Source organism: Danio aesculapii, chromosome 14, assembly GCF_903798145.1.
Source record: "Danio aesculapii chromosome 14, fDanAes4.1, whole genome shotgun sequence".
In the NCBI taxonomy this organism is placed as follows: Eukaryota; Metazoa; Chordata; class Actinopteri; order Cypriniformes; family Danionidae; genus Danio; species Danio aesculapii.
In genome coordinates this window covers 7,045,549-7,117,637 of record NC_079448.1, presented here as the reverse complement: position 1 = coordinate 7,117,637, position 72,089 = coordinate 7,045,549, and the positions used below count along the sequence as shown (strand labels likewise).

The 72,089-nt window shown below is 36.6% G+C and overlaps 1 protein-coding gene across 1 annotated transcript; it reads left to right on the top strand.

The window, feature by feature from the left end:
• The first annotated feature begins 27,021 nt into the window (after positions 1–27,021).
• Positions 27,022–68,624, top strand: fgf24 (fibroblast growth factor 24). Its single transcript, XM_056472093.1, has 5 exons — positions 27,022–27,875; positions 28,067–28,103; positions 43,307–43,478; positions 60,238–60,344; positions 67,265–68,624. Exons 1-5 carry the CDS (start codon positions 27,844–27,846, stop codon positions 67,541–67,543), a joined length of 627 nt encoding a protein of 208 aa, XP_056328068.1. The 5' UTR covers positions 27,022–27,843; the 3' UTR covers positions 67,544–68,624.
• The last annotated feature ends 3,465 nt before the right edge of the window (positions 68,625–72,089 follow it).

Here is a 72,089-nt window from a genome sequence, read left to right as displayed (position 1 = left end):
TTGCCTGGTCTGATGAGTCTCGATTTCTGCTGCAACATTCGGATGATAGGGTCAGAATTTGGCGTCAACAACATGAAAGCATGGATCCATCCAGCCTTGTATCAACTGTTCAGGCTGGTGGTGGTGGTGTAATGGTGTGGTGGATACTTTCTTGGCACACTTTGGGTCCATTAGTACCAATTGAGCATCATGACAACGCCACAGCCTACCTGAGTATTGTTGCTGACCATGTCCATCCCTTTTTGACCACAGTGTATCCATCTTCTGATGGCTTCTTCCAGCAGGATAACGCGCCATGTCATAAAGCGCAAATCATCTCAAACTGGTTTCTTGGACATGATAATGAGTTCACTGTACCCAAATGGCCTCCACAGTCACCAGAGCTCAATCCAATTGAGCACCTTTGGGATGTGGTGGAATGGGAGATTCGCATCTTGGATGTGCAGCCGACAAATCTGTAGCAACTGCTTGATGCTATCATGTCAATATGGACCAAAATCTCTGAGGTATATTTCCAGCTCTTTGTTGAATCTATACCACGTAGGATTAAGGCAGTTCTGAAGGCAAAATGGGGTGCAACCTGGTACTAGTAAGTGGTACCTAATAAAGTGTCCAGGGAGTGTGTGTGTGTATATATATATATATATATATATATATATATATATATATATATATATATATATATATATATATATATATATATATATATATATATATATATATATATATATATATATATATATAAATTTTTTTTTTACATTTTCAGGCCAGTAAAATGCTGTTCTTATGTAAATGAACAGCCTGACTCTGAGCTGCATTTAATGAATTCTTTAATTACATTTTAAGATAGCATTTTGGGAACTTTGAAACAAAAACATTTGGACTAAATATTGATCTTTATGTCTAATATTTAGTCATTAAAAGAAATTACAATTCAGTGTTCAGTTCCATTTTTTATGTTGGCCTAAAAGTATTTGTCCTTCCCCAGAAGATTGTTGGCGTGGGTTTCCTCCGGGTGCTTCGGTTTCCCCCACAAGTCCAAAAACATGTAGTATAGGTGATTGTCCATAGTGTATGTGTGTGAATGAGTGTGTATGGATGTTTCCCAGTGATAGGTTGCAGCTGAAACGGTATCCGCTGTGTAAAACATATGCTGGATAAGTTGGCAGTTCATACCGCTGTGGCGACCCCAGATTAATAAAGGGACTAAGCCGAAAAGAAAATGAATGAATGAAAAAAGAAATGAAAAGACATTTTGTTAAAGCCTTTTAAATTTTCTTATAGTAGCAATTTCCGAAAAGCAAGTGCTAGAATATTGTCCTGCTAAATGCCTGTTTGTGGTTTAGAGACTAATCTTGAATGATTCACCTCCAGCATAAGCTCTTATGGGAGCACCACAAAAAACCCTGTATATTTATATCTACAAAGACCACTTAAGCTTTTGAAATTCACTCTGCGAACAATTTCAGACTTCGCCTTTTCCAGATACATGAGCTAGCCCGTGCAACGTAGTAACTAAAAAGGGTAATTTGTCACTCCCAAGCATCTCCTGAGTGAAATAAAATGAGCGATATTTGTGCAGATCGGGGTCCCAGCGGTTTCTGCACTTCAAAAGCTCTGCACCGGGTCACCTGGGGCACCTGTAGCTCTCTGAGAGTGATGGGATGAGGTTTGAGGTTATTTTCCTGGACTTCTGGAGACTCTTACTGAGATGAATTGAAGCCATTTGCAGCTAAATGGTGTGTGACAGGCTGTATGATTTGCAGGCTTTTTGTTACAACGCGACTGCCTCTATCTATCGTTACAGCTCGGCCAGGTTGATCCCTTACCATGCGAACGGTGAAATCCGAATCAGGCAAAAATAATCTCAGCAGGCGGGAATGAAGTCATAGATAAACACCTGGTACGGATCACCTTTTGTTGAGGAAGAGAAGCGAGGTTAATTTACTACAGTATTTACTAAATGCGAAACTCTTGGAGCTTAGCGATTAGCGCACGTTGTGACTTGTCATTTCTCGACCTCGTTTACCCCGTCGTCTCTTTACTGCTTCCACTTCAATAACGAAACGCAAATGAATCCAAAACTCTTCACCTAAAAGTGGGATGAAGTCAAAGCTCTCAATGTATTGCTAAAATAGTGTTTCTGTGAAAGCAATCCAGAGTAGACAGACTGGGATCCCTAATTACCACATTAAGTCTCGCTGCCTTGGAGAAAGCAGGGTGTATTTACTGCGTACTTACCATCAAGGCCTTCCCATTCAGCACACTTTCGACTAATAAACCAGACCCTCAAATGAAGTAGGTAGTATCTAATTATAGAAGCATTTCTTTTGCATCTTTTAAGACAAATCTACTTGTGCCCAGCCTGGCTTTCGACCCAACATAGACGCTTTCCTTATGGTTGTTTCAGTTCAACTATCAGCTTCAACCAGTCAGGATTTCTTCTTTGACTTTTATAAATGAATCTCTGTTAAGCATAGAATTGGTTGTGAATGAAAATCTTGTGGGTGGTGCAGTGGGTTGCACGTTCGCCTCACAGCAAGAAGCTCACTGGTTCGAGCCTCGGCTGTTGGCATTTCTGTGTGAAGTTTGCATGTTCTCCCCGTGATCATGTGGGTTTTCTCCGGGTCTCCTGTTTCCCCCAAAAGCCCAAACACATGCGCTATAGGTGAATTGAGTATGCTAAAATTGACCGTAGTGTAAGTGTATGTGTGTGTAAGTGAGTGTGTGTGGATGTTACCCGGTGATGGGTTGCGGTTGGAAGGGCATCTGCTGCAACATGTGCTGGATAAGTTGGCGATTCATTCCGCTGTGTCGACCCCAGATTAATAAAGTTATGGGAGCTTGATATCTGCTCTGTCGCCTTTTGATGTTGAAAATTTGACAGTTCAACAAAGTGACTTTTATTGACATTTTAGTAGTTTGAAATATTATAAAGCATAAGAAATAATATATAGAGAGAAATAAACCTGCAACATAACTGAAAATGTACTGGCACGTTTACTACAGGAGTTTTGTAACACCAACCCAGACAATTTATGACTTTAAACTATTACAAATGTTAATAAAAGTTACGTTTGCAAACTTTTCAAGGTTAAAAGTTGTTCGAAGAAAGTTCAATGTCCCATAATGCAATTCAAATGCAAAAAAGGGGGGAAATTTACATTTATCAGGCGCTTTTATCCAAAGTGACTTACACCTGTGAACACACACCTGGGGAGCAGTTGGGGGTTTAAGGCACATTTCCACGGTACGGTACGCTTTTATGGCCGTTTTCACTGTCAAAAGGCATACCGAACTGAACCATATCGTATCACTTTTTCGGCACCCTTTCGAAAGGGTACCAAAACGCAAACTAACTGTAGACATTTTCTCGAGCGAAAATGATGTTGACTGAAACTTTCTGTTGTCACGTTACACCACGCCCATCAAAAGAGTACCATTGGTACCCTTTTAGCAGTGGAAACGCAAGCCTGATAAAGGTGATCCGTACCAACCCGTACCGTACTGTACCAGTCAGTGGAAACCAGCCATTAATGCCTTAAAGGGATTCACCTCAGCCATGGTATTGAGGTGGATATTCTCACCAACAATACTTGCTGGGACTGGAACTTGAACCTGTGACCTTTGGATTGCAAGTCCAACTCTCTAACCATTGATGTGTTTTTACATGCGTTGTAGGGATATAAAACTTTTATTATTCATTCATTCATTTTCTTTTGGTTCAGTCCCTTGTTTATCAGGGGTGACCACAGCAGAATGAACCACCAACTATTCTGGCATATGTTTTACATATTGGCATATGTGCCCTTCCAGCTGCAACCCATCACTGGGAAACATCCACACAAACTCACACTCACACACACACACATACTATGGCCAGTTTTCTTTACCCAATTCAACTATAGCACATGTCTTTGGACTGTGGGGGGAACCAGAGCACCCGGAGGAAACCCACGCCAACCTGAGGAGAACATGCAAACTCCACACAGAAATGCCAACTGAAATCACACATGCTGTCTCATTCACTCACACACTCATTCGCTTTTATATATTAAAATAGTTGTTGTGTCGGCATTTTGGTGGTCAAAAGGGCATCAATTAGTGGATGTCAAACAGACATCAAGGTTATGACAACAAATCATTTATTCACTTTCTTTTCGGCTTAGTCCCTTTATTAATTCGGGGACGCCACAGCGGAATGAACCGCCAACTTATCCAGCACGTTTTTACGCAGCGGATGCCCTTCCAGCCGCAACCCATTTCTGGGAAACATCCACACTCTCATTCACACATACACTCATACACTAAGGACAATTTAGCCTACCCAATTCACCTGTACCACATGTCTTTAGACTGTGGGGGAAACCGGAGCACCCGGAGAAAACCCACACGAACGCAGGGAGAATGGTAGGATATTCTCAAACAGGACTAAGCAGTGATGACTAAATTTACATACACTCACTCACACACACACTCATTCATATCTTTATATCATAATACTTGTTGTGTCTGTATTTTGGTGGTCAAAAGAGCATCAATTAGCAGATGTCAAATAGACGTCAAGGCTTAGACATAAAATTGATTGACATTTTTGACATGTTTTTGACATCAATTAAACATTAAGGTGCCACTAGGTAGGATAACTTCAAATAGGACTAAGTAGTGATGACTAAATTTACATACACTCTCTCATTTAAACACACTTATTCACTTTTTTGTAGTAAAATACTTGTGTCTGTATTTTATGGTAAAAAGGGCATCAATTAGTGAATGTCAAATAGACGTCAAGGTTTAGACATCAAATTAATTTGCATTTTTGATGTCGATTGGACATCAAGATGCCACTGGGTAGGATAACCTTAAACAGAACTAAGCAGTGACGACTGTCACTCTCATTCCCAAACACACACTCATTCACTTTTTTATTGTAATACTTGTGTCTGTATTTTGATGGTCAAAATGGCATCAATTAGTGGATGTCAAGTAGACGTCAAGGTTTTGACAACAAATCGATTCACATTTTTGACATGTTTTTGACGTCAGTTGGACATCAAGATGCCGCTAGTTAGGATAACCTCAAACAGAACCTTGCAGTGACGACTAATTTTACATACACTCTCTCATTCACACACACACACACATTCACTTTTTTATGTTATAATACTTGTTGTGTTTGTTTTTTGGTGGTCAAAAGGGTATCAATTAGTGAATGTCAAATAGACGTCAAAGTTTAGACATCGAATTGATTCGCATTTTTGACATCAATTGGACATCAAGGTGCTGCTGGGTAGGATAACCTTAAATAGGCCTAAGCGGTGAAAACTAAATTTACACACACACTCTCATTCACACACACTCATTCACTCTTTTAAATTATAATACTTGTTGTGTCTGTATTTTGGTGGTCAAAAGGGCATCAATTAGTGGATGTCAAATAGACGTGAAGGTTTTGACAACAAATCGATTCGCATTTTGGACATGTTTTTGACGTCGATTGGACATCAAGGTGCCGCTGGGTAGGATAGCCTCAAACAGGACTAAACAGTGAAAACTAAATTTACATACACTCTCTCATTCACACACACAAACACACACCCATTCACTTTTTTTATATTATAATACTTGTTCGGTTTTTGGTGGTCAAAAGGGCGTCAATTAGCAGATGTAAAATAGACATAAGGTTTAGACATAAAATTGATTGACATTTTTGACATGTTTTTGACATCAATTAAACATCAAGGTGCCACTAGGTAGGATAACTTCAAATAGGATTAAGCAGTGATGACTTAATTTACATACACTCTCTCATTCAAACGCACTCATTCACTTTTTTGTAGTATAATACTTATACTGTCTGTATTTTATGGTAAAAAGGGCATCAATTAGTGAATGTCAAATAGACGTCAAGGTTTAGACATCAAATTAATTTGCATTTTTGACGTCGATTGGACATCAAGATGCCACTGGGTAGGATAACCTCAAACAGAACTAAGCAGTGACGACTGTCACTCTCATTCCCAAACACACACCCATTCACTTTTTTATATTGTAATACTTGTGTCTGTATTTTGATGGTCAAAATGGCATCAATTAGTGAATGTCAAATAGACGATAAGGTTTTGACAACAAATCGATTCGCATTTTTGATATGTTTTTGATGTCAGTTGGACATCAAGGTGCCGCTGGGTAGGATAACCTCAAAAAGGACTAAACAGTGAAAACTAAATTTACACACACTCTCTCATTCCCAAACACACACTCATTCACTTTTTTATATTATAATACTTGTTCGCTATTTTGGTGGGCAAAAGGGCATCAATTAGCAGATGTCAAATAGACATAAGGTTTAGACATCAAATTGATTCACATTTTTTACATGTTTTTGATGTCAGTTGGACATCAAGGTGTCGCTAAGTAGGATAACCTCTCAAAGAACTAAGCAGTGACGTCTAAATTTACTTACACTCTCTCATTCACACACACACACACCCCCATTCACTTTTTTATATTGTAATACTTGTGTCAGTATTTTGATGGTCAAAATGGCATCAATTAGTGAATGTCAAATAGACAATAAGGTTTTGACAACAAATCGATTCGTATTTTTGATGTCAATTGGACATCAAGGTGCCGCTTGGTAGGATAACCTCAAATAGGACTAAGCAGTAATAACTAAATTTACATACACTCTCTCATTCACACACACACGCACTCATTCACTCTTTTATATTGTAATACTTGTTGTGTCTGTAATTTGGAGGTCAAAGCTGTCTAAATGTGACTGTTTATACGCATCAGCTGTCGACCGGAAGTTCTTAGCATTCTCCTTGTGCATACCCGCAAAGCATAATGGGTAATTTTGCATCCTAAGAAAAAGGTCTATATATGTATGTTGACTCGATTCACTTTTTTCCAGTCATGTCTTCCAAAAAACGATAAAGGTTTTCAAGCGAATAAAAGACAAGGTCAACTATTCTCTTAAAAAATGTGCATCTCTCAGGAAAGTCTATGTCTTCTTCAGAAAACATCTGCTACCGAAAGCCAGACAGGTATTTTAAGAGTTGATTGGTCATGGATGATTCTCTCTCTCTTTTTCTCTCTCTCCCTCTCTCTCTTGCTGAAAGCCCAGAGGCTAGTATTTCACTGATTACAGAGTGGCCATATGTGAATGGTTGTTTGTGTATTGACAGAACAAAGGAAGCGCAGGCTCTAAGGAGGTGTTAGACAGGGGAATGGATCAGACCAGCCCATAAAGTCCTCGGGATGGGGGGGGCGGGAGACCAGACTAGTCCATTGAGTTGGAGCTGGTTTCAGCTGGCTGAATTGGGACACACAGTACACCTCCAGCACACTTCTCAGAAACGTCTACTAATCTGAGAGCGTATGTGTGTGAGATGATGTAAGAGAATACACCTGTGAATTCAAACTGAAGAACATGGCTCGTTCCAGTGTTGTCTGCTTCCCCGAACAAAGCGTCTCTGTTTTAAAACAGTAAAGTGCCCTTAACTGACCCAATCTGGAAGCAAAGGTAGTGTTTACTGTAATCGGAGATACTGTTTTTAAGATAATTGAACATTGTTGAGGACTAGGCTTCTGTTCGGTGACACACTACTTCATTGTGTTTTATTAAACGGATGATGTAAACACGGCTATCTGGCCAACATCCAGTGCCAGGTAATTCTCTGACTGACAACGCAAATTTTGATCTGTCAGCACGTCAGACATTTTCGACTCTTCTTGTGAAGACTGAATGTGTTGTGGTGTATTGCTGATCTTATTTAGTAAAATAATGTATTTTTTATTTGGAAACTGCTGCATGTATTCCACTGTAACATTGCTGGGTTTCACACAATCGATTTGTGTTGAGACAACATGAAGGAATTAAGTTAACTTAGTTTTTACAAATTCAAAGGTGCTGTATGTAAGTTTTTGACTCTTGTTGAGCATAAAAATACCATAATATGTTTGCAGATATTTGAGAAACATGCTGAGTGAACATTATCTGAAAAACAACTGGAACGCCTGTCTTTGTTTTGCTTCTTGCCCACTGCTATGTTGCCTTCATGGAAAACAGCCTATTTGATTCATTCACTCCGGAAGGCTCTCAAAGCAAGTGCCCTAATAAACAGTACTAGACTGCGAAATGGCGGATTCAGAGTTCCACATGAGGTGGTTATTAATTAGCAAATAGTATAAATATTATGAACATAAACATTAGGTGAGCAGGTTACATTGTAACCCCTTCAGTGATTTGGCTGTTTGCACCAGACGAAACATGACAGAAATTTAAATACAGCCATTCAGAAGCACAGAATAGTGCACTCACTGCACTCCAACGAATGCTAAGGTTCAAATCTAATTAATACATATTAAACCTCTTTAACATTATTAAATGTAGATGCTGAATCACCGATATGTGTTGGTTTGCACCGAGTCACAGTTCTAAATTTCAATTTTAAATGGTTTATTTTATTTTCAAGATCTGTGATGAACTATCTGCTGCTGCTTTCAATAGTATGGCAAGTAAATGTCTTGTAAACTTGCATTCAAACTCACATTATTAGCATTTAACACTGAATAAAGCACATGAGCTGTACCTGAGGTGATCGTTTTTTGTTGTTCAGCTGCAAGAATAGAAGCCGTTTCTAAAATATAAATTCCAGGTGTTGGTTGAGACAAAAACTTCTTTTAGTATGGAAAATATTTCTTCTATTGCATGCCGTTGCTTTTAGTTAGAAAACAGTTTAAATCAGCCTTTAGGCTTGATAGTCAAGTCAATCTGGCAACCTGCACTTGCATGGACTCATCAGAGGAGGAGCAGAGTGAAAATGAGTTTTGATCCAGAAGTGCAATACCTAGTTCAACCACTGAGTGTCAGACTTACATACTGCGCCTTAAAGTGGATTGAGCATAAAACAATTTTGTCCACAAAAATCCTCAAAAATTGTGTTGTTTCAGCTCATTTTTAACAAGTACTTTAAACAAACAGCAAATATAATTTTTAGTGTGCTATTTCTGACATTTACTTATTGAAATAGCAAAACAACCAAAAAATAAATAAAATATTTTAAATTATATTTAAAAATGTGGAAATTCTAATAGGAAATTAAAGTGCCCATACATAAAGATATGACATGACAGTTAATCAATACTTCAGGATTGCACTGTGATTAAGCACACGAAAAAAAATATTAATTGGATTTACTCTATTTATTTTAAAGTAAGTGGTTGCAAACAATTGAAATGGGCTGAATATAAACAAACAAATTAAATTTAGTGATGCTCAACATCTGTTTGTTTAATTTCAGCTTATGTCATTTTTTTGCAACCACTTATTTTAAAATAAATTTGTGTACATCCAAGGAATCCTACGGAGACCCGGAAGGGACATGGTGGTGCGGAAAAAAATAGGTGGAAGAAAAAAAAGAGTGATAGGAAAACATATTTTAAGTTTTTTTTGCGTTCCCTCGCAAAGATGTTTTGCGTTATCTCGCAAAACTGTTTCTCCACAAACACTTCCTGTTCACTTCATTCCTGTCATTTCCTATCACTCAGTTTTTTTTTTCCCACCCAGTTTTTTTTTCTTCCACCAATTTTTTTCCCCACCATCACGTCCTTTCTGGGTCTCCGTACATTTGAATGATTCTGAGACGGTAAAATTTCAACTTCAATTGCAAAAGAAAAAAAGAAGAAAAAAAAATGCTCAAACTGGTTTTAAAGACCCAATGGAATGGCCATGAAAGTGGTTTTTTTTTTACTTTTTATTGCCTCAAAGTCAGATTTTGTAGATAATCCTATAAACCAATATTTAAAAGGATTTTTATAATTTGTATCTTTTGACTTTTTATTGCCTCAAAGTCAGATTTTGTAGGTAACACTTTACCAACAACGAAAATTATCTTTTTTATTTTTATTTTTTGACTTTTTATAGCTTTAAATGCAGATTTTGTAATTAATCCCTTACCAACATTGATGAAAATCGTCTTTTTTACTTAATTTCTTTCACTTTTAATTGCCTCAAAGTCAGATTTTGTATTTAATCCCTTACCAATAATGAAAATGATCTTTTTTATTTTTCGTTTTTGACCTTTTATTCCTTTAGGTTTTGTACATATTTTACAAACAACGAAATCTTAATGACTTTTTATTATTTTTATTTTTATTTATTATTACTTTTTTTTTTTTTTTTTACTTTTTTCCTGCCTCAGAGTCAAATTTTGCAGATAATTCTTTACCAGCAATGAAAATTGTCTTTTTTTTAAACTAACTTTATTGCCGCAAAGTACATTTTTTTCACGTAATCCTTTACCAAAAATATGTATATATTTTTTACTTTAATTTTTTTACCTTTTATTGCCTCAAAGTCAGATTTTGTAGATAATCCCTCACCAACAATGAAAATGATCATTTTTTACTTTATTTTTTGACATTTTATTTGACTTTTTACATTTTTTATAGCATCAAAGTCAGATTTTGTAGATACGCCTTTAACAAACAATGAAAATTATCTTTTATTACTTTTTTTTTTACTTTTTCTTACCTTGGAGTCAAATTGTGGAGATAATTCTTTAATAACAACGAAAATGATCTTTTTGATTTATATTTTTTGACTTTTTATTGCCTCAATGTCAAATTTTATACCAACAATGAAAATTATCTCTTTTGACTTTTATTTTTTGACAAAGTTTTTTTTTTCCTTTTTCCTTTTCTTTCTTGCTTCAAACTCAGATATTATAGGCAAACCTTTACCAACAATGAAAACTATCTTTTTGACTTATTTTTTGACAAGGTTTTTTTTTTACTTTTTACTTTTCTTTCTTGCCTCAAAGTCAGATTTTATAGGTAATCTTTTACCACCAATGAAAATGATCTTTTTAACTTATTTTTTGACCTTTTAATACCTCAACGTCAGATTTCATAGATAATCCAGCCTGATCTCACAAGGAAACGTAAGTATTTTATGTTTTGTCAGTTTAGTGGCTAATTCGTACAAATTAGTACGAGTTCAGTCGTACAAAATTGTACAATTTTAAAAAGGAGGCGTGGCACCTAACCCCACCCCTAAACCCAACCGTCATTGGGGATGAGCAAATCGTAATAAATCAGATAAATTAGATCGTACGAATTCATACGAATTAAGCTACGGTCACACCGGGCTTTGTGTGTGCGAAATTCTGTCGTGCGGTGCTGCGAAAAGGGGCGGGATCAAACAAGCTTATTAGACATTAAAAAAAGCTAGCGATTGCTCCATGTTTTACATTTCTGCCCAGAGAGGTCGTGTTTTGATCCTCGACTGGTCTCAGGCAGTCAAGTGATGCGATTTAGCAGGTTAGAGTTCACCAAGCTTGAACTTTGCACCGCAGCAACCTGCGAAACCTGACGCATGACCCCGCGTTTCCGGTCTGACGTATGAATGGAAGTCTATGGGAAGAAAAATCAAGTGTGATCGCAGCTTTAGCCACTAAGTCAAAAAGTTACGAATTGCCATAAGATTGTGTTGGATAATCCTACCAACAATGAAAATTATCTTTATGACTTGTATATTTTGACTTTTTATTGTCTCGTTGTGATAAAGTCATCCTGGTGAAATCACAGCAATCAAACCACTTTTGTTGTCCAATTAATGCATTTTGCATTTAACTCACCTCCCACTTGTTTTAAGGTCCTCTGCAACACGAGCTGCCATTAACCAGCACTTCTACATTCATCCAGCCTCCACCATGTTGTCCGATCCGCTGGTAGGATGTGCCAAAGAAACCTGCTGTTCCCAAAGCAATTACTCCGTCCACTTTGAAACATCTACTCCATTGTGACAAGCTCTGACAGCCCGGCTCTTTAAAATATATTAAACTCCACAGCAAACACTCCGCAAAAAACGACTGTGGAATAATTAAGGAGTGCCGAGTTCACCGAGCCGTGGAAATTGATGCAGTAATGAAAATAAAAACATATGTTAGCGGCCAGTGGCAAGGGAGCCGTAGCGAGTGTTTATGACGTTGGATGGGGAACGCAGAGCACGAAGGGAAATATCATCATTAGCGCCCCGCTGCGCAGCCTGGTCGCTGGCCACACTAATGCGCTTGCATGCACTGGCCAGGATTTTTACCGCATTAACAGAACTATTATCTAATACCCCTTTAACTGGGTGCTAGTTCAGATCTAGTGCTAATGCCAATTCGGAGTTGGTTCAAGCCTCTTTAAAAACTGATTTTCCTCAGACCCACATTTTCGGGTTTCTCAGTAGTGGAAGTCATCATAGTTGGTAAACTTAGAATGTAGTGAACGAGAGAGTACAACAAATTTTTTTTTTACAATCCCATTTGCTGAAATGATAAAGGAAAAACTCCATGATGGTGTTATCAAGACTTTCAGAAAAAGGAAACAATTGGGTGAGACTGATAATGGCAGCCGGAAGAGAGAACAACGTTAAATTTACTGTCCCGCTTCCATGGACGCTGCATTAAAAACACCTCGCACAAGCTGTAATTCGTTTCTTTGTAATTTGATGCAAAGATGAAAGAATACATACATAAATACATATAAATGTTCATACTTCAAAATAAATGTCAAAAACTTTCAAGGATTTAAGATGCTGGTGACCGTCAAACACGTCATACCATTCTTGTGAAAAGAATCCATAGAGAGCCACCGTTGAGCTTAAAGGTGCTGTATGTACGTTTTTTTCACCCTACAACATGACAAACCCAGCTATTGAGGTTATGGTTATGTAGACTAATAAAATACAAAAGACAGGGGAATCAGGATGTTAAAATAAACAAAAAAACTCACCTTTCAAAGGTCATCTACAACTTCAGTAATAGTCATGGCACGTTAATAACAGGGTGAGAATGTGATCAAATCTGAAAACGTGGTAAAAATCAGGGCTTTTCTTTTCTGGATTGCTTTTTAAAACTGTCGTTTGGGTTTAGGGAAGTGGGTGGGTGCTGGTCAATCAGTGCTATTGCAAACACTTTTGGTTGGGTTTAGGGAAGGAGAAGGGGGAGTCAGTCGATTGATCAGTCAGTCAGGCCCCGTTTACACTAGTACAATTTAGTTTTAAAGCAGTGTTTTAGAATGAAAACTATCCACGTCCACACTAGCGTTTCACACAGCGTTTCTGAACAACTCTCCGTCTACACCAAACCACTGAAAATGCACATCATGTCACCACACACACACACACACACACACACTCTGGCATGCGCTGCAGCGTACCCAGATGAGAGCTGTGCTCGTTGGACTGCATATCAAGGATCTACAGCTGGATTTAATCTCACTATATTTGTTAAACGTCATTTTGAATTCATCTTGTTGTCTATATCTAACGACATATTCCCTGACTTTGGTCTTTTGAATCTAATACTTATTCTCAGGTAACGTGTTTTGGCTGAGCGCGAAGATAAGTTAATAGTTAATGTAACCACGTACATTCTGCATACTGACTGATTGCTTGCCTTTATTTCCTATAATGTATAAACTTATTGTGCGTTATACTTTTATAATGGCCATTATTGAAAACTGATATTCAGCAAAAGAGAAGGGTATGTTTCATATTTTCAATGAAAATAAAAGGAGGCAGTCATGTTATAGGCTCCGTTTTATAAATATGCATACAGTGAAGTGGACATTAAGTTGCTAATATCAAAATGAAAATAGCAGTTCCTTAAATCATGTTTTCATTTTATTGTTAAGAGAGTGAAACAACGTAGCCAGGATGATGTGAATAAGGCTGTATGAGATCATACATTCATATAGTTATTATTCACCTGATTCTAAATGGTCTGTCTCTAAAAGTGAGGGGACGAATCCCCCACCCCACACACACCACCACCGTCTCCCCCGGTTGCTACGCCGCTGCTCGGGAGTTTGTTTTCCATATCAAACTTGCAAAGTCTGAACTTACAAGGAGAGGATGCAAGATTGAACTGTGTGTAGGCTACTTAATAATGAGGGAAACGCCCCAATCAGCAGCCCCGCCTTCATTTTCAGATGTCTCCGTTTTCCCCCATCCACACTAACACAGAGCAGCAACGTTTTGAAATGAAAACGGCCTCTCTAACGCTTCCAAACTGCTCCATTTTCGGCGCTCGAAAACTCCGGCGATGGATGGCGTAACCATAACAAAACTTTTGCCTTTTAAAACTATAACATATCTGAGTTATAACGTATCTGAGTGCAATCTGAGCTGCATCCAATGCTTTTTAAATGGGCTCACCTAACCCCACCCCTAACCCTACCCCTCACAGTGACGTCACTCGCTCCATTTGAGTGCATTGTGTCTGACATTGCATCGCTGAGTGATGCAATCTCAGCTTGCATCATAAAGGCTGCATCCAGATACTATTGAGTCAGTTGTCTCTCATGCATTTACACGAGAAATGCAGGCGCGAATGGCACTCGAGACAAATTTTAAATCTGAAAAAGTGTACACAGTGGCCTCTGGTGGATACGTGAAAGCAAAAACTGCAAAAAAAAAAACGTAGCTCCTGGGACATATTTCACGATCTCCAGAAATGTATGAAGCAATATGTTTTCAGAATGAGCCTGAGTGAAAACTAAATTCTGAACAATGTGAGGACAGTTCACTCGCATGTGACTTGTTTGAACTATCCCAGCAGACACACATTATCGTAAGACGTTATTATTAGGTTAGATTTAGGTCGCCAGCGTCTAAGAATAATGTTGTTTGGATGGCAAACAACAACATAAATTGACTGAGATGTTTTGTTGATTTTCGATTGTATTGGAAAGTGTCCAAAACAATACGTCGAGCCAACATCTTAAACCAATGTCATATTGACGTCAAATACTGACATTTATTCATCAGGTATAGCAACCAAAATCTAATGTCTGATAGATGTCACAGTGGTGTCCACACATTGTCAAGCTGTAATATCATTAGAGGTTGATATTTGGTTGATTTTAGGTTGTGTTGGAAAGTAACCAAAATTAAATGTTTGTCTGATGTTGGACATGGTCAGTTTGATGCTGAGTTCTGACGCCAACCCGATTTTCATTTCCAAATAAAATGCATCGTCTCACGATGCTGAGGTACAACTTCAATCTGATGTCATGTTGACGTCCTGTGCCTGCAGGGATTGGTCCATTTAAAAACCCGTGAATCGCACCAAGAACAAAAAGCAACATTGTAAGAATTTGTATCCCTGTTTCAGAACAAAACAATCGATCTATAAGCGTGAAAGCACCCTTAAACTACTTTGGTGGAAAAGCCCAAGTTGCCAAACCAGTGTTACCTTCTCAGACCCACCGACCGTGATGCACTCCCCTCCACCCCGCACCTTCAAATGCTCCTCGCCCCCCACACGCAGACTACTGTTCCCACCCACACACCTATCCAACATCACACACGCCGCGTCCTGCACTTCAGTGGGCTACTAAACGCTTCCATGCAGCCGACGTGTGACGGGGGACAAATTAGGAATGCAAGCACACCCTCAAAGCAACATCAAGGCTTTGATTCCCCCCACACACCCTCTCTGTCACCTTCAGAGTCCGACACGACATGACCCTACTGCGACCTAGCAGGGGTTAAAACATGGGACTGACCATTACTGTGGTGATAGATAGACAGACAGGTAGATTGATAGATCTGGCTGGTATTGCATTGAAATCTCATGTCTCATGATCATTGGTGTTCAATCAGAGACCCTTCACTCTTATTTCATCATGCTCTACATCACTTTTCCTGGAGTGAGCAGGGTGCTGCCACTGTAAAAATTGTTACAGCGATTTGTTTCTTTACTTACCAAAAAAGTGAGTAAACATATTGCCTTAAAAGCAACACGCTTATGTTACGTAAAAAATTGTCAGTAAACAATTCACTTAACTTTATAATTATGCACATAGACGGTTTACTTAATAATTATAAGGCATCGAGTTTACTCGCTTTTTACAGTGTATGCAGTGAACAAACCCCTGTAACATGGCTTATAAGGAAAATAAATACCAATGTAAGGATGGCAACTATGATTTCAATGAATGTGTTTTGGTACAACGCAGATAAGTATGAATATCTTGTATGGGGTGTGCTCTGATGAAATGTATCCTGCACTCAAAAAATGACATTTGTTCCTCGTTCAAACTAATTTAAAATGCTGAAACAACAAATCCTTGAGTTTTGGGGGGCAACTTGATTGTTTTTATGTTCAATCCACTTAAATTTGTAAAATCGAATAAGTTAACTTGGGCGGCACGGTGGAGTTTGCATGTTCTCCCAGTGTTCGCGCAGGTTTCCTCTGGATGCTCCGGAGGAAGCATCCAGAGGAATCCAAACACATACTCCATGGGTGACTTGAATAAGCTAAATTGGCTGTAGTGTATGAGTGTGTGTGGGAATAAGAGTGTATGGGTTTTCCCCAGTACTGGGTTGCTGCTGGAAGAGCATCCACTGTGTAAAACATATGCTGTATAAGTGGTTCATTCCACTGTAGCGACCCCTAATGAATAAAGGGACTAAGCCAAAGTCAAATGAATGACCTAGTGGTTGACCTAGTGGCACACTAGTGTGCTTATAAAACGTGTTATGTTTTGGTTACGCCTGGCATCCACACTAAAAAGTCTTTTGAAAACATGGCCGGTGCTAGTTGTCTGGCATCATCTTAGTGTGTACTAGCCCTTAGGCTGTGTAGTTTGAACAGAAATTGTTTTTCTGTAATGCAGTAAAAAAAAATACCAGTCTGGATGTGGAGCGTCTTAAATCTAAAATGCTGTTTTAAAACGAAAACTCAACTAGTGCAAAGAGCCCTTGACTAGTTTTTGTGGTGAATTTCACATGTTGATGGCTGTTCACCTGATTGAGACTGGCGTTTCACCCAGCGTTTCTGAACAATTCTACACCACACCGCTGAAAATGCACATAACGTGACCACACACACATTCTGGCATGCACTGCAGTGTGCTTTGAGTACATCTACCCATATGAGAGCTGTGCACGTTGGACTGCTCATCAAAGATCTACAGCTGGATTTAATCTCACTATATTTGTTAAACGAGAAATTTAATTCATCTTGTTGTCTATATCTAACGACATATTCCCTGACTTTGGTCTTTTGAATCTAATACTTGTTCTCAGGTAACGTGTTTTGGCTGAGCGCAAAGATAAGTTAACTGATTGCTTGCTGCTATTTCCGATATTCTATAAGTATTAATATACTTATTGTATGTTATACTTTTATAATGGCCATTATTGATTAATAAAACTGATGTTCAGTAAAAGAGAGGGTATGTTTCATATTTTCAATGAAAATGAAAGGAGGCAGTGATGTTATATAGGCTCTGTTTTGTTATAAATATGCATACAGTGAAAGTTGTTAATATCAAAATGAAAATAGGCAGTTCTTTATATCATGTTTTTATTTTATTGTTAAGAAAGTGAAACAATGAAGCCAGGGTAATGGAATGAGGTTATAAAGTACACTGTTCCCTTTACCCGATGTGTCCTCTAAAGTTTATTTTCCACATCCCACTTGCAAAGTCTGAACTTACAAGGAGGGGATGCAAGACTGAACTTTGTTTAGGCTACTTAAAATTGAGAAAAAGCCCCAATCAGACGGGCAAATGTCTGCAGCCCCGCCTCCGTTTTCAGGTGTCTCCATTTTCCTCATCCACACCGACACGGAGCAGCAGTGTTTTCAAACTAAAATGGCCTCTTTAGTGTTTTCACAAAGCTCGGTTTTCGGCGCTCGAAAATTGTGGTGTAGTGTGGACGGATGGTGTAACCATAGCAAAACTTTTTTAAAATGAAAACATATTAGTGATCTTTACTAGCACTCTAAATACTATGGCACCCATCAAACTAATAAAGGCTAGAGAGAATAAAACTATACCATGGTATAATAGTCAAACAGCAACCCGTGCCCTGGAATGTAAATGGAAAAAAATTAATTTTGAAGTTTTTAGAATTGCGTACAAAGACAGTATGTCCAGCTATAGTGTCATATTAGACAGCAATTTAACTTTTGAAAACCATATATCCCAAGTCACAAAAACTGCCTTCTTTCATCTGAGAAATATTGCTAAGTTACAAAGTATGCTATCCATCTCAGATGCAGAAAAGCTAGTCCATGCTTTTATGACTTCTAGGCTGGACTACTGTAATGCACTGTTTGCTGGCTGCCCAGCATCCTCTATTAACAAACTTCAATTAGTACAAAATGCAGCTGCCAGAGTTTTTACCAGGTCTAATAAATTTGATCACTTCACCCTAATTTTATCCTCCTTACACTGGCTGCCTGATAAGTTTCGTATTGAATTTAAAATATTGCTTCTTACATATAAATCTTTAAATAATCTAGCTCCTGTTTATCTAACCAATCTTCTGTCTCGCTACAATCCAACTCGCTCTTTAAGATCTCAAAACTCAGGGCTTCTGGTAGTACCTAGAATAGCAAAGTCAAGTAAAGGAGGTTGAGCCTTCTCATTTATGGCTCCTAAACTCTGGAATAGCCTTCCTGATAACGTCCGAGGCTCAGACACACTCTCCCAATTCAAAACTAGATTAAAGACCTATCTGTTTAGTAAAGCATACACTCAGTGCACCACTTAGCGGGTTTCCACACATGTTCTGCATCTTGTTTATAAACACTGTGAACAGCAGCTACGCTAATTATTCTCTTTGTTCTCCATTTCCACCTGGGGATACTCTTCCCGAGGCCCTCAGACTATGCAGAGTCACCGATTCGATCCAAGACCAACGACGAGATGATCCCAAGGTTTCCATATCCTGGACCAGGCCGTATCCTGAGCAGCTACTGTGGTGGTCATAGAGGAGTGGAGAACATGAGACTGATTCCAGGGACGCTCCTGTCTTCACTGAGGCCAGCTTCCAGCCTCCGCTGCTGAGACTGCAGCTCTGCACAAGACGTTTGCCCAGCGGAGAAATTAAAATGGTCATGCCCAACTGTGTCTGGTTTCTCTCAAGGTTTTTTTTCTTCACTTCGCCAATTAGTGACGTTTTTTTTCCCTCTCCGCTGTCGCCACTAGCTTGCATGGTTCGGGATCTGTGGAGCTGCGCATCGTTGGATCTGCTCTTCAGTGTTTGGACTCTCAGTAGTAATTATCACACCACACTGAACTGAACCTAAACACTAAAAACTGAACTACACTTTTCCAATTTACTATGACCTTTTATGTGAAGCTGCTTTGACACAATCTACATTGTATAAGCGCTATACAAATAAAAGTGAATTGAATTGAATTGAATTAGTGTAAACGGGGCCTAAATCTGCTTAACGGGCCGTTGGTGAAAGCAGTCATTCTGATTGGATGTTGATAGTTGGCTCCTGGGAGTGACTCCTTTTTTCACAATTCTGCTCGGGACATTGCTGATGATGACAATTTTGTCATGTGTCATATGTCAAAATTCATAGAAAGAGCTTTGGTTCACCCCCAAAAATTATTTGATTTGAAAGAAAGTTAAGCTTAAACTTTTATGATTTTTTTCTTCTGCTGACAAAATATTTTTACTTTTATTTTTGGAAAAAGCAGCCATTGACCTCCATAGCAGGAATAAAATATATTATGGAAGTCAATGGCTGTTCCATCATTCTTCAGTATATCTTACTTTGTGTTCAACTTAAGTAAGAAACTCAAACAGATTTAAACAAATGGAAGATGAATAAACGAAAAACGCATTTTCGTTTATTGAGTAAACTATCACTTTAAGGGTGATTTACGGCATGCTATTTAAATCAATATTTATATAGTTCACTGGTTTTTAATCAATATGAATTTCAATATTTATACTAAAATAAATGTAAATGTGTAATTTTATATTGATTAAAAAAACGTTATTTTAGTATCCCTATTACAGTGTAATTGTTAACTTAAAATGAATGAACAACACAAAATATGAATCAGTTGTCATTTTAAATCTTTATATTTTACTACTGTCCTTCAGACCACCCAGTTCATCCATGTCAACAAGAATTTTTAATAATTTTAAATGTTATCAAATTAACAGCCTGATCGCATGAGGAAACGTAACTATTTTATGTTTTGTAAGTTCAGTTTAGAGTTCAGTCGTATGAAAATGTATGATTTTAAAAAGGAGGTGTGGCACCAAACCCCGCCCCTAAACACTTCTGTCATTGTGAGATGAGCAAATCGAACTAAACTGTACGAACGAGATCGAACAAATTCATATGAATTAGACACTAAATCAAAAAGTTACGAATTGCCATGCGATTGTGTTGCAAATGAACCATGATCGTTTTCAACATAGGCTCATTCTGAAAATGTAGCTCTATATACATTTCTAAAGATCGCGAATTATGTAGCCAGAAGTATGTATGGGTGTATTTCATCTTTAAAACAAATGCTATGAGGTGCTTTTTGCTTTTACCTGCTGACCGATTACCTCCATACCTCCAGCTGTTACCAGTTTGTCCGGTAGCTCGCCATGTACGTCAGCGGACTTGAGATGGGGTTCAAGTCTGGCGAGGAACAGTTCCAGAAAGTGGTTAAGACAAAAATAGAAGTCAAAAAATTAAATAAACAAGTAAATAGCAGAGTGAGAATGTGGTATCTGAAAATGTGGTGAAAATCAGGCGAGGATTTTTCCTGGATTGCTTTTTAAAACTGTCGGTTGGGTTTAGTGAAGTGAGTTGGCGCTGGTCAATTGGTGCTTTTAAAAACACTATTGGTTGGGTTTAGGGAAGGAGGAGGGTGATTGGTCAGTCAATCAGCCAGTCAAAAGCAGTCTCTGGTGGATTTACACAAGAACAGCAGGCACAAATGGCACCCGTGAGAGAAATTTGAAATCCTAAAAAGAGTACACAGCGCCCTCTGCTGGATTCGCGAAAACAAAAACTGCAATTAAAAAATACCTCCTGGGACATATTTGGTGCTCTCCAGCAATGTATATAGCGGTACATTTTCAGAATGAGCCTGAGTTGATCGTTTTAGTGAGTACAGGTCATAATACAACCACTGTTTTATTATTTAAATTAATATATATTACGCTTTTTGTTGTGTTTTTTCAATGCAATCTCACGGCAGTTTGTAACTTTTTGATTTGGTGGCTAATTATTATTCATTTGTACAATCTCGTTTGTACATTTTAGTTCGATTTGCTTATCCACCAATGACGGTTGGTTTAGGGGCGGAGTTTGAGGACACGCCTCCTTTTAAAAAGAATTGTTTTCATAGAAATGAAGTCATAGGAACTCCTAGGAATTAGCCACTTTTCTGACAGTGCGTAAAATAGTTACGTTTTCAATGTTCAAGTTAACATTTATTATTATTTTTTCTATTTGCAAAAAAAATTATATTATTATATATCTTATATTTTATTCGATTCGTGTACCGAAATGAGACGTCTCATATCTGACCCAAACAAATCACCTATAGTAAAACTGTCGATTTTCTATTCATTTTTAGTTGTTTACTGATAAACCCTTTAATCCGCTTGAGAGAGACACTGACAGAGCTCTTTCTGTTCACACGCTGGCCTCGAAAAGCCCATCAGAGATCAATCAGCCAATTAGGTCTCTCCGTCACCTTCAGATTCAATAAGACACAGATGCCGCGACTCCCTCCCGCCCATACGTTTGTGTCAGAGATGAAAGCGGAAGCGGGGAGGAAGCTGGGTGTGTGTCGGAGGTGTCCTGACACTAATGTGGTACGCCGGGCTTTACTTCCACAACCCGTGAAGCATTAAAAGCTCCTCTGAAGCCTTTGAACAACCGTGCATGACCTTTTTTGCCCACTTTATTAAACCTCAGGGACGCAGAAGTTGCTAACTTTTGATGCACCCAGGACACGCTGTTTTTATTAATACTTTTTTTTAGGCCTTCTGCGCTTGATCTGACATATTTATCTTTTTTTAATGCATTCTATCCTGTCATTAAGCCCCTTTGACTAATGATCCTTTGTTGTTTGGCTAAATCACTCCTCAGTCCACTTAAGTTCTGTGCGCACAAAGCCTGACCCACTTTAAGGTTTAGCGCTTTTTCACAAGTTAAATGCGTGATGTAGACCTCTCCAGCTCTCCCAGGAATAACTTGGACTCTATCGCTCATTCGTTTCGTCTTTATTCGTCCAAGTAGTGCAATTCTAATAAATAACCAAGACAATTTAAACACAACTATGTCTATGCTTCAAGGCAGATGAATGAATTTGGATCCGCTGCAGTATAAGTTGCGCTCTGTGTGTAATGAATACTCTGCGGTCTCCAAAAAGCTTTTGAATATTCGGGAAGATCCAGCACACACTTCCGAATTGAACTGCAAAACTTCCTATTCGCTTGTCCCAATCTCGACCTTGTTACAGGGAATGTTCGGCAGGTTGTCATCTTGCCAAAACCCCTTCCTTGATCTTTTTTTTTTTTTTTTTTTGGATGATGATGGACTGATCTTTGTGTTCACTTCTTCGTTGTTTTGGTTGTTCCCGAATGGATAATTGTGTGCTTACCGCATGGTCCAGGTGATCCACTTGAAAGGTTGTTCACTCCCTGATTTATAGGTTGGCATTATTTTTAGATGTTTTTTAGGGGATTTTTTATTAAGAGAAGCTTGTCTTCTAGGAATAAAGAATGTGTGCATGCATATATAAAAAAGAGCACATGCAAAAATAAAAATAACATATTATTTTTGGGGGGAAATTTATATTGTGTGGCAACTGTTGTTTTAAGCCAGACTTAAAGGGATTGTTCACCCAAAAATATATTTTCATTTTTAGGTTGAATCAACTCAATTCTACAAGTTATTTCAACTTGCATCAATTAAACTGACCTAAAATAGGTTATGATATAGGTTGTGATTCTTAAAACAAATAATATTTGCAAAAATAAAAATAAGATACCATTTTTGGGGGAAATATTGTGTGGCATGTGTTGCTCTAGTTCGGATTTAAAGGTATTGTTCACCCAAAAATATATATACAGTTGAAGTCAGAATTATTAGCCCCCCTGTTTATTCTTTCCCCCCAATTTCTGTTTAATTTCTAATCATATTAGTTTTAGTAACTCATTTCTAATAACTGATATATTTTATCTTCGCCATGATGACAGTAAATAATATTTGACTAGATATTTTTCAAGACACTTCTATACAGCTTAAAGTGACATTTAAAGGAATATCTAGGTTAATTAGCTTAAGGTTAGGGTAATTAGGCAAGTTAGTGTATAATGATGGTTTGTTCTATCGAAAAAAATATAGCTTAAAGAGGCTAATAATATTGAAATGGTGTTTAAATTTAAAACTGCTTTTATTTAAACTGAAATCAAACAAATAAGACTTTCTCCAGGGAAAAAATATATTATCAGAGATACTATGATAGTTTCCTTGCTCTGTTAAATATTGTTTGGCAAATATTAAAATAAAACAAAGGGGGGCGAATAATTCTGACTTCAACTTTAAACAGAATTAGAATTATTACCCCCCCCTGAATTGTTAGCACCATGTTTATTTTTTCCCCAATTTCTGTTTAACGGATAGAAGATTTTTTCAACACATTTCTAAACATAATAGTTTTAATAACTCATCACTAATAACGTGATGACAGTAAATAATATTTGACTAGATATTTTTCAAGACACTTCTATACAGCTAAAAGTGACATTAAAGGCTTAACTAGGGTAATTGGGTTAACTAGGCTGGCAGGATAACGTAATTAGGCAAGTTATTGTAAAATGAGGGTTTGGTCTGTAAACAATCAGGAAAAAAAATTGCTTAAAGGGGCTAATAACTTTGACCTTAAAATGGTTCATAAAACATTAATAACTGCCTTTATTCTAGCTGAAATAAAACAATAAGACTTTCTCCAGAAGAAGAATTAGACATACTGTGAAAATTTACAGTAAAAAAAAATCAGAATGGGGGCTAATAAGTCTGGCTTCATATATATATATATATATATATATATATATATATATATATATATATAGTGCTAGAAATAGGTATTGAACACGTCACCATTTTTCTCAGAAAACACCAGATGTTGATAGCAACCAAAGAAATACATGAAACAAATCTAATTAATTTACTAAATAAGTTCTGTGTAATAAAATGAAATGTTGCAGGGAAAAGTATTAAACACATGAAGAAAGGAAGGTGTAGAAAGGCAGTGAAAGCCCAGACAGCAGCTGAAATCTCTCAGTAATTCTTTAGCAACCCTCTGCCCTTCATTAGTATAAATATTAGCTGCCTCAATTCATCATCTACATTATCAGGATGATGAAGATGAAACCAGGGTGGACATTTTTAGCAAGACATTGATCCAAAACACAGCCAAGGAAACTCTCAACTGCTTTCAGAGAAAGAAAGTCAAGCTGTAGAATGGCCCAACCAATCACCTGACTTGAACCCAATAGAAAATACAAAACAAAGATCAGATTGGATAGACGACACCTACAGAACCATCAAGATTTTTACTATTTGAGCAAAAAATCACACCTGAGCAATCATGTGACTTCATTCTCCACATGAGAGGCGTCTTTAAGCTGCCATCACCAAAACAGCCTTAACATAAAGCCTAAACTGACATTCTGTTTGGAGGGTGTTGTTCTTACCCAGACATAAAGTAGTAAATTTATCAATCATAATAGATGTATTGTCGCTCAAACAACTTTGAACAACCCAAGAAATTAAATCAAATCTAACACAAAATTGTAAGTTCAATGAAATTAAGTTTGCAAGTCGTTTAAACATGCATCAGTTAAACTGACTTAAAAAACAAGATAATAACATTGTGTATCATTTGTAGTTAAATCATGCATAAAAGTTACCACACTGTTATCTTTAACCCTATAAATCAAAGCTGTAAGTAAATCCTGTGCTAATGTTGGATTCCTCTTCCGGTCAAACATGTAAGAGCGGTAATGTAAATGAGTAAATGTTTCTGTTCTCTTCAGATCAGAGCCAAAAGAGGGCTGTTGAGGGAATAAACCTGCAGCTGGCAGGGGGGCATGTTCAGAAGAGCTTGTAAACACATTCACACCTCCGCTGCATTTCAATGCCACATGACTTATAGCACAATATTGAAAATTCGAGTTCGACAAGCACTTGCATTTCAATGCTGTCTGAGAGGAATCAACAAACTCCAGCAATAAAACACTTTCAGCGCTGGGAAGTTAACAAACGAGCTGGAACGAGGGTGATCAGTAGATGGATGATATTTACAGCATGCTTTGGGAAGTTGAAATACTTAGATTTGGGCACTGAAATGTTATTAACTGCATCTTAGGGATCTTAATTACACCTCAGAAAGATAAATATGTATGGGTGTGTGTACTGATGTGGCATTTGTTGAGACTGTGTGTCAAAGTCATCACATTTACAGTTGCAATCAGAATTATTCAACCCTCTGAATTATTAGCCCCGCTGTTTTTTTTCTTCCCCAATTTCTTTTTAACGGAGAGGAGATTTTTTCAACACATTTCTAAACATAATAGTTTTAATAACTCATTTCTAATAACTGGTTTATTTTATCTTTGACATGATAACAGTAAATAATATTTGACTAGATATTTTTCAACACACTTTTATACAGCTTAAAGTGACATTTAAAGGCTTAACTAGGTTAATTAGGTTAACTAGGCAGCTTAGGGTCATTAGACAAAATATTGTATATAGATGGTTTGTTCTGTAGACTATCAAAAAAATTAATAGCTTAAAGGGGCTAATAATTTTGACCTTAAAATGCTTTTTTAAAAATTAAAAACCGCTTTTATTCTAGCCGAAATAAAACAAATAAGACTTTCTCTAGAAGAAAAAATATTATCAGACATACTGTGAAAATTTCCTTGCACTGTTAGACATAATTTGGGAAATATTTAAAAATGGGGGGAAAAAATCAAAGGGGGTTGAGTAACTCTGATTGCAAGTGTATAACATTTTCGGCCATATATTTTGATATGGTCAAATGGAGAACGCCAATGATAATAATAAAAAAAAAGACTTTTATCTTTAAAGGGATAGTAATAAAAATTATGTCATAGTTTACTCAGTCTTGACTTGTTCCAAATAGGTTTGTCTTGTTGAACACAAAAGAGGATATTTTGAAGAATGTTGGGCAGCAGTAATCGCTGACTTCCATAGCAGAAAAAACTAATCCTGTGGAAGTAAATGATTACAGGTTTCCAACATTCTTCAAAATATCTTCTTTTGTGTTCAACAACAGAACAAACTAACAAACAAATAAACTGGCTTGGAACGAGTCAAAGATGAGTAAACGATGACAGAAGGTTCATTTTTAGGTGGACTGTTCCTTTAAGAAATATGTTGCTGTATAGGTATAGTACTGTAAAATGCGTCAAATAAAATGTCAAAATATGAGTTCAATTGTGTTTAGTCAGTGTAATATATATTTATGTACTAATTGATTAACATACATACTCTAACTTTTGCTTAATAGAATATGTAAGAACAGGGAGTAATTTGAAGTTATGTTATTATAATTTACATGATTAAAATAAAATAAAATAAGCATTTCTGACAAATGGGTATAACCTAGTTGTTTGAAACATAGTGGCAACGTATAACGATTTAAAATAACATATAATGAGAAATCCGGGGCTTTTAATATATCATTAATATTTGTTCTAAATAAATGACAGGGTTTTTGTTTATTTATTTATTTATTTATTTATTTATTTATTTATTTATTTATATTTTATATTTAAAATTATGTTACACTGAATTACATTTTAGTCTTTTAAATTGCATTTAAATATTTTAGAAACATTGCTTTTCTAAGACACCGCTTCGGCAAGCAATGTTTTTTAGATTGTTTTTTATTTATTTTTTTCGGTCGCTCACTCACTATTAATTTATAGTAGACTTTTTTGTACACTTTTTAGGCTAGTGCATGAATCCATAACCGACTTCTTATGAATATTACCGTCAATAAATTAACATTGATTCTCAGTGTATGCATTTTTTCGCACAAGTGCAACGCCTCTTTCTCTTTACCCCATCAGATGAGAATTTGGTTATCTCAAGCCCGCGTGTCTGGTTTTGCTCAACTGAAATGCACCTGTTTACGAGTTCGCATGTGAAATCCGCCAGGAATTCTCATAGAATCGCATCGACGCGACGAAACAGCTCGAGAAAGTAGGAGAAGCGCAAAGCAAGCGGTGCTCAGACTGAGGAAAAGCGCATTCCGCGCACCGATGGACTCTCTCGGATCACCCTATCAGGTGCAAAACCACTGACAGGTTTCCACCCACCACCAACCCAAAACCCCTCAGTGCGCTCCAGCCCTCCGCAGCACACAGACATACACAGTCCCGTACCATCACCCAGCGCTCGTCCAGGATTTGCCACGCGCCTTTCCCTGTACAAACCACTCGGATAACAGTAAAGCGACACCTTAAAGAAGAGACTTCTCGAAAAAAAGAGTATCTCATCTATCCGGACAACTTTGGGACTAGTTGGGAAAGTTTCCTCTTGAACAGCGGACACACGGGAAGCTTGGAATGAGGCGCGCGCTTTCAGGTGTCTTCAGCAGGTACGAGCGGGATTTATATCGTTTCTATATCGCGTGCTGGATTGAGAAGGAGCAGTGAAGGTCTCGGATTGTTCACTGAGGAGGAGACACCCCGATTGAGCCTTTCGTACCGATTCAATCTTTGCGCGCTTTGGCGAGAGAGCGCAGCGCGCGCGGACACCACCGGGAAGACGTCGTTTTGCGTTTATTCCGATCTATTTTCAAACGCGAAACAGCCTCATGCTGCTTCCAGCGGCACATTTACGCTTCCCTCATCTCTGTTTTCCCTGGGATTGCACCTCTCCTCCGGGGTTTTGTGTGTGAGACACTGGCGGGGCTCCGCGCGCCACTTACTGGAGCGGCAAACGCTGGAAACAGGTGTATTTGACCAAGATGTCTGTTCTGCCGTCAAGGTTCATCTACGTGTAAGGAGCATTCTTAATAATATCTTTGATTTACTTTGAGCTCGTGCATTCTTGCCAATAGAAGTCGCTCAAAGCCAGCTTTAAGACGCACGGCTACATTTTTTTAATATCTGGTGTAATTGCTTGTGATTCACCCCTCCTTACTTCCCTTCTGTCTCTCCCTCTCATTCCCCCTCTTCTTCTCTTTCCAGGTGTTTACATTTGCTGGTGCTCTACTTCCAGTTGCAGGTAAGTCTGGCTGTTTTGATTGTCATCGTGAATCTGGGTTAATGCGGGGATTATGAGGATGCGCCGCCGGTGCGCAAACACAAAGCTTGTTTAATTTGTTGTCTTAAGGTTTTTGAAAGCAGGCGCATGGGAAATCTACACCCCAGAGGCTGTGAAATTAAAAAGTGACTTTGGATTTGTTGGTGGTCTTGCCAGGGGAATTGAATTTCTCTCTCTCTCTAAAAACACGTCTGGGTTTTGCATTCGTGCTTCTTTGTGTTTTATTCAGCCTGGAGAAAATTAAACCTGTCAGTTTAATGACAATACGGCTCGTGCTCGTCCAAAGCATCATTGTATCTTTCAGAATAGTTAGTAAACAGTTAGTTTTGAGAGATTTAATGCAGGATATTTACGTAAGTGATTTGCGTATTTAGGTTTTTTTGAACTCAGTGACCTTCTGGTTATGGGCAATGTTTATTTTGCATGCAAAATGATAAAAACTATGGACTGCCATGAAATTAAAGGAAAAGAAAATCAAGACAAGACTGCCAAATAATTTGTTATTGGAATGTATTTTTCCAATAAAATTAGCATTTTTCTCAAGCTATTGTGGGCAGGTTCAGTAATTTCAATTTTAGAGCAAATAATAATATTTTCACTGCCTTTAAAGGGAAATAACTGAACATAAGGCTGAGGGAAAATGCTCATTTAAGAGGAAAATTTCAGCACTTCATATACTTTTCATATATATATATATATATATATATATATATATATATATATATATATATAATTACCTTAAAATAAGAAAGATAAATAATAAAATTTTACTTCAAATCATTAAAACTGACTTCATTATACCAGGAAATTATATGAATTAAAATAAAATCAATGTCAGTCCAATCTTTGTATTTTTAACATACGTGAGCAACATATGTAAAATATTATAGAAATTTTTGTGATATTTTAATATATATGTCAACGTGTACAATTCTATTATAAACCGAACAGCAAAATGACGCAATTGCTTTAAACAGAAATTAAATAGCATCAGTTATATATAAAATGAAATGAAAATATATAGATAATAGATCAAATATGTAGATGGCAGAATAACAAACAATTATGTGTTCATACAGTTTGTTTTTATAAAAATGTATGTCTTTATGTCTATATAAACATAAAAAAAAATGGGTTTACTTGGCAGGTTAGGGTATTTAGGCAAGTTATTGTACAACGATGGTTTGTTCTGTAGACTATCGAAAAATGGTTTAAAAAAATGAAAACTGCTTTTATTCTTTTATTAAGACTTTCTCTTATATATTATATATTTCTTTCATATATTATATATATATGATAGAGATGCCTCTACTGCATGTGTACATGTATATTTCTTGCAATCATAATTTAATAAACTAAGATTAAACCAACAACAAAAAAGGTAGAAATTTAGAAACAGGGCAAGCTACTTTAAAATTAACATAAAAATTTACTAATATAAACAATGTATGACTTGAAATAAGGATTAAATTGATTAAAACCGCACACAAATATATTTGTTAGTGAAATAAAATAAACAAAACGATAAATCTAAGGCAGCTAAATGACCAAACAACTTGCAATTCCTTTGAAACGTCATTATAGGTTAAGACCAGGTGCGATCTCAGGCTTTCAAAAGACTCCAAAGAAAGTGACTAATCCCTTAAACTGCCAACAAAATATACCTTAACAAGTGCGTAATAAGATATGTGCAGTTTCTCAAGATCCGTCTTTGCTGACAGATGTGCGTATATTCCTCACAAGGCGGGAAAAACCAAATAAGAGCCTTTTATTTGATTTATTTTTTGTTCTCTTGGCATATGGGTCAAGGCAAAGCGATTATAAAACTCGAATCAGAGTGTCGTAACAGAAGGGGCAGATCACCCCTCGAACCAGGAACAAAAGCCGCCAGTTTGAAGAAACGAGACCCGTGTCGGTTATATAATTCTGCGCCATCAGTTTTGTTCCAAAGCAATTGCCGCAAACAAAGCTTTAGTGTGGCACAGCCTGCTTTGTGTAGGGATGATTGTAGTACTTCTTCAGGTCACTGATAAACACTTTTTTACCATGGCTCATGCTGCATTGCATGAATTATGGGAGTAACTTCAGCTAAACAAACAGTGAAATGTTTTAATAATCTGGATATATTGAGATGACTTTATTCTCCTCACAGATCATCCATCTTATATATGAAAATCATCTTATTAGAATTAACAAATTACCACAAGCAGACCATAAATCAGCTCCAGAATTTGATGTATGTTGAAAATTGCTGTACTGTATCACTGTACAAAGGAGCTTTGGCTACAGGTACTGTTGAAGTCCAAATTATTAGCCTTCATGTTATCTTCTTTTAAATATTTACCAAATGATGTTTAACAGAGCAAGGGATTTTTCACAGTATTTCCTATAATATTTTTTCTTCTGGAGAAAGTCTTATTTGCTTTATTTCAGCTAGGACGAAAGCAGTTTTTAATTTTTTTAAAAAGCATTTTAAGGTCAATATTATTAGCCCCCTTAAGCGTATATATTTTTTGATAGTCTACAGAACAAACCATTGTTATATAATGACTTGCCTAGTCACCATAACCTGCCTAGATAACCTAGTTAAGCATTTAAATGTCACTTTAAGCTAAAAACTAGCATCTTAAAATATATATATAGTACAATATATATATATAAACTATTATTTACTGTCATCATGGCAAAGATAAAATAAATCAGTTATTAGAAACGTTATTAAAACTATTATGTTTAGAAATTATTTGAAAAAATCTGAAAATTGGGGGGAAAAACATACAGGGGGGCTAATAATTCAGACTTCAATTGTGTGCTTGTTATACCAATGACAGATGGTAAATCAATTTAAATTAAGACTCTATTGACTGAAAACTCACCAACATAAATAAAATAGATCGACACATACTTGATGCGGCAATATAAATAGACAATGAATATCTTTGTTTCTAATAAATATGATAAAAGAATTAAGATTAAATAGGTTGATCGTTTTGATCCACCTATTTAATCTTAATTCTTGTATCATATTTAATTCTTGTATCATAATTACAGCTACCGAAGCTGTAATGTCGATTGGTTTGTACAGGTTTCCATTCTATTAGATGCAAATTCTTTCAAAGTTTGCAAAAAAAAAGGTGCATTCAAATGGAGAGGCACGGTGGCTCAGTGGTTAGCACCGTCGTCTCACAGCAAGAAGGTCGCCGGTTCGAGATCTGGTTGGGTAAGTTGGCATTTCATAGTGGAGTTTGCATGTTCTCCCCATGTTAGCATGGGATTCCTCCGGGTGCTCCGGTTTCCTCCAAGAGCCCAAACACATGCGCTAAAGGTGAATTGGAGTAACTAAATTGGCTGTAGTGTATGTGTGTGAATGTGAGAGTGTATGGGTGTTTCCAAGTACTGGGTTGTAGCTGGAAGTGCATCTGGTGTCTAAAACATATGTTAGATAACAGCGGTTCATTCCGCTGTGGCGACCCCTGATGAATAAAGCGATTAAGCCCAGGAAAATTAAGGAATGAAATTCAAATGTGAATAACCTGTATTTCTATCAAGTTGTTAGAGTGGCTGACTATAGTATTGGTAACCTAGCAACCAACAGTAAACAAGGGAAGCATAACAGAAACCGCTGACTGGTCATGTGGGTGTAATGTTCGCTATGTCAGAGTTTATTCGGTAAATGCGTTTCCATCTCTCATTATTTACATTAAGCCTTTTTCATGAATTAGGGGTTGGTGGCATGGTGGCTCAGTAGTTAGCACTGTCACCTCACAGCAAGAAGGTCACTGGTTCGAGCCTCGGCTGGATCAGTTGGCATGTCTGTGTGGAGTTTGCATGTTCTGCCCGGTGTGGGTTTCCTCCGGGTGTCCCGGTTTCCCCCACAGTCCAAAGACATGCGCTATAGGAAACAGAAAGGTGTAGTCCCGGTGTAGGCGTAGTCCCTTTATTAATCAGGGATCGCCACAGCAGAATGAACCACCAACTTATTCAGCATATGTTCTATGCTGCGAATGCCGTTCCATCTGCTGCAACCCATCACTGGGAAACACCCATACGCTCTCATTCACACACATACACTACAGACAATTTAGCTCACCCAATTCACCTATAGCGCATGTCTTTGGACTGTGGGGAAAACCGGAGCACCTGCAAACATGCAAACTCCACACAGAAATTCCAATTGACCCAGCTGATTCTCGAACCAACAAGCTTTATGTTGTGAAGCAACATCGCTACCCACCGCGCCACCCTCTTTCTTAAATATTTTATCTGTTATTTTAATGGAGCCAAGACATTTTCACAGTATTTTGTCTTCTGTTTTATTTTCTTTAAATTGTGGAATAAAGATATTTTTAATTTAATAATAGAGATATTATTAACCGCCTTAAGAAATATAATAAAAATTATTTTGATTGGCTACTGAGCAAACAACTGTTGTCCAATGAGTTATAGCCTAATTACATAGTTAAGCCCAGAAGCGTTGCTAGACATAAAGCTCTACTGGGGCACGCACCCCCTTCCCCCTTAAATATATATATACAGGTTACCTCCCTGACTCATCATCCCTCCTTTTTGCTTCATAAAAAAAAAATCCATCAGGAGGCATGCTTAGTAAGATCACTATCGTACTGTTTAAACTTTAGTTTTGTCAACTTGCAAAACAAAAAAGGCGGCGCGTGAGCAGCAAGTAGCCTACTTTTTTGGCGTGCATGTTAACTACTGGGACTCGCACCAGGAGAAGAGCAGCGTGTGCGAGAGGCGCGTGGGTTTTCTGCGCACATGCGGAGATGTGTGAGTTTGCTTTTTGATTACACTGCTTTCACCAGCGTTGGTTCGGTTGCACATGGAGAATAACGTCTTTATTTCCAAATTACCACTCTTAATAAATACACTTGCATATGAAGTTAATCACATCTCAATGCATTTACTGAGGCACGTGTAAATTGCACTTTAACCTGAGTACTAGTGTCATGCAAAATACCTAGTAAAATATTATGTACTGTCATCATATCAAAAACAAAAGAAATCAGTTATTTGATATATTCATTCATTAAACATTCATTCATTCATTTTCTTTCTGGCTTAGTCCCTTTATTAATCAGGGGTTGCCACAGTGGAATGAACCGCCAACTTATCCATCATATGTTTTACTCTCTTCCAGCCACTACGCAATATTGTTAAACACCCACACGCTCTTGCATTTACACACATACCCAATGGCCAAATTAGCTTATTCAGTTTACCTATAGCGCATGTGTTTGGACTGTGGAGGAAACCGGAGCACCTGGAGCAAACCCACACCAACACGGGGAGAACATGCAAACTCCACACAGAAATGGCAACTGACCCAGCCGGGTCTCAAACCAGCGACCTTCTTGCTGTGAGGCGATTGTGCTAATCACTGCGCCACCGTGACATCCCCTCCATTAAACAGCAATTGGGAAATATTTGACACAAGAGAACTAATATTTTTGGATTAAACTGTGTCAAATAGTAATAAAACAGAAATAGATTCTCTTTATTCAAATAGATTCATATATCTATATAGATAACCTATTTAGAGCAATATTATAGACATATACATGTATTACAGATGTATTATTGGCGTGTACATATTATAGATGCTGAATATTATAAAAAAATACTCTCGAAGTACAAACCGTGAAAAGATCTTTGGCCACAGCGATACTAATGTCACTTTAAAGGGGACCTGTTATGTAAAAATCACTTTTATAAGGGTTTAAACACAGTTGTGTGTTAACAGTGTGTGAATATAGCCAGCCTCTAATGGTAAACATTTATTAATTATATTTTTTAAAATCACACTTCATAAAAACAGTTTGCAGAAAACCGTTTGATTTACATTCTCCCTTTGTACGTGTCATTAGAGTGGGAAAGCCCCGCCCATTAGTGACAATCTCTCCCTCATTAGCATAGACAGCCCTGAGTGGGAAGCAGCCGTCCGCCATTAGAGGCATTATAAATGTCGAGTTTTAGTGTTCAGTTTTTCACAGGGATAACATTAGTCCTGTTTTGAATCCGCCACTATGCTGACACATAGGCATTTGTAGCTCCACCTCTTTCGAAAAGAGCACAATCTAATTTAAATTTAAAGATACAGTCACCAAAATGGCAACATTTGGATTAATTTTGGCCTAAAAATAACCGTTTCAAAAAGTTATAAAACATTAATTGTGTGTTATTCTGTGCTAAAACTTAGCATACACACTCTAGGGGGAATCAGAGACTCATTTAACATCTCATTTCACAACAAAAACATAATATGTCTCCTTTAAAATACCAAGCATAACGTTATTTTCACAACGGATAAAAATAAATCTCTCAATTTCAGATCTAAATCATTTATCCTTCAGTTGTGTTCAACGGAAGTTCCTCAAATTGCAAGTTGATAATCTGACTTTGCAGAAAAAAAGGCGAAGCTCCTCTGTTGTTATAGATCATCCCTGAGAAAACAAACACAGTTGTTATTAAAGAGATGCAGTGATAAGGCCAGTTGAAGTGGCGGTGCAGTGAAGCGTTGTTTCCTGCGCACAGAGTGCTGTCTGCAGATACGCCCTATCTGACATGCAAGAGTGCTCGGCTTCTTAGCGGACACGGCCCGGCTTTTGAAGTCCCGCTGAGATTCGTTTGCGTAGGTAGATTGGCTTTGAAGGATTTGATAAAAAAAATAAAAATTTAAATGTTTGGCCTTGACTAGATCTCTGCGTAGGCTTGCCCTCCATCCGTCCCTCCGTATGCCACTGTCTATACACAACACACCTCTGTGTTTGATGAGATGGACAGATTTCAGAGTAAATCCTGCACACTGTAAACAAACATCTGTTAACTAGCTTCTGTAATTTGTGATTCACAAGTTTATTTACGGTTGTGGATTACATTATGGGATGTTGAACTCTGCTCTGTCGACTTTTGAGGTTGAAAATTTAAATTTCATTTAACAGAGTGACTTTTATTGATATTTCAGTAGTTTGAAATAATATAATGTTTATTATATATTAATGTACTAGCAGTTTATTGCAAGGTGTTTGTAGCGTAATATACAACAACAACCCAGGCAATATATCACTTTAAACTATTAAAAATGTTTATAAAAGTAACTTTTTTTAAACTTTTGAAAGTTAAAAGTTGTTAAAAGAAAGATCAAGATCCCATAACGCAATTTAAAAATATAAATAAAAGGGGAAAAGTATAAAAACATGAATCACAAAATACGAAAATTGCTAATTTATGGATATATTTTACAGTGTATATTTGTTGGAATAACCAACGACACATTTGTATGTGTCAAAATGATTGTTTTTATGCAAAAAATTTAGGATATTAAGTAATGATTATGTTGTATAAAGACATTTTGTATATTTTCTACCCTAAACATATCAAAACTCAATTTGTAATAATTTAATTACACTGAAAAAAAATGTTGCATGCAAAACTGTTGTAAACAATTTATTTGTGTTGAATTTAAACAAACAAATTAAATTGAGCAATGTTCAACTTAATTTGTTTCTTTAAATTCAGCCCAAATAAATTGTTTACAACCACTTAACGTAAAAAAATTGAGTAAATACAAGGAATCATCTTTGAACAATTTTTTTCAGTGTACCTAAACTAACTACTGTACATTTTAAAAAGTTTAGTTACATTCAAAAGGTAACTATTTTCAATATTTACTTTTTTACCCTCAGATTAGACATTCAAATAGTCAAATGTTTTGTCCATATATTATCCCATCCTAACAAACCATTCATCAGTGGAAAGATGATTTATTCAGATTTTGTCTAAATCTCAAAAGACCCTCAAAATACCTTAATGAAAATTAGTAAAACAAAGTGGTTTTAAGGACATTGACATAATATAATAATTTAACTTGTTACACTGAGATACATTTCACTGGTTGTTGTCTGGGCGACACGGTCACTGGTTCGAGTTCTGGCAGGACCAGTTGGAATTTCTGTGTAAAGTTTGCATGTTCTCACCATATTCGCGTAGGTTTTCTCCGGGTGCTCCGGTTTCCCCCACATATCAAAGACATGCACTATAGGTGAATTAAATAAACTAACTTGGTCATAGTGTTTGTGTGTGAACGTGAGAGTATACAGTATGGGTGTTTCCCTGTACTGGGTTGCAGCTGAAAGGGCATCCACTGCGTAAAACATATGCTGGATAAGTTGGTGGTCCATTCCGCTGTGGTGACCTCTGAAATAGAGACTAAGCTGAAGGTAAATGAATGAATGTTTATATTTCCCAAAAAAATAAACTAACCCCAGAGTTTTAATCTTACTAAAAAAATGTTAATCTTTAAATATGTTTTTTATTTTAATCGAGTAAAATAAACTTGCATTATGCATGTGACCAAAAGAAAGTATGTGGGTTTACAAATACAATATACGCTGTTGAAATTCTGTGAATAAACTGTACAACCCAAAATAAATAATAGCAGTCAAAAGGAAAAGTGTTTTATCTCTATAGCACTTTTTTCATTTCTGTATTTATAAGGTCGCTGGTTCGAGCCCCGGCTTGGTCAGTTGGCATTTCTGTGTGGAGTTTGCATGTTCTTCCCATGTTCTCATGGGTTTCCTCCAGGCGCTCAGGTTTCCCCCACAGTACAAAGACATGCGTAAATTAAATAGACTAAAACATATGTTGGAATAGTTGGTGGTTTATTCCGCTGTGGCGACCCCTGATATGTAAGGGACGAAACCAAAGGAAAATGAACGAATGAATGTATTTATGAGCAAAAAGCTTTGTTATGTATGAGACAGTTGTCCGTTAAATGTGACTGATGTAAAATTAGCACCTCGGTAAATCAAATAAAATAATTTTGGGGGTATTTTACAGTACTGTAAAAATACAAGCCTACACAAAATAAACCTGCAAAGATTTCTCCATTTTGGTGAAAACACTTTTTTTACATGTCACATTTGACATATGCATGGAATTACTATTAAAGCTCTAGAAGTAAAAACATTTCTCCCCTGGCTCAGTGGTTAGCACTGTCGCTTCACAGCAATAAGGTCACTGGTTCAAGTCCCTGCTGGGCCAGTTGGCATTTCTGTGCAAAAAACATATGCTTGAATAGTTGGTGGTTCAATCCGCTGTGAATTTACCCTTGATAAATAAGGGATTAAGCCTAAGGAAAATGAACAAATGAACATTTCTCCCTTTTGTGACTCAATAATTAATATATTAACTGGTTAATTTTACTGGTTTTGTAAGCAGTGGCACTGTAAAAAACTATTGCTGACCTTTCACTGACTGCTGACTGCTTTCCTTTTGCTGACTGCTGACGTTTTTAGTTGAATCAAATGAACTCTTCTAGTCACCTCAACTTACATCAGTCAGACTGACTAAAAATATAAAGTTAAACTTTGTATAACTTTAAAAAAATTTGTTGAAACCTGAATAACCTATTAAAACATTTGTTGTCTTGAATTTTTGTCATTTTCTTACAGTGTTACAGTTTTTTTTAGAGCCTCAGACATTATCAGGAAGGTTATTCCAGAGTTTAGGAGCCATAAATGAGAATGCTCGACCTCCTTTAGTAGACTTTGCTATTCTGGGTGCTACCAGAAGGCCTGAGTTTTGAGATCTTAAAGAACGAGTTGGATTGTAGTGAGAAAGAAGGTTGGTTAGATAAACAGGAGCTAGATTATTTAATGCTAAGCTAAAGTTAAGCAACATAAACACATTTGTTGTTTTGAATTTTTGTCTTTTTTACAGTGTTACAGTTTTTTACAGCCTTGGACATTATCAGGAAGGCTATTCCAGAATTTTGGAGCCATAAATGAGAAGGCTCGACCTCCTTTAGTAAACTTTGCTATTCTGGGTCTACCAGAAGCCCTGACTTTTGAGATCTTAAAGAACAGATTGGATTGTAGCAAGACAGAAGGTTGGTTAGATAAACAGGAGCTATATTATTTAAAGCTAAGCTAAAGTTAAGAGACATAAACACATTTGTTGTCTTTCTGTCATTTTTATTACAGTGTTAATTTTTTTTACAGCCTTGGACATTATCAGAAAGGCTATTTCAGAGTTTAGGAGCCTTAAATGAAAATGCTTGATCTCCTTTAGTAGACTTTGCTGTTCTAGGTGCTACCAGAAGCCCTGAGTTTTGAGATCTTAAAGAACGGGTTAGATCATAGCGAGACAGAAGGTTGGTTAGATAAACATGAGCTAGATTATTTAAAGCTAAGCTAAAATTAAGCAACATAAACACATTTGTTGTTTTGACTTTTTGTTATTTTTTTTTACAGTGTTGCAGTTTTTTACAGCCTCAGACATTATCAGGAAGGCTATTCCAGAAATTAGGAGCCATGAATGAGAATGCTCGACCTCCTTTAGTAGACTTTGCTATTCTGGGTGCTACCAGAAGGCCTGAGTTTAGAGATCTTAAAGAACGAGTTGGATTGTAGTAAGACAGAAGGTTGGTTAGATAAACAGGAGCTAGATTTTGTAAAGCTAAGCTAAAGTTAGGCAACATAAACACATTTGTTGTCTTGACTTTTTGTAACATTTTTTTACAGGTGTTACAGTTTTTTTCTTTTACATCGTGAGGAAGGCTATTCCAGAGTTTAGGAGCCTTAAATGAGAAGACTTGACCTCCTTTAGTAGGCTTTGCTATTCTAGGTGCTACCGGAAGCCCTGAGTTTTGAGATCTTAAAGAGCGGGTTGAATTGTAACAAGACAGAAGGTTGGTTAGATAAACAGGAGCTAGATTATTTAAAGCTAAGCTAAAGTTACGCAACATAAACACATTTGTTGTCTTGACTTTTTGGCATTTTCTTTTTTACGATGTACATCCAGCAGCATGAATTCCTGTGAACGTTTCTTTCTCGACTCTCCTGAAAAGATCTTTTTTTTTTTTCTTTCTGAGCTGCACATTTCCCCTCGTGCTCCCTAAATGTCATTAATTAGCCGAGGTTAAAATAACATGGAATGGAAGCATGTAATGTGAGCGTAATTAACCACCTGAGAGAAGCCACATAAAAGCTCATTACAGGATAATTACCGCTGGTTTCAGCCCGTGAGAGCAGTCTTGGCTGGGACGGAGATTCCAGACTTTTTCTGAGGTATATGTTTTCCTCACGTATGGAGGGATGACAGGAGAGGAGGGTTTTGGAAGAGAAGTGCATTGGTGATTTTTTCGTATAAAGCCTGGGGTGAGTGTGAATGTGAGCGACAGGAGATGCATTGTGTTTTATTATAGTGTTCTGTATGTGTGTGTGTTAGTTCGGTCTTCAGTTGTGTACATGTACTTCCCATACTTACAGGTGTGTATGCGTGATTTATGAGTGTGATTCTTACCTTAGGCAGATATTTGTTTGATGACAGAGTTGGATCTTTCAGGTGGATAATTGCTGGAGACTTGCTAGTGGAAATTGAAAACTTGACTTCTCGGTGTAGCTCCGGGCTCAAAGTATTCAGATGTTTTATTTATAGAGAGAGAGAAAGAGAGAGAGAGAGAGAAAGAGAGTGAGAGAGAGAGAGAAAGAGAAAGAGAGAGTAGCAAAAACATGCAGGAATCTTTCGAAGCTTGTTTCCGCTGTGGAATGAAAATTGGAAGTGTTATTTTGGACTTTTGTGTTTCAATTTTTACTTTTTTTTCCAGTTCTATTCAGACTTTTTTTGTTTTTTATCAGAGTTGCTTATAAAATGTATATTTTACAGTTTTGTGTTGTGTAATGGTGAATTCAGACTGCACAATTTTCGAAGTAGTCGCATAATAATAGTAATAATAATAATAATAATAAATGTTATTTATAACACGCTTTCCTAAGACCCAAAGCGCTTACAAGAAAGTAATAAACAACAAAGCATCATGGATGTTTTCACATTGCATGACTATCTGGGGTAGCGTTCCTTTGCTGTTGTGTATTCACTGTAGGGTGAATCGGCAACAGGGGGTTTCACACTGCATGACTTTACATGAAGAAGGATCGCAGACAACTTTGTTTTGGTCCACAAACTACGTCTCACAACCAAACACACGCGAGAAGCGACATGGAAACAACGTGAGGTCGCATAGTATATTTTGTTATTAACTATATAATGAGAAAGAAGCCTTAATTGGGGTAGAAAATGTGTTCTTATTTTGTTCACCGGGCTTTTGAAGTGAAATTAGCAATTTCTTCTCAACTTTTTTCTTTTTGAGCCGTTTGTGGTATTGCTCAGATGACTTTTCAAGCAGACATGGGTGCTCCTGCCAAATTTCCACTAGTTTTTCATTAATTTCTTGGGTCCAAACAGACCCAAAAAAAAGCCCTTTTAACACCTCTTCTAACATACTAGTGAATGCTGCTCTCTCATTGGCTGTAGGTAATCGCTAATGTTATTTTTATCAAAGCACATTTCACACGGAATGATTTTGAATCGCCAACAGCTCCAGATATTTAGCATGCCAAATATCTAACGGCGACTCATTGGAGATTCTCTCAGATTGCATCTTTGATAGTTCACACTGTGTGATTGTTACTCGCGTTTGCGTGTGATTTCAGGCATTTGTCTGCGACTTCTCAAAACCTGTCGGCGAGTCAAAATCGGAGCTAAAATCATTCAGTGTCAACTCGGCATAAGTCATAATTGTGATATCTTTTAACTCAGAGTTATGTAAAAACAAGCAAAAACTTTGAGCTATAACCTCAAAATTGCGCAGAACAACATGTTTTGCTTGTCTAGAAAGAAAATTTTTAGATATTTGGATTAGAAACAAGACAAAAAATCAAGTAAGAAAAGCATTTTTTGCAGTGTGTGGAATAATAGTCTAAATTTCTTTTTTTGCATGACACAAGGTTTTAAAATACAGATTCTGAACTATGAGAAATAAATCTAAATTCAACCACCCAAAATGCTGAATTTTGAGATAAAAGCTCAGATTTGCTTGAAAGTTTTAGGAAGTGTGTAATAAAAATCTAAATTTTCAATAAAAAAAGTTTTTGACTTTTTACTTTTTCAGGTTTCAAGTTCATTTCAGACTTTTTTTGTCAGAGTTGCTTATAAAGTTTATATTTGACAGTGTTTATATCTTGTTAAACAAAAGTTAGAATTGTGATATCTTTTAACCCAGAGTTACGTGAAAAGAAGCAAAAAAATTTGAGATATAAACTCACAATTGCACGAAAAATGTAGGAACTGTGAAATAATAGTCTGAATTGACTCTAAACTGAATAAACTAAATAAAAAATTCAGAACTATGAGATATAAATCAAAATTCAACCTCCAAAATAGCTGAATTGAACATAAACTTAGATTTGCTTGAAAGTTTTAGAAATTGTGAAATAAAAATCTAACTCAGATTATTTTTTTAAATCAGAGTTGCTTATAAAGTTTATGTTTGACAGTTGTGTTTACATCTTGTTAAAGAAAAAGTCAGAATTGTGATATCTTTTAACTTTCCTAAAACTGTGAAATTAGGATTTGCACTGCAAAAAATGCTTTTCTTACTTAGAATTTTTGTCTTGTTTTTTGTGCAAATTAAGATCATTTTGCTTGTTTTACAGAAAAACTAACTTAATTTTAATGCATCATTTCTTAAAACAAAACAATAGGGGTGTCAAAAGTAATTGTTTCTTCGGTGCACCACGATACAGACGCGGACAGTTCTGGATCGTTTCAGTAATAATCATAACTGGTTATTGTGTACTGATGCCATTTATCTCATATGCGCAATGTCGCGGTAGCTTACTATGGCGAGGGAGGCGAGTGCGAGCATTTACAATGCTCCAACTACTTAAAAACGCAGAAACTGTGCACAATTTCATTGCATGTGTCTTTGCTGGACAGTCTTTCACTGACACTGAACAGCAGAAACCCCTATTTCACTGTGATTGAGAGAATGAAAGTAAACTCAATTTCTCTCTCTCTCTCTCACTGTGGCCCATTTGACCGGCTGCGTGACTTTTCTTCTTCTCTTGGCTGTTACACTTCTGAATACAGACACGCACTCGCAAGTTTTCTCCACCGCATCTATCATGGATCAGCTGTGATCGCGCTGCAGTGTTGCCAGATGTAGCTGACTGATTCCAGCCCAAAAACTATCCAAAACTCGCCGAAATGCATATCCAAAGCCACCCAATCTGGCAACACTGCGCCGCTGCCGTTTATCAGTGTCACTCATCGGTGAACAGCACCTGTGAAGTAATATAAAATTGTGTATGGAAAGCATCGTCAATGCACCGTGATATAGAATTAAACCAAATCGATGGCATGATAATGGTAACTGAACCGTGAGACCAGTGTAGGTTCACACCTCTACAAAACATGGTTTGCTTGTCTAGAAAAAGATTTTTGATTTAAGAATTTTTAGGTGTTTGGAAAAAATTCTGAACTATGAAATATAAATCAAAATTCAACCCCATTACCAAAAAAAGCTGAATTGTGAGATATATGCTGAGATTTGGTTAAAAAATGTAGTAACTGGGAATTAAAAATCTAGATATGAGATAAGAAATGATCTGTGAGATAAGATAATATCGGAATTCCATGAAAAAAAAAATGATTGTGAAAAATAAGCTCAGATTGACATAAAATAATAAGAATTGTTGAGAAATAAGCTCAGGATTGCATGGGGGGAAAAATAAACTGTGAGACAAATATATAATTTAACCCCCAGAATTGTGAGATATAAGATCAGATTTGCTTGAAACATCATGAAATAAAATGTGCTTTGTGTAGAACTTCATAAATAATGGCTAAACTTTGAGATGTAATTCAACCCCCTCAAAAAATCTGTAAGATAAAACTTTGGAATTGCATAAAAAGTAAGAATTTTGTGATATAACTTGAAAAATGCATAGAAAAAGGGCAAAATATTAATATATAAACTTAAAACTACATGAATAAAAGTAAGAATTGTGAGATAACCTAAGAACTGCATTAAAAAAAGACAGAATTGACTCATAATTATGAATGATCCATGATGTTGTGTTGATCCTCATTAAAAAAAGAAGAAAAAACTCAGCAAATCATAATCATTCTTCCTCTGAAAGGACCACTGTCCCGTTAACAGTTAACTGCTGTTTATCAATAAATTCCCAGTTGATGGAATCCCAGCCCATTCGTTATCATTCGATTATGAATATGAAATGTATGCTCCATTGGTGCTGCTGAATCAAGAGATAGTTCTGATCACTTTCTGTTCTTGCTGTTTCCAGGAATCTCACCAGAGTTCTGCTGACTTCCGGTTCTACATCGAGAACCACACTCGAGACGACGTGAGCCGAAAGCAGGTGCGGATTTATCAGCTCTACAGCCGAACCACCGGCAAACACGTGCAGATCCTGGGCAAGAAGATCAACGCCAATGGAGACGATGGGGGCAAGTACGGTACGGGAGTCTCCTGTGCTTAAAAAACAACCTTTAGCTCTTGAGTTTCTGTTCTGCTCTTTCCAAACATTCCACTGTTTTTGAATATAGGCTCATTTTACAACTCTCCTAGAGTTCAACGTTTTTCAATTCAATTAACCGATCTCTGGGACTGGTGGGGGCACTTTTAGCTTAGCTTAGCTTAGCATAAATCATTGAATCAGATTAGACCATTAGCATTTCACAATTCAGTTTTGATAAGTGAAGTTTAATTTTAAACTAATTTCGAGAGGAGCATGTGCTCATGATTGACCCAGCTGGTCCACATTAGCTAATCATTATCCTCCAATCAAAGGATCCCAAGTCATTATATATGTCCTCATTTCCTTTTTACAACTATCTTCGTCTGGAAGAACCCCCCCCCCCTCCTTTTTTCCACCTTTATCCAGAATGGGTGGCACTGTGGCCCAGTGACTAGCACTGTTGCCTCACATCAAGAATACCAATGGCGTTGGGACCTCGCTGGCCATCTGGTATTTCTGTGTGGAGTTTGCACGTTCTCCCCTTGACTGCGTGGGTTTGCCCTGGGTTCCCCGGTTTCCTCCCACCATCCAAATGTGCTCTATATTATAGATAAAATAAGCCTAAATGTTTTTTCTAATGTCTTACGGGGGAGCGTTACCTGAGCTCAATCTCCCCTCGCCCTGCGAAAGGAGGTAGCCCTGGGCTCGAGGATCCCTTGAGCTCAGGGCTCTCTCCCGGGACAGCACGCCAAACAAGCTATGTATAAATCGTGAGCTAAGTGTGAACTCTTGAATTTTCTTCTTGAACGAACTCTTGAAGCTTCGTTCTTCTGTACACTCAACACAATGACTTTTGCTACTTGTTCAAACGACTTATTTAAATGAGTTGAAGCAACACAAGTCTCAAGTTTTTTAACAACTTGATGGTTTTAAGTTCAATCCACTTAAATTTGTTAAAATGATCAAGTTAACTTAATCGATTTGTGTTGGGACAACATGAAGGAATTGTGTAAAACCCAGCCTTTTTTACAGTGTAGTTACGTTGTGTACTAAGAAAATGAAACGTTTCTATAGCCTAGGTTGATATGGCAGGAACTATACTCTCATTCTGGCATAATAATCAAGAAACTTGCACCATGGCTACAGCAGATGCAATGATATTACACAGCACCTGAAAATAGTTACTGGATAGATAACATCGTTGCATATTATCATTGCTCCTGCTGCATACTGTAAACTGACCCTGTCATTTATGAAACTAGGGCACAATAACAATTGTACCCCTTAGACCTTCCCCTTACCCAAATCTCTTTAGCTTGAAGGCGTAGGACTAAGGGGAAGGGCTAGATATCCCTTCAAACAGAGATTTTTCAGGGCCACAGTCAAGACCAATAGGTGAGAAATTTTCCCAGAATACACCATCTACAATGACGGCGCCGCAGCACACAGAAGGTCAGGAGATCCACAAATAATTTTTTTTAATCATTATTACAAATTTTTACAACAAACAAGCGCATATGTTTTAATACATTCATAACGGCGTCTGTGTCGTGCTTAAAAACAAAACGCTAAAATAAAAAACGATACATTCCGCTATTTATAATTCCTAATGATAACTCCTGTATAGTAGTCATACAACATACTGTCACTCGATGACACTCGAATACCCTGTCAGAACAGTCTAGTGCTGGGGTGCAAAAATAGAATTGGGATTGGGCCTAAGGTTATGTGTGCACAACAGCAGTGTGACTAAAAACTGAAACACTTTTCTCTTGTGTTTAAAAAAGTTTCATGTTTACACAACGTTTATTATCTGTGGAAAATCTGCGAAAAAGGCCAAAAACACTCCCAGCACATGACGTCAGATTGGCATTGTACCCCAACATCGTGAGACATTGCATTTTGGGTCGAAATGAAAATCGGGTTGATGTCTGAACGGTGTCAGTGTCCAATGTCCAGCAGTGTAAAGTAACAAATTACAAATACTCAAGTTGCTGTAATTGAGTAGTTTTTCTCAGAAATTGTAATTTATTAAGTATTTTTATAACTGTGCACTTTTACTTTCCCTTGAGTACATTTTTAGTCCAGTGTCGGTACTTCTACTCCACTACTTTCCTTCAACCTGCAGTCACTACTTTATTTCTTCTTGTCTATGGGGATTAAAAGAATCAGTCATGTGATTCCTGTTCAATCAAATCGCACATAGAAGGTCAATCGCATCATAATGAATGACCTCAAGACATGGGTGATTTATAACTGCAGCAAACTGTTTGTAAGCATTAAAAGTGTCCCAAAGAAGATGTTTAAAATCTTGACACGCATTGACCTAGTGATTGTTTAGATGCATGTCACTGATGAGAAGATGATGGATGTTTACTGCATGAAGACCGAAATGGCTTTAAACACCCAGCAGGCACAAGATGTCAACAAGACGTGATGTTGCGCCCCAATGTCGTGGGGACGTTGCATTTTGTTTGGAAATGAAAATCGGGTTAATGTCAGACCGGCGTCAGTATCCAACGTCCAGTGGTGTAAAGTATGTCCAGTGGTGTAAACAAATTACAAATACTCAAATTACTGTAATTGAGTAGTTTTTCTCAGAAATTGTAATTTACTAAGTAGTTTTAAACGTCAGAACTCAACGTCAGGCCGACATCAATGTCCAACATCCAACCAAATATCGACGTCTAATGATGTTACAGCTTGAGCGGACGTTACCACTAAGACGTCTATCAGACGTTGGATTTTGGTTGCCAAACCTGACAAATAATTGTCAGTATTTGACGTCAATATAATGTTGGTTTAAGATGTTGGCTCAATGTTGGATTTTGGTCACTTTCCAACACAACGTAAAATCAACCAAATATCAACGTCATTTGATGTCATTATTGGACACTAAAATAACAATGTCCTTAGACACTGGCTAGACATTGAATTTTGGTCACCTGATATCAAGATCTAAATCTTACCTAAAATTAATGCCTTGTGATGTTGTGCGCCTGCTGGGCTATATTGAGGTTATTGCACACTGAATCCAAACTTTTTGCATTTATTTTAAAAATTAAAAATAAATTCGACCTGACGTTGTGTCAATTGTATTGACACACTGCCTCCAAAACTCTTGTATGAAAAAAAAAAATTCATTTTTTTTGCATTCAAAAATGTGTTTTGAGAGGTGTTTTGACAAATTAAGGCCACCTTACAGCGAAGGTCAAAATCCAAAATGGTTGAATTTGGAAACTGAATCAGGGTAATTGTTGGTCTTCTTTTTAATATGCGTTTCCAGTATTGTTAGCAAAGTATCAAACTGAGCCAGGGACATCATGAAGTAATCTTTGAATGGGTCTAGGTCAGGCATGTCCAAGCTCGGTCCTGGAGGGCCGGTGTCCTGCAAAGTTTAGTTCCAACCCCAATCAGACACACCTGGGCTAGCTAATCAAGCACTTACTAAGCTTTCTAGAAACATCCGTGCAGGTGTGTTGAGGCAAGTTGGAGCTAAAATCTGCAGGACACCGGCCCTCCAGGACCGAGTTTGGACACCCCTGGTCTAGGTACTCCATCATTGTTGTGTGTTTGTTGGCGCTTGCCTTAAATCTACATCTCCCTAAACACGTACTGTGCACAACATAATTGTTTTCAAAGACTTTTGTTTTCGGGTGTTCACACTGATGGTTTTCAAAAACGTTCATGTTTTCAGATATGCAGTTTTTCTTTAACAAATATTTCCCAAATTATGTTTAAGGGAGTAAGGAGTTTTTTCAGTATTTTTCAGTATTTCCTATAACATTTTTTCTTCTGGAGAAAGTTTTATTTCGGCTAGAATGAAAGCAGTTTTTAATATATAAAACAAACATTTTAAGGTCAATATTATTAGCCCCCTTAAGCAATATTTTTTTCTCTCGATTGTCTACAGAACAAACCATCATTATACCATGACTTGCCTAATTATCCTAATTAACCTAGTTAAGCCTTTAGATGTCACTTTAAGCTGAATACCAGTATCTTGAAAAACATCTAGTTAAATACTATGCTTGTAGCTGGCACCCATTGACTTCCATAGTATTTTTTTTCTACTATGGAAGTCAACGGGTGCCAGCTACCAGCATTCTTCAAATATCTCCTTTTGTGTTCTCTCAATGGCAGAATTTCCACTTTTGGGCGAACGTTATCTTTTTAACAGCTAGATTTACTAACCTGGGCAAATTGGCATGAGAGCGCAATCCCATAAAAGCGCCAGTGGGAGTGGAAAGTTTTGTGAGTTAGATATGCTTTTTTGGGTGTAAAGTAATGCCTCAAATAGTACACTGCCTACCACAAACCTTAGTAAATCAACCTGCATGGTTCATATGAATACTCAGACAAATTGTAAGTCTGAAAGAGAAACTCCTACAAATTATATACAATACAATGATCCACAAAAATCACTGTTCACTGCTTTTGTTTTACAGTCTGTCTTTTAGTGAAATAGCACTCACTGTAAAAAATGCTGGCTTCCACACAGTTAGCTTAATCTTATTTATTTATTTTTAAAAATTTAAGTGGATTAAACATAAAATAATGAAGCTATCCACAAAACAAATTAGGAATAGTGTTGTTTCAGCCCATTTTAAATAAGTAGATTGAGCAAGCAGGTGGCAAGGTTTCTCAGTGGTTAGCACTGTCAGCAAGAAGGTCACTGGTTCGTGTCCCAGCTGGGTCAGTTGGCATTTCTGTGTGGAGTTTGCATGTTCTTTTGGTGTTTGCGTGGGTTTCCTCCAGGTGCTCTGGTTTCCCCCACAGTTCAAAGACATGCGCTATAGGTGAATTGGGTAGGCTAAATTGTCCGTAGTGGATGCGTGTGTGTGTGTGTGAATGAGTGTGTATGGGTGTTTCCCAGTACTGGGTTGTGGATGGAAGGGCATTCACTGTGTAAAACATATGCTGGAATAGTTGGCGGTTCATTCCACTGTGGTGACCTCTGAAATAGAGACTAAGCCAAAGAAAAATATTGAACAAGCAGCAAAAGTGATTTTATTGAGGGCTGATAGTTCATTTAAAGGTGTAGATCACCTAAAACATTTAATTTATCATTCACTCACCTTTCACTAGTCACAAATCTGTTCAAGTTTGTTTTTCTGTTGAACGCAAAAGAAGTTATTTTGAAAAATGATGAAAATCTGTAACCATTGATTTCCATTGTATTTGTTTTTTTTCTTTCTATAAGGGTCAATAGGTGCAACTTTATAAAGTTTTTCAAAATAACTCGGTAAGACTTTATTTTGGTGGTGCCTATTGCATATTTTGTTGACTAAAAGTTGCATTGCAACTACATAAAACTTTGCAAGTACATGTCAATTTACACTAACCCTAACCCCAACCTAACAGTCTACTTATAATCTGAAGAGAATTAGTTGGCATGTAGATGCAATGTAACTTAAATTCAACAGAATACGGTAAAGGGACCATCAAAATAAAGTGACACCAATAACTCCTTTTGTGTTCGAAAGAAAAAAGAAACTGATAGCTCAGAAACTCATAGAGGTTTGGAACCACTTGAGGATGAGTTCAGCCAAAATTAAAAATGATGTAGGTTAATTAATTACTCATCTTTGAAACAAAAATGATGATATTTTGGATTTAACATGTGTGTGGTTTAAGGACCCTTGCTGCATGGGAGGATCTCTGATTAAATATAATATACAGATTACGAATTATCATTTCTTGGGTGAACTATAATTTAATGTCAAAATGTTTCACATTTCGTTACTGTAGAATTTAAAGTATGTATTTGTTACATTTTTGAAGGTTTTATGTTTTTAAATTTTATAGCACGCAACAACAAAATTAGTTTTAACACGGTTAAGTTACAGTATTTTTCATTTAATGAACCAAAAATTAATATTTTCACTGTAACAAGTTGTATTTTTTACATATTAAGAGAGTAAAAATTAAAGTTATCTATTGTTTTCTTAATTTACGGTGATTTAATGTATGTAATACAGTGATATACTATTTTGGCTTAAATAGTCACTGTAAATGTAAAGTGTAAATAGTGAGTAATTATTCATATTTTGGTAAGTTATCCAATTAATGGCCAAATATGTTAGCAAATCTGGTTCTGAATGTTTAAATATATGCATTTAGAAGACATTTATCTAAAACAACATAAAAAATGATGATCAAAAACAGATTTTGTCAAAAGTGTACACTAAAAAATGCTGGGTTCCACATGAATTCTTCATGTTATTTCAACACACATCAATTAAGTTAACTTTATTTTTTGTACAAATTTAAGTGGACTAAACATAAGACTAAGTTTAGCTGCCCTCAAAAAACCACAAGAATTGTGTGATTCAGCTAATTTTAAACAAGTAGTTTAAACAAGCAAGTTTAAACAAGTTCTCTCAACTTAAATTTACACATTATTAAAACCCCAAATCAGCAGAGAACTTTGTCTGAGCCTCCTAATATCATATCAGAGATGAACTTCTTCTCTTTAACATCCAACCTGAACCGCTATTAATCAAATCGTATGAAAGTATAAACAAAACAAAAAAAAAAAAGCACAGAACTGATGGGCAGGCTGCCCTCAGCGGTACTAGTGTGAGAACAGAGACTCGTGGTGAAGATAAACACAGTGAATGCTGCACTTAACTCTACAGACTGATACAAGCCTGTTTATATTCCAGTCTTGTGCTCGTTTGTGTCAGTCAGAGCTGCTCAGCATAAAGATTCCACGCCATAAACCTCCTATACCTGCTGAGTCCTGTCTCTCACATAGTCCTATAATCCTGTGGATCTCTAGCACTCTGTTTGTGAGTTTTATCCTTATATCTGGGCTTCACTGTAATGTTTGTGTGTGAGGAGAAATGGTTGATTTTGGTTGACTCTTTTTTTCATTTTCATTAAAGAACATATACAGTAGAAGTCAAAATTACTCACCTCCTGTGAATTTTTTTCTTTCAAAACAGACGTTGGGGATAAAATATACAGTAGGGTTAATAATGACTACCACTGTACATACATTGTCCCTGTACAATGATGAACTATATATCGAGGCTCTCTAGGAAGAAACCTTTCGCCCCCCACCCATTTTGCACAGATTATAATGTTGGTAGAAGGTTCATAGAAACATTTCTAAAAAGATACATTATGAATGAATAACACCGAGGTGGTACTGGTGAACATTCTACAAAATTGCCTAAGAGAAAAACTAAAGTAAGATATCAGACACTGAAACCAAATGAAAAGGAGTAGATATACAGTAACATGAATAACTTGAATGAATGAATGAATGAATGAATGAATGAATGAATGAATGAATGAATGAATGAATGAATGAATGAATGTGAACGAATGAATGAACAAATTAATGAATGGATGACATACAGTAGTAATCTAAAGTAAGACATAATCAGACAATGAAACCAGATGAAAAGGAGTAAATAGAACTTGAATAAATGAATGAATGAATGGATTGATGGATGAATGAATGAATGCATGACATACATTAGTAATCTTTTCAAAACCTTTCAGTCTTACTGCAAGAACAGTGGGATAGGTTTCCAAATCTTGTTAAACATTGACAATTTGTCTCTTAATATACATTGCAGTTCTTCCATGGGCCACAAATCTCTCAGTTTTCTAGCCCACATTTCAAAGCTGGGGACTGAATCAGTTTTCCACATCTGTAGGATGAGTTATTTTATTTTATTTATTTGCAATATTCATACAAAATAAAATTGCTTGCATTTGGTTTTTACTACAAGAAGCAACTTATGGACCTAAAAGTCTAACACAATGAATGAATGAATGAATGAATGAATGAATCAATGAATGAATCAATCAATCAATCAATCAATCAATCAATCAATCAATCAATCAATCAATCAATCAACCAACCAACCAACCAACCAACCAGACAATCAATCAATCAATCAATCAATCAATCAATCAATCAATCAATCAATCAATCAATCAATCAATCAATCAATCAATCAATCAATCAATCAATCAATCAATCAATCAATCAATCAATCAATCAACCAACCAAACAACCAACCAACAAACCGACAGACCAAAGTCTAACACAATGAATAAATCAATTAACCAACCAACCGACAAACCAACCAAAGTACAACACAATGAATGAATGAATGAATGAATCAATCAATCAATCAATCAATCAATCAATCAATCAATCAATCAATCAATCAATCAATCAATCAATCAATCAATCAATCAATCAATCAATCAATCAACTAACCAGCCAACAACCAACCAACCAACAAATCAATCAATCAATCAATCAATCAATCAATCAATCAGCCAACTAACCAATCGACAGACCAAAGTCCAACACAATAAATGAATGAATGAATGAATGAATGAATAAATGAATGAATGAATGAATGAATTAATGAATGAATCAATAAATCAATCAATCAATCAACCAACAAGCCAACCAATCAATCATTGAACCAATCAATCAACCAACCAACCGACCAAAGTTCAACACTATGAATGAATGAATGAATGAATGAATGAATCAATCAATCAATCAATCAATCAATCAATCAATCAATCAATCAACTAACCAACCAACCAACCAACCAACCAAAGTCCAACATGAGGATCAGTCAATCAATCAATCAATCAATCAACTAACCAACCAACCAACCAACCAAAGTCCAACACGAGGATCAGTTTCGAGATCAAGTGAATACACATCAAAGAGAAATATAAATATACTTTACCAAAATGTTTAAATTTTACTACATGACCACAACCAGTAAAGCAGGGTGTCTGTTGACGAATTACACTTATCACAACATGGATAAAATTGTTGGAAATATTTGATGAAATTTTGATTTGGAATAGTGAAGCCTATGAATGACCTTATATTGAATCAGTTCTTGCATTATCAGAACATGCATGTCTAGCACACAAACAGTTGACCTGTCGTCACAAATAATAATAGTCTGTGTGCCTTTCGTTTCGGAAAGTAGGATTAAAGATTAAATATCTTCGGTGGTGGAAAAAAGTACCGAAGAAATCATACTCAAGTAAAAGTAGTGCCAGTAGAGTAAAAGTATATGTTTATATGTTATTACTGTCTTTAGAGTTGTTAATCTTAGAATATGAAATAAAGTCACTCATCAGAAGATTATTGATGTCTGATTCATGAATCAGTCCTGCAAGTTAAAGAGTGTAAGAGTGAGTAAATGGTCACCGACATTTATTATTAAAGTGAACTGTCTCTTTGATTGAGTGGCTCATTCGTGTTAGAAGCAACTGGTTTGTGTTTTGTGTATGGTAGATGCAGTTTTAATTGTTAGGGTTATTTTAGGGTTAAATTCAGCAGAAATGAATGCTAGCAAACTGTTAAATCTTGTATGTGCTACAGCAGCGGGCAAGATACATGTACCTATATTTGTGTGATTTGAATATTATGTTAATGTTTTTAAAATATGTCTACCCTGTCATAATACACAAATGTGGATATGTCCAAGCTCAGGGGATCTCCCGTTCATAGCTAATTCAACTTGAATTTGAGTAAAACTTGTAAATTTCATAAATTATTAACTGGAACTCACTTTGATTGCATTTTTGAATCAGTGAATCGTCTACTGGAGACTCGCTATGACCAGATCATTTCAATCAGTGAATCATTAACTAGAGACTAGCTTTGAATGGATTATTTAAATCTCTGATTCATAACCTGGAGACTTGGTCTGACTGGATCATTTAAATCAGTGATAAGTTAACTGGAGACTCGCTTTGACCAGATAATTTCAATCAGTGAATCGTTCATTGGAGACTAGCTTTAAATGGATCGTTTGAATCTCTGATTCATAACCTGGAGACTTGGTCTGACTGGATCATTTAAATCAATGATAAGTTAACTGGAGACTCGCTCTGACCGGATAATTTCAATCAGTGAATCGTTAATTGGAGACTAGCTTTAAATGGATCGTTTGAATCTCTGATTCATAACCTGGAGACTTGGTCTGACTGGATCATTTAAATCAGTGATAAGTTAACTGGAGACTCGCTCTGACCAGATAATTTCAATCAGTGAATCGTTAATTGGAGACTAGCTTTAAATGGATCGTTTGAATCTGATTCATAACATGGAGACTTGGTCTGACTGGATCGTTTAAATCAGTGATAAGTTAACTGGAGACCTGCTCTGACCAGATAATTTCAATCAGTGAATCGTTAATTGGAGACTAGCTTTAAATGGATCATTTGAATCTCTGATTCATTTCCTGGAGACTCACTCTGACTGAATCATTTGAATCAGTAATTCATTGATGTGAGAACTGATGCAATCAGATCAGTAGACAAGTCAAATGTTTTAACACAAATAATAATAGACTACTTTCAAAAACACAGACCCGAACAGAATAAAATACTGTACAAGTCAACATTCGATGTTTGCAATCAATATTCAAATCAAAACGTTAATGTACATAACACTTGATTTTTTTCAGTCAGAAATTGATGACCCATCCATATATCCAGTTTCATTCAATAACACATCAAATGGGTGGTGAACAGTTGACTTCAATGAAGCCAGTTTCCCAGAATAAAGCAAAAACAACATGAAAACATCTTATTTCTGAATATTTCCCTGAGCTCACACAGTGCTGGATCACAACTAACACTTGTATGGCTCATTTATCAGCAAACACTCGGCTTCCCAGAAACATCTCAAAAGTGTCTTCGCTTTCTCCCCTGCTTGGGGTAATAAAACATTCACATTAGTGAAGGTCATTGCTTCATGTTGACATCTATGTATTCATAATAATAAGCTGCACTAGTAAGAAATCAGCTGCTGTGAGAGATGCACAGATGGCAGGAGTTTTATGTACTATGTTCATTTAAAGGTGTCATATCATGAAAATCTGAGTTTTGTCATGTTTAAATGCTGTAATCACAACCCTGGTGTGTCTACCAACCTAGAAAACATAAAAACTTACACTGTAAAAAGTGATTGGTTTCTTAAAAATAAACTACTTTAAAACGTTACTTTAAAAGTGACAAGTTGAGTCTATAAAACAAATATTTGACTGTTTTTCTTTTCTTAGAATGGCTTAACTTGAAGTGCTGTAAAAAAGAATTGGTGGATCTAACTTAGAAATTTCAAATTTAGAACTTTTGTTACAATTAATTTGAAATTTTTGTTGTTTGAAATGATTTAAGTGAAGTTTATTTATAAACTAATTTCGAGAGGATCACATGATTATGATTGAACATGGCTGGTTCTGCATTAACTATGCATGATCCACCAATCAGACGATTCCTAACCCACAATAAAGAGCCAGGGTTTCTCACTTCAGTCATCTTTGATTTAAAGAATCCCCCCTTCCGCCCCTACTCCTCCACCTTTCCCTTCATAGGGTGGCACGGTGGCCCAGTGATTAACACTGTTGCCTCACTGCAAGAACGTCCCCGGTTATAGTCCTTTAACAGACCGGCTGTTGTTTCTGTGCATAATAAGCATGTTCTTCCCGTGCTCGCGTGGGTTTCCCCCGGGTTCTCCAGTTTCCTCCCACATTCCAAAAACATGCACTACAAGTTAATTGATCAATCTAAATTAGCACTACAGTTAAACTCTCATCCAGCAGCATATCTCTTCATAGTAATCATTTTCTGTCATCAGCTCTAATTAAAAAGGGGGAGTTCTTGAGATCTACCTGAGCTCCCCTCTCGCCCTGCAAACGGGAGGGAGCCCAGGGCTCAGGGACCTTTTGAGCTTAGGGCTCTCTTTCGGGACAGCATGTCAAACTTGCTTATAATCAATCATCAGCTAAGTGTGAACTCTTAAATTGGTGTTGCAGTATTATAAAGGGGGTTGTACACCGGATGTGCCCCTTAGCGACGCGCTATGTCATGCCACGCAGCATTTTAGAATTCTCAACATAGTTTCTATCAGGGTACGCACAATGGCTCTGCAAGTTGGTGGCTGTCCGCGGCGCCCAGTCACGACTCAGGACACTGTTCATATTTCTACCACGCTACATGCCATCTGAATAGTTTCATTCAAAATTTAACATATAAATGTGCGCTTCTGGTGTGCGATACATCCAACTATCGTGATGTGGTGCAGAATGGCACATCCAGTGTGTGACCCAGTTAAGCTTTAACACAGAACTTATGATTGACACCTTAGGGGCCGATCACAACGAACACGCTTGTTGCGTTGAGAGGCACCTTTTTTGTATGATTTACTAACGACCGTTGAAAAAAGTCAGCTCTGAGCGGAAAAAGCACATTACGTCAGTCACGTTTTCATTCTCCAATCAAATGAAAGCAGAGGCGGGGTTTCTGTTGAGGTGACAGCAGTGTTTGTGTTGTCAAGACGACTACGGAGACTTTTAAAGATGGAGGAGAGACTTGTGGTTGCTGTTTTGAGTTATCTGGTGCTGTGTGACTCACAAATCTTGATTTTCACAATATTACTAAATAATAAAATTATACCAATATCAACAGCAACGCTCTCGCACATTCAGCTGATTCAGTCGTTGCCTAGCAACATAAAAAGCACACTGCGCTTCATTTTTTCTTGTCTCATCTAACTCTGAGCTAACTTACCTGAACTCTCTCCATCACTGCTCTTATCAAATGTCCAATCTGCATCATTCTCATGGTCACTAAAACCCATCTCATCCTCACTTTCATCTGCAGAAAGAGAAAAAAAAAATAGGACGTTGGTCTTAAAGAAACAGAGGCAGAACTGGAAATAAACAGAAATATCATGTTGCCGTATGGTAACATCATGTGGTAAAGGATTACAGTTTTTACAGACGCTAGGACACATTTCTCAATACTTAGGTCACTTTTGCAAAACTCTTCACACAGTGAGCATAACAGAAGTCCATGTGGGCTAAACTGAGGATCAATTCTCATTGTTTTGGTACAAAATGCATTCAATGACTACATCTCTCAAATTTCATCAATTCTTTTTCACTCAGACACAACTACCAAAAATCTTTGTACGTACAGGACATTTTGCACGTGCTTACATACTGTTTTCAAAACTGTTAAACTGATGTTCAGAACAATAACATCATGCAAAACTGAATAAGACAGCAAAATTCAACAGCAATATTTTTATTCAAACATATTTCACATCTAAAAATGCAGTTCAACCAGCCAGATTAGCATTACTATCATATCAGTGGGTGGTGTGTATACAAATTCTTGTGTTTTAGAATGAACTGCTTTGCCAAGCTGAAAGTCGGTTAGGAGAATTGTGTGAAGAGTTTTGCAAAAGTGACCTAAGTATTGAGAAATGTGTCCTAGCGTCTGTAAAAAACTGTAAATAGTGAGTAAACCTGTTGTAACTTGGAATTGTTAATTTGACATGAAAGTGCTTCTTGTATGTTTTTCACACATCTAAAGCATAAAAATACCATAATATGCTTGCAGATATTTAAGAAACATGCTAAGTGAACACTTGTTTATCTAAAAAAACTATGCTAAAGTCAGTTAATTTCCATGCCGGAATGTCTGTCTTTGTTTTGGTCTCTATAACCAGCCCACTGCCAGTTCACACAATTATATTTTATATGAGGTTGTATGCCAATGTCTCAGTGCTTACTTGGAGACTTTTAGAAAGGGAAAAGAAAAGAGACAGAAACTATTTCGCTCTTCCTATTTGACTTTTTGCGTTTCTCCCAAGTGCTGTCGACTACACACATGCCAGTAAACGACAATGAGTAGGCAAAAGGAAAAGACAAAGACACTCAAACATCCATCGCAAAATAAACTGTGACATTATTGTAACATAATAAATATACAGCGGTAGTGGAACTGAACAGAGCTCCCACACGTGTCGTGTGCGCTTATATGACAAAGGCTAAACAACCAAAGAAGTCATCTTTAAGAGCACATGAAATTTGTATCCAATGCACATCAAGCATTAGGCGACCATTTCAAACAGCATTTAAAGGCACTTTTCTGTAACTCTTTTACATTTAAAGGGACATGCCCTCCAAAAAATGCTTTGTTTTTGGTCATACTTCAATAGGGGCAAATTTGACAAGCTCTATTAAATGTTCTGTGGCAAAAACTTTGCAGACACCAAACGTTACTTGTCATCTTACGAAAAGGGGAATCATATATGTCTCCTTTAAATTAAGAAATATTAGGATGTTTCTTCCCCCTTGTGTGATGTGAAATGGCCAGTCTGGATTAGTGCTTCCTCTCGTGTTGCCCCGGGGCTGTTTGGAAAGGGACAGATTTGGTATTGCGTTCTAAGCCTCTGTGCTTTGAGCACCTTTGAATAGGCCAGTGTGTTAAACAAATGGATCATCCTAAACTCTCTGATTGAGTGGGCACGAACTAAAGGCAAGTGGAAACCCAATCTCTGGGGATCTGAACTGCTCTAAGGAGTCTAGCAGATTGCTTTTCCCCAAGAGAAGAGACCCAAAAACAAAGATGGTGAAAGAGAGAGAGAGAGAGCTTGGTGTTTCCAGAGCTGCAGTGTGGGATGAATCATTACATTTCCTCACGTTTTCTTTTTTAAATAGTTCCAACGCCAAATGCAAAATACTTTTGCATAAAACCATATATTAATCCATGAGATAAATACTATACATAATACGATATATTCTGTATGCTGTATGTATTTAGTGGACAATGCATTTTGTATATATATATATATATATATATATATATATATATATAATATAAAAATGAATGCTATTGTTACACATTGATGTCATCCCAGCAGGCACACAACATCATAAAATGTTAATATTAGGTTAGATTTAGGTTGTGACACCAGGTGACCAAAATTCAATGTCTAGCTAGTGTCTAAGGACGTTATTTTAATGTCCAATAACAACGTCAAATTACGCTGATATTTGGTAGATTTTAGGTTGTGTTGGAAAGTGACCAAAATCCAACATCTGATAGATGTCATAGTGATAACATCCACACAACGTCAAGGTGAAACATGATTAGACATTGATATTTGGTTGATTTTAGATTGGACGTTGGACATTGACGTCTGCCTGATGTTGAGTTCTTATGTCTACCCGATTTTTATTTCCAAACAAAATTCAATGTCCCCACGTTGGGGTACAACGTCAATATCACGGCATGTTGACGCCCTGTGCCTGCAGGGATTTTTCACTGAAAATGCAAAAGAAAGAAAATTAAATAAAATTTTGTTTAATTTTGATTTAATTTAATTACAATTTTAGTAAACAATGCATCTCAAGTTACCCTTATGTGTTTGCTATTTTATAATAAATAGAAATAGGAATATAAAAATAATGGACTACAATTAATACATGAATTTATTGTCATTTATTACGTCATATTTCACTGAAAATTCAAATAAAAGAATACAGGTTTTTGGCAGTAATGTAAAAATGTGGGAAATGTGCAAGACAGTGATTTAATTTAATTTAATTTAATTTAATTTAATTTAATTTAATTTAATTTAATTTAATTTAATTTAATTTAATTTAATTTTTTAAGTAAACAGTGCATCTCAAGTTTTTTACATTTTTGTGTTTACTATTTTTCATAAATATAAATAAGAATATGAAAAAAAGGACTACAATCAATCGATTAATTTATTGCCATTTATTTAGTCATATTTCACTGAAAATGATAAAAAAGCATACATATATTTTGAGAAATGTGTCTAAGTGTCAAGACAGTGAATAAATTAATTTAATTTAATTAAGTTACTTTTAATTGATGTTTGCTATTTTTTCATGCATAGAAATAAAAATATTAAAATAATGGACTACAGTTAATACATTAATTTATAGCAATTTATTATCATATTTCACTGAAAATGCAAAAGAAAGACTTCATATAATTGGCATGAATTAAAAAAAGATAAGGGAAATGTGCCTAATTGTCAAAATACATTTTATTTTATTTTAGGTAAACAATGCATCTCAAGTTGTTATTAATTTATGTGTTTTCTATTTTTTTCATACATATAAATAAGAATATAAAAAATAATGCACTGCAGTTAATACATTAATTTATGGCAATTTATTAAGTCATATTTCACTGAAAATGCAAAAATAAAAGCGTTCATATATTTGGCATTAGTTTATAAAGAAGGGAAATGTGCCTAATTGTCAAGTGTCATGGTCAATGTGCCAAATTAAATTAAATTAAATTAAATTAAATTAAATTAAATTAAATTAAATTAAATTAAATTAAATTAAATTAAATTAAATTAAATTAAATTAAATTAAATATGATATTTTTTTCATGCCTAGAATTAAGAATATTAAAATAATGTACTACACTTAACAAATATTTATAATTCATTCATTTTCTTTTCGGTTTAGTCCCTTTATAAATCTGGGGTCGCCACAGCGGAATGTACCGCCAACTTATCCAGCACATGTTTTACGCAGCGGATGCCCTTCCAGCTGCAACCTATCACTAGGAAACATCCACACACACTCACTCACACACACATACACTATGGTCAATTTGAGCATACCCAATTCACCTATAGCGCATGTCTTTTGACTTGTGGCGGAATCCAGAGCACCCAGAGGAAACCCATACGAACACGCGGAGAACATGCAAACTCCACACAGAAATGCCAGCTAAACAACCTTCTTGCTGTGAGGCGAATGTGCTACCCACTGCGCCGCTGCAAATTTCTCAGAAATGTGCTTAATTGTCACAAATTATCTTGTTATGTATTATGAAATGTGAGCATTATTTTGATTTCAGGACCTTTTAGCAAACTGTTTTAATTTTCTGTCTTTTGTATGTTGCAGCTCTGCTTGTGGTGGAGACAGAGACTTTCGGGAGTCACATTCGAATAAAAGGGCAGGAGAGCGGATACTACATCTGCATGAACAAGAACGGCAAAATTATTGGAAAGGTAGGTTTACTGTCACACATCACATTTGAAAATATCTGATTGTTATTTAAGATCAGACACTGAATGCATCTTTGCTTAAAATACGAAATGCAATGGTTCGGAATGGTTAGGAAAAAAAGCACAGCATAAACCACAAGGGTCATGATATTTGCTTCTAAAAAAGTGGGATGAAACATTTAGGAATGGTTGTGAAAAAACAAAAGCACAGCATAAAGCATGTATAATATCAGGACATAGCCACAGAGTGCCTGTAAACAGAAAGTCGCAATGTTTGTCCCATATCCGAGCTCTTCTGATTGGTCCACTGCTGTGGGACTGACAGTGATGAACAGCACTGCATGTGAAAATTGAAGGTCTTTCACAGTGCCTAATAAACATCTTCAAATGACTTGAGATGCAAATGTAGCAGTCACACACATCCGTCAAGCCTGTGTTTAGACCGAAAAACAATAGAAAATAAGTTCTGTGTGAACGGCCCCCAACACTGTCATGCAAAGAAAATAAACAAAGGTACAGAAATTTTTTTTTGGGACCATATACATTTTTTTGGGGATCTTGTGTGCATGTTTTTTACTTAAAGGGGACCTGTTATGCAAATATTACTTTTATAACCCCAGTTGTGTGGAAGCAGTCTGTGAATATATATTTAGCTTTTAATGTAAATAATTAATAAATTTTTTTTTTATCACACTTCATTAAAGGGCACCTATGTTAAAAAATCTATTTTTTAAGCTGTTTGGACAGACATATGTGCATGTATGGTGTATAGACTGTCATATTGGGGTAATATAAACACACCCAGTGCTTTTTGTTTTCAATTTAACAACATAAAAAACGGTGGACCAATTGGAGCTGTTTTCAAATCGACCGCTACTTGACGTAGGAGTGCGATCCCCTCCGCCCACCAATATTGATTGACAGGCGCGTCATCATATCCTCAGTTTGTTGATTCACGTCCGCCATTTTCAGCGTGAGTCGAAGCAATATCACTAAGGGAACACCCTTGCTCTATTTTTAGATGCAAGGCTCATTGGGCTCAACACAAGAGCAATATTCTCCACATTATCGCTCTAATCGGAATTATTGGTTGTATCTTTAGGTAGGTTTACAAACATGTGTACTTCTCATTGAGTCTACCTTATACTTCACCCGTTTGCATTTCTCGCGATCCCAGAAGCTCCCTGTGATCTTAACTAGCATGCGTTTTAGAATTCTAAACATAGGTTTCTATCAGGGTACACTCAAGTCGACGGCTGTGCGCCACGGACCGCTGCAGAAACCTATGTTTTGAATTCAAAAATGCGTGGCGCGACGATTCGGGACACTTCATGTCTCTGCCGCGCCACAGAGAGTGTCTGGTGTGCCGTGTTTCGGCTTCGAGTGGCGCATCCGGTGCCTCAGTTTCTGTGTACAAGCTCGGCACTTGAAACTAGCACACAGTTGGCTGTAAAACTGTACAAAGACACAAATGATTTTGTACTCTCTGCTTGGTCTGTGTCAGAGTCGTACATGTACGACTGAATGGTGATCCTCTCTCTCCTTCTCCGTCTGCCTGTCAGACTCTGTTGCAAACGCAGAGCGGGTGAGCTCATGGCCCCGCCCCCTTGTTACATTGGCGGGAAGCCCAAACTAATTTACATGTGAAGCAACACACCCCTAAATCAGCGAACTGTGGACACGCCCCCAACATGACACTTTTTAACACATTATAATAAAAAATCTGAATTGTGTTTTGAACTGAACCTAAACTGACACACTCAGAAGAACCATAATATAAATATTAAATCATAAAAAAGAGGTAAACTATGTTCCCTTTTAAACAGTCTGCAGAAACACTATGATTGAAATTCTCCCATTGTACGTGTCATCAAAGGTGGAAAGCCCCGCCCATTACTGACGATCTCTCCCTTATTAGCATAGGAAGCCAGTCTTGATTTTGAATCTGCCGCTATGCTGACACATGGGCATTTGTAGCCCCGTCCTCTTTTGAATTTGAATTTAAAGCGATAGTCACCAAAATTTGGATCAAAGCCTAAAAAATCAGATTCAAAGAGTTTTAAAACCTTATTTGTGCAGTATTTTGAGCTGAAACTTCACACACACTCCAGTACAGATTATGATTACTCTTGTATTTCATGCTTGGCTTTTATGATGTATAAGTTTATAGCTGGGACCAATTTTGAGTATTTGTTTTGAAAACCGCTGCTACTGTATCCAACCATTGATGGTTACAAAATGGGACCAGTCAACACATATTTCCATACCATCCATTTAAACAAAAAAAAAAAGACATATGGAGGCTGTGCTTTTGAACTTTAAATTGTCCATTTTTCCAACTTCTTGTAACTGCCCTATACCACACACAAATGTAAGTGGAAAGAGCAACACCCTGCACGTCTGCCATGAATAGGCTGGTTTTACATTGACCCTCATTTGAAGGGCTCAGATATTGTGTTTAGCGGCCAGAGAGGTTGGTCAGTCTTTAAAAACATTATGCTATGAATGATGTGTCATGACGTTTTCAAGTAGTGTGTGCAGTACAGATCAGTTTTTAATCAAACTTGAATAGGGACACGTCATGAGAATCTCCTTTTTGTCATGTTTAAGTTCTATAATCAATTCCCTATCAGAGCCACTAGCTATCAGGGGTTGCACTGAGTCTTAAAAAGTCTAACATTCATTCATTTTCTTTCGGCTTAATCCCTTTATTTATGAGGGGTCAACACAGTGGAATAAACCGCCAACTTATCCAGCATATGTTTTAATGCAGCAGATGCCCTTCCAGCTGCAACCCAATATTGGGAAACACCCATACACACTCTCATTCACATGCACACACATACACTATGTTTACAGTTTAGTTTATTCAATTCACTTATAGCACATGTGTTTGGACTGTGCACCCGGAGAAAACCCACACCAAACAAACTCCAGACAGAAATGCCAAGTAGCCCAGCCGGGACTCAAACCAGCAACCTTCTTGCTGTGAGGCGATTGTGCTAACCACTGAGCCACTGTGTCACCCAAGTCTTACATTTCAAAAACTAAATTTTAAGCCTTAAAAAGTCTTAAATTCACTGAAATATTGTATTGTAGGTCTTAAATAATTTTAAACGGGTCTTTAATTTTCTTATGACCATGTAAAGCTAACCAATCAGGCCAACATCCCATAACCAACAATCCATCTCAATAAAACTTTTGACAAAACTCTATTTTTAACTCCATTCACCAGTATGGTTTAAATATCTTCCTTTAGTTATCTTCCTTACAATAACATTAGTTTAAATTCTCTCCATGTATTGAACATAGACCATATATGGTGTTTATTGTTTATACAAGTTTATTTACACAAGTTTATTGACACAAGTTTATTGACACAAAGGCATTAGTAGCTCCGCCCTCTTTTGAAAAAAGCACAGCCTCTTTTGAATTTAAAGTGACAGTCAACAAAATTCGGATCAAGCCTTAAAGGGGCAGTTTCGAGGAGTTACAAAACATAGAGAGTTGGTATTTCTGTGTGAAGTGTGCATGTTCTCCTCGTGTTCGCATGGGTTTTCTCCGGGTGCTCCGGTTTCTCCCACACTCCAAAGATATGCAGTATAAGTGAATTCAATGAACTAAATTGGCTGCAGTGCATGTGTGTGAATAAGTGTGTATGGGTGTTTCCCAGTACTGGGTTGCAGCTAGAAGGCCATCTGCTGTGTAAAACATATGCTGGATACGTTGCCGGTTCATTCTGCTGGTGAATAAAGGAAGTAAGCTGAAGGAAAATGAATGTATTAATAAATTATTTATTATAGCTGCTTGCATTGTGGCACTATTTTCTGGGAAATTAAGAACTATAAATATTGAAATCAATATATTCTTCTATCTATCTATCTATCTATCTATCTATCTATCTATCTATCTATCTATCTATCTATCTATCTATCTATCTATCTATCTATCTATCTATCTATCTATCTATCTATCTATCTATCTATCTATCTATCTATCTATTTAAATTTATATTATATATATATATATATATATATATATATATATATATATATATATATATATATATATATATATATATATATATTCTGCACGAATACTTTGCTTAATACAGGACACATCAATTTAATTAGTATTATAGTAAAGAAAAATTCATCATATTTTACACCCTTGTTATATTGTACACCCTGTGTTGATTACAGTTTTTCTCAGTGGCTTTGGTGCATTTCTCACAACACTATTTACATTTGCACAGCAGTTAATGTATTTCTCAAAGCAATTAGGACAAACTGCAAAACCCAGTTGATAACCTGCAAAAGCGTGTCACTTGCTCAAAATGGAGAGCTCATTCCTCAAAAGCAAGATTTGATGTCAATGAAAGTGTCAGTGTCATCAAGATGCAAAGTCCTGCCACCATTGTTTATGAACAAGATAGTCAAATGGCTTTGTCATGTTTTCATTAGGACAGTTTACTCTGTACATTTTTCCAATGCAATGAAGTCAGATTTCGGTGACACGTCCTGAAAATGCTCAATACAGCACTATATACTATTCACACAGCCATTTCAAAACTACTGTAAAGTCAGGCATCACTGCATTTAGTGAGGAATCTTAGTACAAGACACTGAATATGTATATTTTACATTTTTACTTCATATGCTCTTTGCAATTCTAATTTATTCACAGCATTGTGCAAGAGAATAAATACACCCTTATTTACAACAAACATACACTCCCATTGTGTAGAGCTGTGCACAACTGTAAACAATATTGCAGTACATATTGGAACTGAACCTACAACAAACATAGGTCTGTAAATCATTCATGAAAATGTTCAATTTTGAAGACATTTTCAGGAAAAAAATTTAAATTATTTATTATATTATTATTATTTATAAAATTAGCTTGACAGATTTTGACAACTAGTTCAACATTTTTGTATGTAATGACTCAAGTAATGAAATGAGGACTATTAGTTTTATATGGAATGACTATTTAGCATTCACAAGTTTAGTTAATTTTGACTGACATGACATCCCACATGGAAAGAATCTATATGAGGATGTATGCGCATATATGAAACCTATATGCAGTATATATGCACATTTATGAAAACATATATGCTATATATATATATATATATATATATATATATATATATATATATATATATATATATATATATATATATATATATATATGTATGTGTGTGTGTGTGTGTGTGTGTGTGTGTGTGTGTGTGTGTGTATATATGCCACATATAGGCAGAATTGAGGTGCATATGTGTGCATATACAGGCCAAATAGGTCTCCTGTATTGCTTCTTCATATCCACATTTAAGCCCTTTATGTTCATACATGATATGATATGTCTCCTATATAGCTCATATCTCACTTTGGCAACTGTCATGCATGATGCCTTCCCTATAGGTCATATTTTCTATTATCAAGGCAATAACTATAAGAACTAACTTTAAAAAATGTAAAAAAAAAAACGTATGTATGTGTCCATTTGGTATCGCTTGTAATTGGCATGTTATGGATTTTAACTATGGCAAATAAGTGAGAGGAGATGGAAAGGACGTCTACACGTTTTCCTCAAACATTTACAAGGTTAATTATTTCTTGTATGAGGATAGTGGAAAAGAAAGAAATGTATAACAAAATGGTTTGTCTTTTTTTTTCTTAATTGCTGGGGTTTTTTTGCCTTTTTTTCTTGTAATAAAATATAATATTTAAAATAAAATTGTCTAGCAACTGTATTTTATTAATTTTACTAACATATAGGTGAACATATATGTACCCATACATATGATATCAGAATCAGAAATCAGAAAGAGCTTTATTGCCAGGTATGTTCACACATATGAGGAATTTGTTTTCATGACAGAGCTTCTACAGTGCAACAGGATAACAGAGACAGGACAAAAAACAGATAATAAATATATTTAAAAAAAAATAGAAGTAAGTAGTTAGTGCAAATATACAAATTGACAAGTGTATGTACATGTTTATTACTTTATACAACATTATATGTGCAGCTGTTATGTGCAAATTGGCATGTAAAGCGTGTTGTTAAATAAGTGTATATGTGTATAAAAGTGTATAGCAAGTAGTGATGTTTGTTCCACAATTATTATCATCAAGTGTTCATGAGATGGATTGCCTGAGGGAAGAAACTGTTTCTGTGTCGGGCTGTTCTGGTGCGCAGTGCTCTGTAGCGTCGACCAGAAGGTAAAAGTTCAAAGAGGCAGTGTGCTGGGTGTGAGGGGTCCAGAGTGATTTTGGCAGCCTTTCTGCTTGCTCTGTATAAGTACAGTTCTTGGGGAGTAGGAAGGGTTGTACCAGTGATTCGCTCAGCAGTCCGAACTACTCGACGTAGTCTTTGGAGGTCGTATTTAGTAGCTGAGGTAAACCAGACAGTTATTGATGACTGATTCAATGATGGAGGTGTAGAACTGTTTCAGCAGCTCCTTTGGGAGGTTAAACTTCCTCAGCTGACGAAGAAAGTACAGCCTCTTTTGAGCTATATATAGGAATATAGGAAAACGGCCAATTTTATATATGTCACATATATCAAAGACCTATATCAAAACCTATATTAAAACATATATGTTTATATAGGTTCTTTCCATGTGGGATAAGCAAATGATAATGTTATAAAACAGCAGAGAGTTGAATGAAAGCAATTGGTGCATGTCCAAAATTATTTCCAAATTGTTGGAAGGAATGAGAAACTGCTACTATGATGTGCACAAATGACTAATTGTTTTGAGAAATGCATTAACTGTTGTGCAAATGTAAATAGTGTTGTAAGAAATGCACCAAACGACTGAGAAAAACTGTAATCAGACCATCAGTTGAACAGTCATTCAACAAGTGGTCTTTTGTACCTGACATTTCAACATTTTTCTTTCTCCTCAGCCCAACGGGAATAGTCAGGAGTGCGTCTTCGTGGAGGAATATTTGGAGAACAACTACACGGCGCTGATGTCGGCCAAATACAGAGGCTGGTATTTGGGCTTCAATCGAAAGGGTCGACCCAAAAAAGGCTCCAAGACCACGCAGACGCAGCAGGAAGTGCATTTCATGAAGCGTCAACCCAAAGGAAAAGAGGACCTGCCGGAAAAGTTCCTTTTCACAACGGTAACGAAAAGGACACGAAGGGCACGGCGTTTAAAACCCAACCCCAATACAAACTGAGTCAAGTACACAAAGGACTCGGCGTACTTCTTGCCTTACAAACACCTTAATCTTATCCGAAACAGGAGAAGGAAGAGGACACAAATAAACAATGGCTACCGACAAGAGACAAAAAAAAAGTTCAAAGATGTTTTATTTTTATATTTCAGAAGCATCAAGTTTCTCCCAGCTGTTGAATGTGGGTCTTTTATTATGTAATATTGGTGTCTGTTATTTTATTTATACTGGATTAACTAAGGATGACCGGTAAGGAACTAGTGTCTCCTGCTTCCTGTTAAAACTGTGGAATACTGACTAGAGCAAACCGCACCGCCTGGGAAACCTTGTACTTTTATTTGTGACAACAAGGATCCAATATTTTCCACTGGAATCGGCTGAAAGAGATTACAAAATCATATGACCTTTGCAGGCCTCCATAGGTAAACGTGAAGCTTTGAGTGCAATATTTTGAAGAGCCGTGTCGTTCCTCTCTGTCGAACGCATCTGAGCGGACACCAGGTCTTCTTCTGGACCAAACGCGCAGAACGCTTTGAGATTTTATGCGTATTCTGAGATTCAGCTTCGATTATCCAGATGTCAGCTTTAGCTGTGGTAATAATGTGCGAGAACTAACAGTCTAGATATGAAGGGAGTGGAATGAGTTTTTCGGGAATCGCTCTAAGCCATCACCATGTGTGTTTTCTAAAAATTAGAGACCAAAACATGCGTAAAATACGTTATGCAATAACCAGGTTTGATGCATTGCTCTTAACGCCCCTGATGCTCTTTTAAGTGTCAGATTTGACTACTTCCAGCTCATTCAGCCAATGAAATGGGTCCAACTGACAATCAAGTTCTAGAATACATTCTAGAACATCTGGAACACAGGTGAACAGAGGACTCCAGCCACTGTTGGTGAGGTCGACTCTCTATATGGGTATAGCTGTAGTATACACACGTCTATATACTCATTGTCTGTCCGACGTTACTAACAATCATGACACACGTACGATTAAAAACAAATGTATGCAAAAAATAATAATTTTATTACTATTATAAAATATTTATTGCCTTTCTCTGTAAATACGACTTGATGAATTTATTTGACCTCTGTTAATAATAATTAAAAAGAGGACTATATATGGAAAATGAGCAAATGTTATGTCACTTTTTTGTGTTGCATTCGGATATATGGATGAAGAATGTTACTTTGGCTTTCTCTCAGGCTCTACAGTTTTTCTCAGTGGTTTTGGTGCATTGGTGCATTGAGAAACTGCTACTATGATGTGCACAAATGACTAATTGTTTTGAGAAACGCATTAACTGTTGTGCAAATGTAAATAGTGTTGTGAGAAATGCACTAAAGCGACTGAGAAAAACTAATACGGTGGCTGAGAGAGCTTAATGCACTGCAATTTAAGAAAGCACATGCAATTACTAAAAAAACTAGCAAATTTAGAAAAGTTCTTTATCGCTTTGACAGCACACATGTTGCAAATTCTCACAACACATGCAAATAGCACGGAACACAACAGAAATGTTTCAAGGGGACCCAAAAACATGATGGACCTGGCTGGGATTTGCTTATTGTGCCTCGACTATTGCCTGGTGAAGTTGTAGGTGATCCAACACAATCTCACGGCAATTCGTAACTTTTTGATTTAGTGGCTAATTTGTACGAATTCGTACGATCTAATTCGTACAATATAGTACGATTTGCTCATCCTCCAATGACGGTTGGGTTTAGGGGTGGGGTTAGGTGCCACGCCTCCTTTTTAAAATCGTACAATTTCGTATGACTGAACTCGTACGAATTCATACGAATTAGCCACTAAACTGTCAAAACGTAAAATACTTACGTTTTCTCGTGAGACCAGGCTGGGTGATCTTTAAAAGGTGAGTTTTTTGTTTATTTTAACATCCTGATTACACTACTCCCTTGTCTTTTGTATGTTATTAGCCTCAATAACCATAACCTAAATAGCTGAGTCCGTCACATTTTTGGGTCCCACTTTTCCATTGTGTTCCATGCTATTTGCATATTTCGTCACCTTGGAATTATAAGGTTCTATTCTGAATGATTTTGAGATATTGAGCTTCAAAGTTTTTGCATTCCATAGCAAACAGTATGTGTTTAACATTTGATTTTTAAATAAAAAGTCTTAAAATGTAAACGACTTATAAAAAGCATCCCATAATATAATTTAGTTGTCATTTAATAGGAATATGTCAATAACTCAATTTTGACCAAAATGTCTCTAGATACTTTAGAACCGTATAATTCTAAGGTGGCGATTTGCTGTTTGTATTGTGAGATTTTGCAACACGTATGCTGTCAAACCGATCTTGCTGGTGTTTTTTGTTAATGCATGCGCTTTCTCAAAGTGCATCGCATTAAGGTCTCTTAGCCACCGTAGTTTAACCTGATATTGACATTTGTTTTCAAGTGACAGTTTTGTTTCTATTATGGATTCGTGCGAGCACTTGTGTTCAGATTTCAGTACCCTTCCCTCTCTACAGTACAACAGCTATTAAGCAAGTGTGAAAGCAAGCAAATTGAAAGTTTGTAGATGCAATTTTGATTTGAGCTGTAAAATGTGTGGTTTGGTACAAAGCAAGGATGTGCGATGTAATTGACACATTTAACACATTCGGATTTTCCATTGCCTCTAGAAGTGATTGAAGGTGGACAAGCTCAAGACATTTTAAACCTAAAAATTCTGGATGTATTTGGCTGAATACTGAAACTGAAAATAATTGTAATAATTACTTATTATTTTATTAAATAATGAAATTTATAACACTTTTTAAAAATTTTACTCAATAACTTAGATTATTCTAACTTAAAAAAAACACCAATAAAATAAATCCCATTTTATTGACAGTGAACCAGTTGAGATGCATCATTTTACCAGCATTTCTATGATAGCACATAGCAATATTGGAAGCAGCAGGAATAGTTATTACATAGAAATGCTTTTTCAGTGTTTTATTTGAGTAAGAACATGCAGTTCTATGGGTTCAGTACGGGTTCATGAACAGAATAATATCCATTGAGAGAAACATTGAGCTATTTTGAACTTTGACTGTGCACACTTGGATGCACTTGTTCTTTGGTTGACATAGCAACAACCTGGCCTTTGAAATGATTGGGTTTCATAGCACAATGCTCTCTGAATCCAGTGTGAACGCCACTTCTCTCCATGCAGTAACTATGGCTAGTGGGAGAGTGAATCTTGAGATGAAAATTACTGGGCAGTGTGACACAACATAACTTTTTTTTAGCTCATATTTTCATCTGTTTTTATCTTTCGTCCAACCAAAAATATCATTTTTAGATGATAATTTTAGGTGGCTGAAAATCTGGAGCATTCATTTACATTTTATTTAGTGTCATCCACATTAAAACTCACCTTAATACCACGTGTAAATGGGCTGACCACTTTAGATTATAATTTCTTTGCATTTCTCATAGCCTATCTGCTCATGTAATGGAGGCCAGCTAGTGAGTACTGTGTGCGGTATTACGCCTCCTCATTTGAATACCCACCTCCAATGCTGATATCGATGGCTCAAGCCCTGTTTAAGCCAAAAACTGCATGGTTTGCATTGGAGTCGTGACATAGGAGAAATGGTCATATCCAACTGAGCCTGGTTTCTCTCGAGGTTTGTTAATTCTTCACTTTTGCCAATCGGAGAAGCTTTTTCCTCTAGTGCTATGTTTTTTCCTCGCCACTGTCGCCACTGGCTTGCATGGTTTGGGACCCGTAGAGCTGTGCATCGATGGATTTGCTCTTCGGTGTTTGGACTCTCAGCAGTGAATATTAAACCACACTGAATTGAGCTAAACTGAACTGAACCTAAACTCTGAAAATTGAACTGACACGGTTTCAATTTACTATGATCTTCTATGTGAAGCTGCTTTGACACAATCTACATTGTAAAAGGGCTCTTAGTCTCTGATTTATCAGAGGTGGCCACAGCGGAATGAACCGCCAACTATTCCAACATATGTTTTACGCAGCCGATTGCCTTTTCAGCTGCAACCCAGTACAGGGAAACAACCATACACTTTTACATTCCCACATGCCCTCATACACTATGGTCAATTTACTTTATCCTTTTCACCTATAGCACATGTCTTTGGACTGTGGGGGAAACCGGAGCACCCGGAGGAAACCTATGCCAACACGGGGAGAACATGCAAACTCCACACAGAAACAACAACTGGTCCTGCCGGGACTCAAACCAGCAATCTTCTTGCTGTGAGGCAACAGTGCTAACCACTGAGCCACCGTGCCTCCTTTAAATCCAACTGAAAACCTAAGACTGCTTTCAGATGTAATGCATTCATCCAAAGATATTTAGAAATAACACATCAAGTGTGTGACTGTTTCTGTATAGATAATTACTGAATGTCTTTTTTACTAGCTGAAACTCTTTGTTAGCTTAGATATTCAATGCTGAAATCTATAGAGACAGACGGTGGGAGAGATCTAGAGAGAATGTAGCAACTGGGATGCTAAACATTCACATTCAGTGCCATGATAAATAGTGTTCGCGGATT

Coding starts and splice junctions, on each gene's coding strand:
- fgf24 (XM_056472093.1), top strand. CDS start 27,844: ATGTCTGTTCTGCCGTCAAGGTTCATCTACGT. Junction 43,479..60,237: donor AGACGATGGGGGCAAGTACG/GTACGGGAGTCT, acceptor TGTATGTTGCAG/CTCTGCTTGTGGTGGAGACA. Junction 60,345..67,264: donor ACGGCAAAATTATTGGAAAG/GTAGGTTTACTG, acceptor CTTTCTCCTCAG/CCCAACGGGAATAGTCAGGA.